General features: G+C 38.7%; 1 protein-coding gene across 1 annotated transcript; it reads right to left on the minus strand.

Moving 5' to 3' along the window:
- Positions 1-22,087: 22,087 nt before the first annotated feature.
- PPP1R3A (protein phosphatase 1 regulatory subunit 3A) lies at positions 22,088-49,248 on the minus strand. Its single transcript, XM_059847124.1, has 4 exons — positions 48,431-49,248; positions 27,900-27,958; positions 27,656-27,792; positions 22,088-25,439 (listed from the first exon to the last, which is right to left on the minus strand). The coding sequence occupies exons 1-4, from the start codon at positions 49,222-49,224 to the stop codon at positions 22,956-22,958; spliced, it is 3,474 nt and encodes a 1,157-aa protein (XP_059703107.1). The 5' UTR covers positions 49,225-49,248; the 3' UTR covers positions 22,088-22,955.
- Between the last annotated feature and the right edge of the window lie 22,841 nt (positions 49,249-72,089).

Genomic DNA, 72,089 nt, shown 5'->3' on the forward strand with positions numbered 1-72,089 from the left:
GAATTGCTTCAGGTCTGCCCTAATGAATGTTACTGGCACATCACATCTTTATTGATGTTATTTTTGAGACAGATATGTGAGAAGAGGGACTACACAGAGACAGCATTTCCCTCCATTAAGAGTGCAGCAAGCCAGCCCAAACAATATCCTGTCTGCTGAGGCTATGATGTGAGATTTATTATGAAAGTTTTCTCTGCCTTTCAAGCTTAAACAACATTATCAAACTACCATAGTTTGTTTTTTTTTTTTTTTTTAGGACCCACACTGAGGGAAAGAACCATATTAATGCAGTGAAAATTGTTTGAAAATATTAATTTTACTGATATTATTAGTAAAAGGAAAAACTTAGTTGTGGAAAAATTGCGCAGCATGTATTAAAAGGGTACCCTAACAATTTTTAGAATGCTTAGAACAATGAAATATGGCACACCAACAGTATTTAAAACTGTGTTTCCCAAAAGAATCTCACTGCTTGTTGAATATTTTCTTGCTATAAGTTGTGCCAAAAATTCTAATTCATCTCTTCATATTCCATTTTTATTCTATTAAAAGAGTATGAATATGAGTAATAGTTGCTTCATATAACAGCTTTCAGGGTACCAAAATGTCGTGGAATAGAAATGAATAGAAAAAAAAAAAATCCAGATTTCCTGGGTTTTATTTAAATATTCCCATTACACTTATTGGGAGAAAATAAATTTCAGATGCCAGGTGTTAATCAGATGAGAGTAAGTAAATGCAGGGTCTCACAGCATATCCTTATTTATGAACTGAACATTTGTGTTACTGATATTTAGCAGCCACTACTAAGCAGAGTTAGAGGACAGCTGAGAGAGGTTTCAACAGCTTCCAGCTCTTCTGAGGAACTCCTTCATTTTGTTCTTCAGTTCCATAGTAATAGTAGGTCTAACCATTTGTTGGTTTTACTGCTTGCAAAATGGTGCTTAGTAGACATAAAGTGATGTTTATTTCATTTTTTTCCCACATAATGATAATGTAGGTTCCCACTCTGGTCTTACTGCCACAAATGTCTGTCTTTGAAGTTGAGAACATGATGCTGGAAAAGCTTGCAGACCTTCTGCAGACACATTGCTTTTGTCCTTACCAAGTATTTTCTAAAATCAGCATACTTTCACTATGTTTATCTTTCAAACATGAAAAGAGTTTGAAGTTTAAGGATTTTTTTGGTTTTGATTGGTTTTCTTACTTTTGCATTGACACACTTTCATTTTAGTGAAAAGAACTCATGCAGTCAAAGAAATTGAAGTTCTGGGCAATCTTCTGGTGGTATTTTTTTTTTCTCTAATACCAACCTAAGTGGAAATACACATCTTTCAAGAGATGCTCTATGAATAAACAGGATATGTTAATGAGCAGCCATTAGACAGGATTTCCTCTGTCATGTGGAAACCTCCATATCTCACTAAGGAAATAACCACTTGTGAATCTTTCCTTGAAATTTGGACATCTTTTGTGGCAAGTTTTGTGTCCCCTCTATTCATGTATATCACTTTTTCACCTGTACATGCTGCATTTACATTTTGTGGTACAGTTTCCATTTTGTTGCACTATGACTTCAAATATTCTGGAGGCCTTTTGGATGCAGAAAATATGTCATGGTAAAACTCCTAATAGCCTAATTAAGACAATCATCTAATGTGAAGAAGCCTGTTAAACAGGAAAACACCCCAAACCAGCACCACACATTTACTTTTATTTTCCTTTTCTAAAATACCCTAGAAACATAATGCAAACCCCAGCTTTATATCTAAAATGTGTCATGGCAACTTCTTAAATGCTGATGGAATAATACTCTGTGTAGTAAACCGGTTTTAGACAAGTAGTTTTCTATAACATAAAATTCTATTTTATTTTTGGTACACCATTCTTCATTATGTTCTAGCTACAGTGATCCAGATATTCAATAAGGAATAATTTCAGTGTTTTTATTCAGTCTAAAGCAGCACAATTTTCATGCAAACCTTTTGAAATAATGTAACATTTTCACATGAGCTTCAGATGGTGTTTCCACACAGAAAATAACAACCATAAAGGATCTGTGAACTACCCACTTCAAGAAATTTTATCTGTCTTTTGACCTACTGCTGTTTCAAAGGCAGAAAATAGGTGTGAGTACAAATATTGCACTTGAAACTGTATTTCTCCTTATCTTGGGAACAGTGATGTACTTTTCTACCATATCTGAATTTGTTTTACCCAGTACTATACTAAGTTTTCCTTACAGAGAGCAACACAGAGCTAAACTAAACATCTGACTTGATAAAAGCTGGTATTACCTTCGAAACCACGCCCCATGAGCTGTATTTCCAATTTAAAGATCATGCTGTAAGTACCTCGGTTCCTGGATGAAATGTTCCTGAAATGGGTGAAACCTGTGCGAGAGAATCCAAGACTCCTTGAACACACCACCAGCACAGTACTACAAACCTGTCTTTAGAGTCTTGCAAACTGTGAGGTTGCTGCCTGAGTGGCCACAGCAAGGAGCACTTACTGCAGTTTCTAAAGACAACAGGCAGCAAATAAAGGCAAATCCCAAGCACCAAAGATGAATGATAACGAGCTTTCTGAAAGGTCACAGCAAGTCACATTCCTGAAGAGGAGGCACCTATATTTACACAGGGAAAATTCTAAAGAGATATGAAATTGTGCACTCTGTCACACACACAGCACCTAAAAGTAGAAAACACAAGATTGAGACAAACAGACCATGCAACCATACCTGAAGTACTTTGGACTCATCAGGATACAAAATATGAGAGAGAACTTAATAAATGAGGATTTTTTAGATTGTTCTGAGGTATTTCTATCCATGATGATAGAATTTGACTGTGGATTGTCTGGGCCCAAGATGCGGGTGACAGTTTTGGTCCAGCAGGCATGAGAGAGCATCCCTTTCCAGCACTGGCATGTGGCTTTGGAAAGGTTTTGACTACTCTCCATATGTCTTGGAGATGGAATAAATAAGTCTAGTTGGCTCCATGGAGAATAAGCTCATGCAAACCTGCAAGGCAATTTCAGATCTGGAAATACTCACAAACGTCACAGCAACTCCCAGCTGATTCCCCTGGAAACAAGCTGGCTCCTACTGTCATTATTTGCTATGGACACATAGGATCCGAACAGGTTCCATGTTGCTCCACTAATTTTCTCATACCCCACAGTACTTTCTACTTGCCCTGCCAGTACACTTTTAATTTGGGCCAGTACTATTAGGTCACACAAACCACCTCAGGCCCAGAAGACCGCCCAGCCTGGCAGGTTTTGGCAGAGGCACAGAGCTCCCTCTTAGCTCTGTGGGACCAAAGAAAGCCCAGAAACATGAAGAAAACCTGTAAACCCAGCTGGACTCATCTGTCTTGGACAGATAACACAGTGCCTGTAGTCTCTTCAGCTATTTTATCTAAGTTTTCATACAACCTCAAGCACTGGTTGCCCATTATTTCAGAGGTGGGAAGCCATTACTTCCCCAGTATGCTTTTGTGTGGAATTAATGATACTGTGGTTTTAAAAGACTGGCAAAGCTAAGCTTCCCTTTAATGCCTTCAAGGAGAGAAGGATTCAAGTGCAGAAACAGATTATGAATTTGCCAAGGTGATGCAGTGAACTGGTGCCAGAAGTATAAGACCGGAAGATGAAAATTTCAGAGGTTCCACAAAATCGAAAGGCTGGTTGAAGCCTGTGGGGTGAAGAAATGAGGCACTGCAGTTGTGACAAAGCCTGCGTGTATTTGTTGTTTCTAAATGAGTGCTGGGCTGTCTAAGTAAGAGCAGAAATACAGAATTGGACATCAGACACATCCTCAGCCAGCATCCACCATCTGCCTGCAACAGTGCTGTGTCATCATGCTGCCATAGCTCATGACTGCAAAACTAGTGGGTCTGCAAAGAGTTTAAAGTATAAGTAGAACCCATGTCAAAGAACAGTAGTCCCAGGATAACTCCCAGGATGTCAAAACCATCAAGGTACCTGAGATCTGAGAGATCCTTTTCTCCCAACCACCACAACTGACTCTTCCTTGCTATTTCAGTCCCCACAGTTTTCTGACTAAAATCAAATACTGTGTAGCACTTCCTAGTTCTCCAACCTGGGTACAATTTGTTTGGTTTTTTTTTTTTTTTTTTTGTCTCAACTGGGACAAGGGCTGCAATCTCTCTTGGTCTCTTGTATGGATAAGGAATATGGGTGTCTCTTAGGGCACTGATAGGTCACATCCCACACAGAGACAGTCAGGGTAAGGAGGCCCCAGACGTCCCATTCAGGGTTGATTTTCAGGCATGTATATAACCATTCTTTCAACACACACTGGATTAAACCAGCCCATTGTATTACCATGTATAAACATTTTTTACTCTTACTCTACGATAAATGTAGAGGTGGTTGTAATATCGACTAGAAATAAGGAATTATCATCTTTAAAAGACTGAGGAAGACTGAGCTCGAACACAAAGAGGTTATTAATGCTTTTGAAAATATACCACCTGGGCTTGAGTCAATAGGTAGTGAGGCAATTAATAAAGAGCAAGGCTAACAATATATTTGTATTCTCTTTGTGCACAAAATGTAACTGAATAGACATAAAATCCATCCTGTTATTGTCTTTCTCTTCTTGTGGTTGTGATGGAAAGGAGATGAATGTATTTAAGAGTGGTTTCCTATACACTGTAGTCTTGTACAGTATCCCATTAACATTACAGAATAGGATTGGTACTGCAATGAATTACTGAGACAAGAAGCTCTACATATACTTCTCTATCACTCCGTAGGCTATGTGACTTGACTTTCCTACATATTCACCAACTTTCCACAGAAATGAAATGCAAATTATGGCTACTCTGGTAAATTCTCTCTCTAGGAAAGCTGGAATCCTAAAGGTTTTAAAAATACAAATTTCAAGGAAATTAAAATACTTTTTCATTAAGACTTTCTGTGCATTTATTTTTAAATGCTTAGTTTATAATTTTACATTGCACTAAACCTTTCACTTTATATGAGATTGTAGGGTGCATGCTGACAGCTGGTTTTAGAGTGAATTGCTGCTGGAAATGCAGGTTGCCTTTTCCCCACAGTCCCAGTTTCATGTTTCCCTCCTCTCTTCATAAAGGAGGATCTTTCTGTGCAGTCAGTTGAGTTCAGTTAGCAAATTATTTTTCTGGCATTTCAGATAGACCCTAGTAGGAGTGACAATTGATTTTACATCTGGGTGCAAACCAAATTAAGTTTGTAAAATCAGTTTGTATCCCAAGCTAGGTTATTAGCTCAGGCACATTTAGATACCCTGTTCCAAGCCAGAGTTGTATTCCAGCCCAGGTCTGTATATGTTTGTACATACCTTGAGTGGTCCACTCCCAAGCAAGTTTTAAAGTTGTTTTAGAGTACCAAACATTAACTCTAGAGGTTTTTTGCCAAAATAAACACTAAATCAAACAGAAGCAGACCTTCCTGATAGCCAGTCAGTACAGTACTGTTCAAACAGTTGGATCACCTACTTCTGTGAGTCCCAGTACTGAGAGCCTGGGTGGGAAATCATAAATGAATTGCAATCTGTTTCACAAGGTTACAAGTGATGAAAGTTGCCACAGTTGCTCAATGCTTCGATGTTTAGAGTATCTTAGTGCTCTGAAAGGGTTTATTGAATTTAGTCTGATGCATTGAGCAGTCCTTTGTCTATATCCAAAGTTTATTATTTCAAAAATGTTGTTAAATGCTAGATACATTCATGTAGGCACTTTTTTTTGTCTTTGAAGCATTACTAATTCTTGGGGGGAAAAATGAGAACAGAGAGAAACCAGGTCCCTGAGCAAAAAAAATTTCCAAGCTGCAAGTGCTACAAGTGACCCAGCCACAGATTGTAAAAAGACTTTCTCGATGAGCTCTCGATTTTCTGCAAATACTCACCTAATCTTCCACCAACCTCTTTTTGCTATAACTCCCACTTTCCATAAACTACATTTTGCATGCTTAAAGGTGATGACAAAGAAAAGAAAATAATATTTTAGAATCTCTATGAGCAGGATTAATGAGTGGGTTAAACTCAGTCCCTTTGAATGAGAATTTATTGATTCTCACTGTAACATAAAGAAGAGAATGATGGAGAATTCACTCACTCACTTTGTCTAACTCTCTTTGGTGTGGTGAACTAAAAAGAACTGGAGGTAATGGTTGTGAGATTGTGAAAGGAATATATTAGACCTCAGAAACCTGCATCATTTACCATTCCACCAATTCTTAGTTTCCTTTTACATTCTTACTTCTATTGTTGGCAGCTTTAGGTGCACATATGCTATTTTAAATTCAGAATTTGAATAAATTCACAAAAGAAAATTATGTGCTCACTTTACAAGGTCAAAAGCATTTTTTTTTTCCACTGACAACTCAGCCTGATTGTATTGGACATTTAAAATTCAATTTGTGTTATTTCTGCCAAATCTAGTACATAAGCATTAGCGATAATGATTTGGAAGCCACATTTAGCTGGTTTAGCTGCTATTCCTAATGTGACCATAACTATAGCATCTAAGTGGAGTACTGATAGCCTTGTTAAAGATTCATGCAGGGCCCAGGACACAGCTCCATTCTATAGTTACTTCTGTGCTGCTGGACTGACAAATACAACATTGTTTTTCTCACTGTAGTATGACTCACAAAAACCTCTCCCCATAACAAGATAATACTTTTATAAAATAAGTTTTCTGAGCACAGCAGCATGGGGCAATGATTTGTGAAATAAGAATAACAATAAATGAAAAATTAGCATTTAAAAAAACTGTCTGTAAATCTCATTCTCATTTAGCTTATTTTGGAAATGTGCACAGTTAGCAAATGTGACGTCTAATATCAAACTGCTTTTAAAACAGTGATGCAAACTTCAATTTATGCTGTCATGTCAGTGCAAACTGTAATAACTCAAGAATTTTGCAATTACTATTCACTACATGAACTTACTTGTTTCTCATTTTATACAAGTCAATATCTTAAATCTTGGAAAACCTATTGACAGACATAGGTGTGAGAACAGCACATCTGTGGATCCTTCTGTGCAGACCTTCCTGCAGGTGCAAATTCTGTGCTCTGCCATGACCCGCGGTGCCCTGTTGGCTATGACGTGACTTCAGCACATGTGAGACTTTGCAGATACTATTTCTAAAAGCAGCTCCTGTGTCCATCTAAGATATCTGGCCCATATTCTGCTTCAGTTGAGCACCCCAAATCACAAGGCACATTCACAAATGTGCCAAATGTTATGCGTCTTTCCTGACATTTCACTTGTGAGCTGCCCTATCACTTCTTCCCACTGGGCAGCTTCAAGTCACATCTTGACAGCTTGCTGGAAGACCTTGTGCTGCGGCAGAACTAAGCTGCCACAGAAGTTTAAGAAACTAAGGAAATACTTATAAACAAGTGGATTTTGGCTTCCTTCTGCCGTTTTTTTTCTCTGCTACTTCTTGTACAAGTCAGGAAAGAGGTGAGAAGTGGACATTAAATTTAGTCCAAACTACATGTCCTATATGTCCAGAACTCCTTTTAAACCTGAGAGGCAGATTCTGCTACATTCAGAGGTCTGCTGTCTTCTCAGATGCTTCATGCTCTCCTTGCTAATAATGCATGTGAAAAACAGAGGAAATACACAGTGAGGTATGCTAGGATATACACTTGAGGACATAATGCTAGGCTTTGGTGAGAGAAGTCATAATACATCATACAAAGACATCAAACAGCACACCAAACTTCCTCATCTCCCCAGCTGCCCCTGTGGAGGCCAGAGGCCTCATCTGCCCAGGGCTGCCCCTGAGGCCACAGTGCTGCCCTCCCATGCCATGCTGCTGCCACCAGATGTGCTTCCCACCACACGGCCCGTGCTTCCGCAGCTGTGTGCGGGCGCTACTCTGAACCACCACCACCACCACCATCACAGCCACCCCTGGCTGATCTCCTGCCTCCCTCTGGGCCTGCAGCACCAGCCTGTTCTGGGGCTGCCTTTCCCCTGGAGCTGGTGCCAGGGGCTGCGTGTGGCGTGTGCCAGCAGGCAGCGGTGGCCCTGCCGAGAACTCGCACAGCGCACTCACACATGGCCAGAGCGCTGCCAGGTCGTGGAGGAGGGGAAAGGGCACCATGGGCCTTGGAGAGGTGGATCAGGCACATCCTCTGCACCCAGTGTAGCAACAGCACATGGGTCTCAATTGTTACAACTTATTTTTTCTTTTTTATTCTTTGAGAGGTGAGACTCTGAAACTAGCTTCATATGTGGGGTTGGTTCAGAATGGTTTATCTCACATAGGGCAGTTTCATTAGGATTGGAAAAAATGTAGGCTCATAACAGTTAAGCTGGTAATAAGCTGCTACCTTAAAGTATTTTTCCCAATTAAAAATAAAATTTATATTTTTTATACAAATGAAAATGTCTTACAACTTTACATCCTAATTATAGTTTAAAAGTTCCAAATTCTTTGAAAAATCATTACAAGCCAGCTAAAGGGAGAGTGGAAAACAGTTTTATCATAATTATACAATTGTGAAGTTTTACAATAAAGAAGTTTCTTAGAATTTCTGTTTGTCTGAAGTGCCTTGTAGATTTCTTTACAGTGTTTTAATTGCACAATCAAAAGAAAACACCTGTTTGAAATTAGCATACATCCAAATAAAGAACAAAGACATGCATTTTTGACAATGAGAATAATTAACCACTGGAAGAGACTATCAGAGGATACAAAGCATTCTCATTCACTCTCCTTAAATCAAGAGTAAGTCTGTTTTTAAAAGACACTGTCTCTTATTCTGGGATCCTTTATTTGAAGTTCCATGATCCGAGCGATGCAAGAGATTGTAATAATGATGGTAATTTTTTGCTAGAGATGTCAGAGAATATTTTGGCTCTTGGGACAGTCACATAGCACATCCCTGAGCTCTGGCTCCTGTCAGCTGCCATCAGCCTGCAATCCCTCTTTCCTGCAGATGAAACAGTCAGCAAGTTTTAGAGATATTTATCCCTATTTGGTCTGTAGCTTTCACATTTCCCCTAGTACAACCTTCTACCTTGAAACCTCTTTACTTGATAGAATTAAAGTTATATAGTAGCTGCTCTGAAAGTATTTTGCAAAAGGAAAAAAAATTGCATATATTTAATTAAACTCTAAGAGCCCAATTCAGAGGTGTTTTAAGCATCTTTCATTGATTTCACAATCCCTACCTTTAAAAATATAGCTGTTACTTCATAGACTTGAATGTTTGGACCTTGGTGTTCCAAGACCTGTTCAGGCTGTGAATTAAATGTGGTCCTATGCATGGACAGCTTACATATATGCTGCAGAGCAGCGAACCAAATTCCACTCCAGTTTACTGCATTTATACCCTAAATATTTCTCATCCCTGCTGGTCTGGCTGGGGGTGCAGACTCCACCTGCTTGTCACTTAAATAACTAGGGGATGTGCCTGCACTCAATAAAGGACAGAGCCAGCTGCCTTGGGATTCTCCACCCAAATCCAGGCAACCTGTCTTGTATCCTCTAGGCTCTGCAGGAGGATAGATCCTGAACGGGAAAGCTATTGCTGGCCTAAGTAGTACTTATAAGCCATTTCTGCTAGGAAATCCACTCAGGTACAGTGGGATTATGCTGAGACAGTTCCTTTCTGCTATTTCTCTGTTCTGTCTTTTCCTTTCCTCTCAATTCTTTGATCTGCTCCTTGTAAACTGAGTGGATCTCCTGAGCGAAGCAAAGATTCACAGCCCCCTTGGCCACAGTGACAGCAAAGCAATTGAATTTAAAACTCTGTTGACAGGAGCAAAAGAAGCAAAACTCCAGCTTCTGGACATGATGAGGGCAGACTTCAGGTTGCTCTGGGAATTAGTAAGTATGGTCACCTGGAAAAATGTTTTTGCAGGTGCTGAAGTCCATCGGTGCTGATCACTTTTTAAACATCACTTCCTAAGAGCACAGAAACAGGCAATTCCCAAATGCTGGAAGTCATGCAGGTCAGGCAGAAAGTCAGCTCAGTTGAACTTGATTTCTCCTCTTAGAAATAAGGCAAATTAAGAAGGTGTATGCCCAGTGGAAGCAAGGTTGGGTAACAGAGATACTGTTTGACACTGTAGGGAGAAAATTCATATAACCAAAGCTCAACTGGAGTTGAAGCTGCCAGAACTGTGGGGGACAATAAAAGCAACTTTTTCAAATACATTAATGAAAATTGGCCAGGTGTAAAATTAACATTGACCCATTACAGGATGAGGATGGTCACCTCCCAAACAGGCAAATGGACGAGGCAGAGGTGTTTAACATGGTCTCTGCCTCAGTCTTCAACATGGATGATGGACCAAGGGGATCTCAGTGCCCTGATTTGGAGAACCATGGCTGTGAGAATGATCAACTCCCTGTCAACCCTGAAACTGTGCAGGATCTGCTTCTCTAGCTGGATCCCTATAAATCTATGGGGAATGATGGGATTTATCCAAGAATCCTCAAAAAGCTGCTGATGTCATTGTAAAACCTCTCTTGATGATTTTTGAGCAGTCTAGGGAATCCAGAGAGGTCCTGGCTGACTGGAACCCTGCAAACATTGTCCTGATTTCCAAGGACAAGAAGGAGAACCCCGGACTAAAGGGGTAGTCTGTTGACTGTCAGTCTCACTTTGGTACTTGGTAAAGTTATGGAGAAGGTTATTTTGGGAGGTATTGAAAAAAACCTGAAAGACAAGGCAGTCATTGGTTACAGCCAGAAAGAGGAAAGTCCTGCTTTTCAAACCTGACATGACAAGTCATGACAAGGTAACCCACCCAGCTGACCAAGGGAAGCCAGTTGATGTAATCCTTTTGGATTTCAGCACAGTTTTGGATACTGTCTGTCACAGGATCCTTCTGGACAAAATGTCCTGCATTCAGCTGGATAAACACTTTATGTGATGGGTGAGCAGCTGGCTCATGAGTCAGGCACAAAGGGTTACAGTGAGTGGGGTGACATCAGACTGGTGACCTGTCACTAGTGGGGCTCCACAGGGCTCCAGCCTTGGCCCTTCAACATCCTCATACATGACTTGGACATTGTACAGGAAGGGATACTGAGCAAGTTTGTACAAAACTGGAGGAGCTGTTGGCTCTTCTGAGGACAGGGAGGCCTTACAGAGAGACCCTGACAACACAGAGAGCAGGGCAATCACCAACCATATGAAGTTCAATATTGGAAAGTGCTGGATTCTGCACCTGGATTGGGGCAGCTCTGGATGCACAGACAGACTGGGGAATGAGACACTGGAAAGCAACACCACAGAAAAGGAGTCTGGGTGTCCTGGTCTGTGGCCAGTTGAATGTGAGTCAGCAGTGCCCTGGCAGCCAGGAGGGCCAGCCCTGTCCTGGGGGGCATCAGGCACAGCATCACCAGCAGGGCAAGGGAGGGGATTGTCCTGCTCTGCTCTGAGCTGGGGCAGCCTCAACTCAAGTGCTGGGGGCTGGTTTGAGTGCCACAATATAAAAGATAGAAAGATATAAAGCTATGGGAGAGTGTCCAAAGGAGGGCAACGAAGATTGTGAAGGGCCTTGAGAGGAAGCCTTTTGAAGAGTGGCTGAGGTCCCTTGGTCTGTTCAGCCTGGAGAAAAGGAGATTGAGGGGAGACCTCATTGCACTCTGCAGCTTCATCATGAGGGGAAGAGGCAAGGCAGGCACTGATTTCTTCACTCTCATGACCAGCAACAGGACATGAGGGAATGGCCTGAAGTTGTGTCAGGGGAAGTTTAGGTTGGATATTAGAAAAATTGTGGTTGAGCAACAGATTCCCCAGGGAAGTGGTCACAGCACCAAGCTAAGAGCTCTAGATGCATTTGGACAGTACTCTCTGGCACATGGTGGGACTCTTGGACAGAGCGGAGAGTTGGACTCAATGATCCTCATGGGTCCCTCCAAACTTAGCTATTCTGTGATTCTGTGAAATCATAGCTCAGTGGAGGTTTCTGCTGCACTCAGGCAGCAGGCAGGCACCTCAGAAAATATCCTTGTAGTACCTGTTATTTTATTCAGTGTTTTTAATTTCCACTCATTTACAAGAGATGATTATATAGCTGCAGCCATCAGAATTTTGATATGGGAAAACATTCAGCTCAAAACATACTGTCTTCATAATACAGAGCACAAGAATTAATAGAAAGGAGAGGCTGTTAATAAGGTATAACAAAATGGTTTATCACTGTAACATATAAGAAAACTGCAGCCAAGCTTACCAAAAGCCTCCTACAGTGCAATTTGTTAGACCTTCCATTCACTCTCAGGTCACATAAACCTGCTCCACAGGTTGTGTCCTAGGCAGGTGGTTTTTAAATAAGATTTTTTTTTTTTTTCTCATCACTGCTGTCCAATCCTCAAATTTTTACTGGAAGGATTTACCACTATGAATTTGAGTGAAACAATTGTAAGAATCACTATGAAATTTTCATCTATTTCTTGAAACTGCATTTGTGACATTGCAAAATGACACAATGAAACTTAAATCATGCACATTTTAAAATTTATGTGAAATCATTGAGATTTTATGAACAAATCTATGTGAGGAATTTGTCTAAAATTTATGTACTTCAGACTCAGACTTGTGGAATAATTTGGCTGGCTTGACTTTGTCCATCCACCTTCAGCTCTTCAGCACTTTCACCATTATCCAGTTTATGTATTTTATGTCTTTGTTTCCTCCAAGCAGATGTGGGCTCATCGTGCCATCCTTTGTGCAAACCAAAGACTGCTTTCCCATCTCAGTAGTTCAGAGTAGTTCATCCCAGGGAGGGCTCAGTGATCACACTTGGCACTGTGCTCAGCCACCTCTGCCCAGCAGGAGAGCAGCCTTGTGCAGACCCAGATTATGAGCAGACAAAGCCTCCACTTTCCTGCAATGCACTGAGTAGACACACCTGCATCTCTGCACAGCTGCAGGAGCCCTCATGTCAGGAGGGGCAATCACAGAGTGATTAATAAACAGCTTTGTCTGTAATGCCAGACATGAGGAAAAGTATTGTGAAGACAGCAAGGTAGGTTTTTGAAGGGGAGTTGCAATTTTAAATGTTGCAATTGGACAGGTTTTCCCTGAAACTTCAGCAACTGTAGGACTGTATCTTTAGAAGACAAACCATTCCATAGGTGTTCTAGGCTCAGGAGTTTGAATTCCCTGCTTTTGTAATCACTTCTATCTAGACTCACTTCAGCAGAGCTCTGTCTGCCTGACTGCCAGCCCCAGTTTGTTTTGCAACTGTCCATTTTCAACCATGATTTGCTTACCACTAATATAATGGTAATTTGTACTATGGTATGGTTTTATTTATAGATAAGTAAATTATCTGCTATATATTTGCATAAATATGTCATTGTACTAAATTAAAGTAAAAAAAAACTCAAATTCAATCTTCATAATGTCAAATTGAATGGGAGTGCTTGTGCAATACAAACAGAAGGACATAGGTATTAAAGAATGGATAACATGCAAAAAAGGGAGATTTCCTGGACCCTCTGTCTGGGGAGGTTTACTTTAACCTTAGTATTTAATTTATCTGTTAGGAAACGCAAGACCCTTGTATCCAACAAGGTTGTCAGCATTCTGACTGAACAGTCCTGCTGGATCATAGGGTGGTTTGACTGATTCAGTCAGGGAAGCACACCAACAGCACAAGGGAGACCCTGCAGCAGGTCTTTCCACTTTATGACCCCTCTGGATCGTCCCCTTTATTTGAGTATAACCCACTGCCAGCAGCTGTCAGTGCTCGTGAAGGACTCACACTGACAGAGTACCACTCTTTATTAATATAAAATTGTGACAGGTTGAGGTTCAAGGATTGTTGGTGATAGTAGCTGACTGCAAAAATGCATTCAAAGCAATGCACAGACAAGCTCCAATAAAATATTTAGCACAGAGAGGGATGCCAATAGTCATCCCTACAAGGAAGAAGACAGGCCCATCGACTGACCTCAGCAGTTGCAATGGAGACTTCCCTAATTTTCCCCCTATTCTCAACTTACTTTTATACTATTTCTTTGTGTTTAGGTGGAGCTTGAGTGACTTTATTAATAAATTCTTTGTTTATTAATGGGCATAAAATTCTCTCACTTCACTTTTAAAGATACAGTCAGAAAGAATATGGAGCACAAGTGAATGCCCAGTGAGGGGTGGTCATACCTTAGAGGTGGGTAACCTTGGGATGCAGGTGTGTGTTAAGATTACAATTAGGGTACAATCTGAGGAGAGTGATTTTGCCACAGTTGTTGGCTCCACAGCAAAACATCTCCTGTCTTCCATGGCTGACAGGTGGCATGCAGCTTCTCAGCTGCAAAGCACCTCCCTGCAAGGATTCCAACAGAGCCTGTCCACAGCATCTCCATTCTGCTCCACCCTCTATTCCATCCCCCTTAGCAGGTGCTAAGGTTGCAGATTGTGGCATGAGGAATCATCATGGAATAGGGTTTGAGTATGCCAACTTCACTCCATCCAGAAACCAGCAACTGTATTTTATAATTTCTAAACCATTATAATTTAAATTAGGATGTGAATAAAACTTCTTGGTTTCCTCTAATTGTATCCCCAGCCATCTTTCATCAACAGAAAAGGAAGTTGTCTTAATTATAACTGTAATGCCAGACAAGAGGCAAATAAGGTCAAGTAAAGAGACAAGCTAGGTATGGAAAGGTAGATGGAAGTTTTTGTTGCTAATTTAATTTAGATTAGCATTAAATTTTCTTTCAAAATACTGTCTCTTCTCATGCACTGAGGCCAAATAATGTTTATCTAAATATGATTAAGATCTCAAATGCTTGAAAAAAAGAACCAAGTGGATCTGAGTAATGTAAAGCCGAGGTCATAATCCAGTGAATCATGCAAGGCAGGGTCTACAGAGTGCCCCAGGTTATGGTCTTCTGGTCACCCTAATAAGGAGACCTGGCATATACTGATGTCATTTCCTCTCAATGACCCCAGAGAAGGAAATGAAGATATGCAGAGGAGTGATGGGCAGCCCAGTCATCCCCAGCCTGAAGTTTGGAGCAGGAAGCTCTCTAGGGCTAAAACTCCCCAGATTATTGGCACACCAGCCACACTGTGTACACCGGACTGCAGCTTCTACCTAATTCTGAATTTATTTAAATTCACTGAGTACCTTTCTGTTCAAAAGTGGGATAAGTCCACATCCAGTGAGTTTCTGAGATGTCACTCTGGAACAGCTCATTTTCCATGGTGTTGGATAGTGAACACAGAAACATTATTCAGGGCTCTGGGTTGCACTTCCAGCAGATGGGCACCTGAGCTGTCCATTGCTTCAGGCCCTGTGGACTGTGAAGAAAACTTGCCCACAACAATATGACTGGCCAAAATATCTCATGGAACAAGCAAATGTGAAAATTGTGATGCCTAGTGCATAGCAGAAAATGTAGCTTTGTATCCACACGATTGAACACAGTTCAGCATTGGTTTATTAAAAATATAATTAATGAGATTACAGTTGTCATTAGTCTAATTTATAATCAATTTTTATTGAATGTATAAATTCTTGACTTTTGCAGAATTAAAAGGAAAGCACATGACAAGTCATGCTATTGCCTTATGAAATATCAGACAACACACTTTATAAAAAACACCACGTTTGCTTCTCACTTGATATGTCTACATTAAAGGATGATGTACAGCTACAGGTGTAAGTCTGTTCAGATTAGTTAGTCTAAAAGGTCATGACTGCAGTTGATAGTGTTGAGTTTCTTACACTGTATGTCTTCCAATGTTTGATAATTTTAAGATAATAACAGTTTATTTGAACATTTCTTTAGACCAAATTATATACCATTTAATGAATTGCTGTACATGCAGTTTACCATGCACACCAGCATAAGATTGAAGGCAAGGACACAGGTAGTTTAAGTGGTTGCTGATGGCCTCATGAGTGGGTGTACATGAAACACATGGAGGCGAGTCCCAGCAAAGCAGACTGTGAGCACGTCCTGGCCACACCATCCAAACACTGCATTTACAGCAGCCTGCCCACCTCAACTGCAAGGCTAACAGAGGCATTGCTTCTGCCCTCAGCAGCAAAGCCTTTATTAACTTGCTTTCTAATACTGATGATTTATTTTTCTTTTACTAACATACAAGGAGGGAAATGAAAAGACTTGTCTATGTTTGTGCCCTTTCCTGGAGTGCAGCATGGCTTACAGAACAGCGATGTGGTATCAAAAATTCAACCTGAACTTAGAAAACTATAATTTTCCCATTTATAAATCTCTTGTCTACTATGGAACAGTGTAGGTGCATGCTTGCTTTCTTGCTTTCTCCCTCTCTTTTCCAGCAATTTTTATCTTCCATTCTTTCCTCTATTCTATAAGTTTTATTAGTAATTCTGCCATAATTCTACAAAAATGCTGCATTATATAAGGGATTATACACTAAAATTACATCACAAAATTGTATAAAACTGCTTGATAAACAAGTAGTTTATCAAGTAGTATTTGTCTTTCATACCTAATCTTATAAAGCTCTTATAAAAGCCAGATTTCTGTCTCTCAAAACATGAATTTAAATGGTTACAAGCCAAGACCTTTTGTGACTGCTGAGACACTTCCCATAGGCATTGCTAAGTGTTCCTTACTGCCTCAAGCCATTCAACAGCCTAGACCATTCAAGGAGGTATGAAACCTGCACAGAGGCCTCCTACTCTTGCTCTTTATCAGTCATGGATCTTGGCTCATTCATAACACAGAGGGACAGACAGGCATGTAGCTTGTATGAATAAATAAGGAGTTTCTGAGGAGCTTAATCAGGACTTTCCCCCAAGCCAGTCATTGTTTTTGTCTTTAAAGCTTTCAGGCCACTCCTAATTGTCCATGGTTACCCTAAAAACAGAAAGGATTCCTCCCTAATAAAGAGGACTTACTTAATAAGGCAGCTTTTGTCTTTTCCTCAGCAGTTCTCATTTCCCATTCAGAGACCCTGGAAATTTTGCAGTATGGAACTGCCTTCTGTCCTCCACTGGAGAAGGTAATGCCAGGAGCACAATCAGCTGGCAGCCCAGAAAGATCACTGGTAGAGAGGAGCAGAAATTTCCACATAGATACAGCTTGTAGGGTGGCTTAAATGAGCCTGTATGCTCTATGATTTCCCTGTCATCACACATAGTGCAGACATACTCATGCCCTGTGGTCCTTAGGAATCTAAATGTCCTCCTGCAGCCATGCATACTGCTAGAAAATCAAAGCTCCTATATGACTCTGAACTATACCAGAAAACACAGGGATTGTGGGAGTTTAACTATTTACCGACAGTTTTATGTTTCTGCACTAATAAGCAGAACAGGCTGACACATACTCTTGTTTTCTCCTGACACACATAGCTTCATGTCATTGAGGACTGACCTGCATAAACAGCCATGGGGCAGGTTTGTGGCTCCAGCCTGAGGCTGTCCTCCCCTGGAGGATTACAACATCCTGAGAAGGAGGCTGTCTTTCTAGTCCTCAGAGCAATGCTCTAATCTTGAATCATTGAATATTAAGGTCAAGGGTAAGGTATTCTCCACTATAATTCCATTAAGTGGCAGTTGATAAGCTACAAAAATAAGTTAGTGTGTATTTCAATTTTTATACTTTATATAGCTAATAATGTATTTGTGTTATCTGTCCAACCTACTCAGAACTTATTAAACTTCCACGTCTCTAGAGAAAGCTGTTCAGAAACTTTCCAATTAGACATTCTGTTTACTATTTCTTTTCCATTCTTCTATGGAATCTAGTTGTCACCTTTCCATTCCCTTCTCCTAGAGCTACCCATACACACATGAGCACACACATCTCATATGTACCACCAAATAACACATATCACACTTGTTGACTATCTCAGCTTACCTAGTTCATTAATAATTTCTGAATGCAGAAATTATCTATGCCCTTCGTTCTCCCTATGTTTTTGAGAAATACTGTTCTCACTCACGCATGTGTAATTTTGGTCAAAAATCTCCCCTGACACCTACCTGAATTCTGAATCCTCAGAACATTAATACCTCCTAGATCAGAAAAACATCCTGAGTCCTGCCATTATCCATACAGCTCTAAGGTCTCCTTTGCAGACAGTGCTCTCAGAGGAGCTGCGAGTGCTAGAAAGCTCAGCTGGGAGTCACAAAAGGGCATGACTGCCTGAGGTGGAACTGTGCTGGGATTGAAGCACCTTTGTAGGTCTAGGAGAGAAATTCACAGTTCATGCCTAGAACAATTCTCCAGTCCTGGTTCATGAAGCAATGATGTAGGCCTGGAAAAGTAAATTTATAGTCTAAGAAGTAGACCTCACTGAAGATATATAAAGGTCTTGGTGTTGGTTTTGTACCTTATCTAAACAGAATTTCACATAAAATGCATGAGTTTTTCTTGGAACAAAGTTTATATTCAAATACCCCTCCAATCTATGGCTTAAGGAGTTAAACTTTCTCTAATCCCAAAACTCTGGGTTTGTTTTCTGCAATGGGTCCTGTTTCTGATGGCAGCTGTTTAGGTACCTCAGTGCATGAGAGGACTGCAGAATATGGAACCTGACCTGAAAAAAGCATGTCCCTGCCATCCAGCAGCTAAATCCCACTGGCAGGGCAAGCATGTAAGATTTAACTCTGCTATCAGGGGTTTTTATTAGAAAATTTTGGCAGTCCCATATTTAACACATTGTCTGTTTTGATTTTTGGTAATACATTCAATGACTAGAGAGTTTAGGTATTTTATTCAGGGGTGTAGATACCACTAGGCATGTAAAATTTAGTAGAGTGACCTTCCTTTATGGATCTAGTTCATACTCTGTCCTCTTTATTTTTTCATTTCCAGTATTAACTAGGCCTTTAAAGGCTGTAGCTTGTTTCAGAGCCTATCCACTGTTGAGCCAAAAGTCACTGATTGATAAGAACCAGCAAGCAATTAGCACCAACAAGTACTTAGGTCATTAATGATGTAGCTTGTTCTGACTACCTCCAAGCAGAATGAATCTGAGTGCAGAAATTCTTCTCCCTCCTCTCTCTTCTGCCTTGAATTTATATTTATGCCAATTCAACAGATTAGACATGCTGCAATGTGGAAATTAATTTATTTGTTACACGTGCAGTTTGGATAATAGCCATGAGACATACCACCCATGATATGGAATGTAGATACACATCACATACCTTGCAATAATGCAAGGAAGTCTTTTGCAATTATACTTCTTTTGATCACTATATTTTACTAGAGCTGAACTCTTTGTGAGCACAGGATTACCCTACCATATAGGATTACACCTTTCTGTTGCATTGCTTGAAGAAATAACTAACTAGAAATATTTTACAGCTACCTTGTAGGCAAGCTTATTACGAATCATTGCAAGAGCACAACACACCACTTATTCCCTGAAGTAAGTAAAACCCAATATTTTGCCAATGTTATAAAGGTGTTTCTTCCATACTAGAAACAAAAGTAAGAGGATTTCTAAAAGATAGCTTATCAAATGATAAATAAAAAAAGATAAAATTACTTGCTTTGTTGTTTTAAGCACATACATACTTTAAAGTTTGGGCACCTGTGCTCACAGATTGGTCTAGAGTCCTGTTTTGCAATCATAAGGTACGATATACTGATTAAATATTTTAAATATAGAACATAAAATCCCAATCGAAATCTGAGAAATGCTAACAGTATTCCACTTGTGTGTAGATGAAATAGGCTTACTCTAACACTCAAATATTTACCCTAAATTCCAACTCTGAATGACTGTACGTGTTAAAATGGCAAACTCTAATGTTTAACCTGTTGGATACAGGAATACAGCTCTTTAAAGCACTTTCTGTAGAGATTGAAGTAACTTAGCCAAATGTTAGCTGATATTTAGGAATTGTTAAAAATATATTGTGACACCTATTAAAAGCCCACGAATTTTTAATGAATGTCTGTATTGATAGATCCTCTCTATTTATCCCTTGCTTTTTTTTTTTTTTTTTTTCAGGTCATATTGTCTCTCCTGAGCTCTCTGTAACATTTATCTGTCCAGAGACTGATTCAATTCATTGACTTTCCTCCATCCATGGTTCTGGGCCCATCAATCATCCCTAACCCCTTTCCTTGCTCTCCAATCAGCTGAGGTGAGCCTTTGACAATGAACCAAATATTTTGGGTTGAAATGCATGAGAAACAAAATTTTCACCTTGCAGATTACATACAGACAACTACCACACAAATGTATGATTCTACTATAGTTCAAGGATATCTATGCTTCCATGTGAAGGAGCAAAAGGATCCTTAAAGCAAACACTTCTTAGAATCCCCAAGATTCAATACAAAAACATAACCAGGCTTTTCTACCTTCATGCTGACTGAATTGTTCAGCTCTGCTTAAAATAAGTCATGTGTCCAAGACATTTAAAGTTCTTTAGCTATTTCAAGGATTTAGATTGTGTCAGATTAAGACCTCTCTAAAAAAACGGACATTACAAATTGTAATTACAAATAAACTAAATGGTTAAACTCTAAAACTAAAATCTGCTGGATGAAAGGCCCAGGTTTGGTAAAGCTGAAGATATTCAAAGATGGATTTGAATCCTGTGAGTTAGTGTGTAGAGCTTTTACATAACTGGTCAGGAACCTGGACTTTGGTCCTTGCTCTGAAGTTTATTAATTTTTTCTTTAAAGAGCTATGTGGTAAATTAGATTGTAGGGGCTTTTAACAGCTAACTGAATATAAAGATTCTAATTTCTGCTATGGTTGTTTTAACTGTAAGATTGAAATGTGTCCAATGTCTTTGATTTCTCTCACTTAAAGAATCTGCTATTTGACTGCATTGTGACTCTTTCAGCAGGACAGGTGCAGGATGCTTTCTTCACTTTTTATCCCTCTATTTGAGGACCTTGATTCTATCAGAATATGTTAGATGCTATTTCAGAGCTTCCATCATACTGGAAAGTAAAGCAATACCTGATGTCTCTATCCCAGTGAAGCTGAAAATCTGATCCACTTAGACCAGGGACTTGTCACACTGCAGGAAGTGAACTACCAGAAGTAAGGCAGTGTTGTGACTTTTGAAGATGTATAAACATCATGCAAATGATAGATTTTTGCAGCATTTGTTGTCTCCAGATAAAGGAAGGTCTGCAATCATTACTTTGGACTTACACTGATTTAACTTCAATCCTGCTTTAAGCCTAAGCCTAAGCTTTTTATTGGATTCATCTCCTAATGCCTATTGAATTAATTTCCTTATCTCAATGAATATTTTCCTCATATATACCTTTAAACATCTGGACACAGCCTTCCATGTAGCTCCTTAATGCCCCTAGTTCATTGCTATAACTCGTTCATAGATTGCTGTCAGAAGTTGCCAAGGTATCCAGCCATCAAAACACATATCAGCAATAGATCACACACATACTTCCTCACCCCACTGAATGCACTACTGAATGAAAATGTTTGGAAGTTTTACCCCACAGCAAAACAGGAATGCCAAGGTGCCTCCTGTAGCAGAGTGTCCTATCATCCTGAATCATGTGAATAAGTTTTACATGGACTTTAAAACATTTATTTAAGAGCTAAGCTAACAACAAAATAATTTTGCTATTACATTGCTTCAGCCATACATTGCAACCAAGACTTTCACAGTTCTGATATTTCATAGTGCCAGTAAGGAAAGTGAAACAAACAGAGCTTTAAAACAACTCTTTTTTATTTCTTAATTTTTACGGCTTCAGCAACATTATGCAGTCTTGGTACTTCTTTTAATATCCTACCTGTGATAGCATCTGTGGCCATCCTCTGGGAAATGGCTGAAGAGCATCATAACCTGTCCATTCTTTTCTTTCTGGACAAAATTTGGGCTTGATCTTGCGTGGGACACCCGCAGTGTTGGACCAGCAAAGCTGCCCATGTGTGTCCCCCCAGGACTGCTGCACAAGATCAATTTGGGCTCTCCTTAGGGCAGATACCAGTCTTTTCTGTCTCACCCAAACCAGACAAAGCAGCCTCACTGAACAGCAGGGTCATGCCCAGTGTTTTCTCTTGATGTTTGATTAGCTCTAGGTCACAAGCCATAGGGAAAAAAAAACCAGTAAATCTAATTCAGACATGCTCCACACAGTTATAGCATTCCTTTGTAAAATTTATTTAATGCTTTGTAGATATGCTCAAGCAATTCTGATGAAAAATATCACTCAAAAGCTTTGCCCAGAATAAAAGTTCAGTAAAATTCTCAATCATGTTACTCAGTCCTCATTTGCAAAACCCAAAAAACTTTTGTGCATGTGAGTGACCAGTAAGAGGCCTGTGGCTGTGACCTTCAATCTTTACAGGGTGGAAACAACACATCTATTCTGCGACGCAGTTACATCCTGGAAGTTACATGACCTTACTGAAGTCAAAGCCTTACATTTTTCAAACAGGAGTACCACTGAAGCTCTAAGTTGAAATCATAAAATAAGAATTTGGAAAAATATATTCCACTATCAAGAGATGCATTGCTTAGAGCACTGGCTAATTACACTAGCAGATTATCAACTGCAATGTCAGCACCAAAATACTGACATATTTTATATTGTTTCTTGTGTTGTTATGTACCACACAGAATCTTGGGAAAAAAATTCCCAGAAAAAATCTGAAGCTTTAATGCAAAAGAAATTAAAGGAAGTAAATGGTGGGTTTAAGTACTACAGAGACATGAAGCATTGCTTTTTCATATCCTGCTAAGAAGCAGCAGCTGTACTTCATTTTAACTTGACGTGCTTCAGAACTCATACTCATATAGGCATTTAATGATCCAAACATAATGGTCCTGCATAGTTTAATTACTTATATGAAGGCTCAACTTCATATGTAATCTCTTAATAAAAGATGCTGCTGTGAAAATCTTGCTTTGGTTCTAATAAAGAATAAACTCTTTAACAGTGAAAATGCTTTGGTGGAATTGAAGATTATTGACCATGGATCCTGAGCACAGCTGACAGTCAATGTTATTCCTTCTTGATAGATTCCTTGTTTCTTCTTCCTTCATGGTATAGCCAACACAAGGAGAATAGGTAGAGTGCAAGACAGACCATCAAATCATAGTGGTAGAGTGTTGCAGCAAATAGAAGAAACAGGAAGAAATAAAATATTTTGAAAGCAATATGTTTTAAACCTGGAGACTCACTAGGTAACTTAAGTGCTTCACTCTTCTGGTTAGAAATATCTGCAGAATCAGAAACGTGTTGACTTTCTTTCTGTGAGTCATCAAGCCAATTTAGTGTTTTCCCCCCTCTTATTAAATGGTCAGCTGGAGAGTCTGTTCCTCCATTTTCTTTGGTAGACTTACTAATTAAAACTTCTGACCTCCATGACCTCTCTTGTTGGAACTCTGCTTGATGAAAAAATTGACCTGTATTCCTTCCTCTTCCTTCTCCAAAAATTGCTGAGTCTGAAGCAAAAGTTACTTCTCCTTTTTCAACTTCAGGAGAGAAGCTTTTGTTAAGACGTGTTATTTCATTTGTTCGATTTAAATTGTGCCCTGACTCAGCAGCAACCTTGTCAATGACTTTGGATTCAAAGTGTCTATACGGGTGCTCCATGCCTTCCTCCACAGCGGGCCCTTCTGAAGACAGCACTGAAGAGCTTTTATAATGGTAACTAGGCACAGTATTTGTACCAGAAGGTGGCATTTTTGTTTCAGCTTTAGAACATAAACAGGAAAGCGTATCACCATGGCTTTCTTCCCTGTAGAGCTCTTCTGCTTTCTCACAGTATAGATTCTTCTGAGTGCTCAGGGGACTTTTAGGTACTTCTGAACATAAATCTTCCTGCAAATCTTTCCTTCCCATAGCAGAAGCCTTTACTGCTTCTCCTACAGGTAGAAGATTGTCTGCTTGTGCTTTGGCACATTTTTCCCTGCTCTTGCAGACAGACTTCGTTTCTCCTTGCAGTGTTTCATGTACGCATGCATTATAAATACCTAAAACTGATTCCTTTTCAAATTCAGTGTCATATAATACACCCACTGTGTTGAGTTGACAAAGAGCATAATGTGAACCATCATTTCTCCCTTCATGTGTATCAAACGCTGTTTCCTTTTCCTCTGTGGGGCTGTCACTTAGTGCAGTCTCTTGAGGTAGCTTAGCAATTACTGCTTTTTCACTGCCAGGCATTTTTTCTAGAGCACTTTCTGATGTTGTTTTAATTATATAAGCTGTACCTGCCTCTGCTTTCTCTGTAAAACCCTGCTCAGAGACAGAAGACTTTTCACAACTCTCTGCCTCCTGGCAGGTAAACAACTCCTTTGTGGAAGTCACGGTCTGAGGTTCCGTGCTCCCCCTCACTCTCCACCAAACCTCACTCCCCGTTTCTTGCCACCTCTGCTCTGCAAAGTTTGCTTCGCTTTCCCTTCCAATTGGTCTCCCTTTATTTGTGTTGTCTGTCTCTCTGTCTTTTAACCTCCTGAATCCTCTGTGTTCCTGAGTGTCCTCAGGTCGCCTTTCATCCACCCTGGTGGCCCTGGGTGCCTGTTTGTTCTCAGCTAGCAGAGGTGCTGGGTTCAGGGCTTTGGCATTGTGTTTCCTGTATGCCTTGAAAGGCTTGGAAGCTTCCTCCTCACCGATTGATGTCAAGTCTGCTACTTCAATGACGTTCTTCTGCTTCCCTAAATCAGTGCTCCTTTCTGACATTTCACCAACTCCTTTTTTTTGCATGGAATCTGTTGAGACACCAGCATGTGCAAAAGTGCTGGCATACAAATCTCCTCTTAAGTGTACCTGAGCTTTGCTTTCAATCATCTTTATTTTTCCTTCATTTTTGTCAGCATCTGACGACAATGACTCCAAAGTTTGGTGAGACATTTGTGGTGCCTGGTGCTCCAGAGCTGGATTAGCATTGCCATCCAGCGTCCTTGCTTTGTATGCATTTAATTGCACGGATTCGTCATGCTCTGGTAAAATGGCTTCTGGTCTCGTTTCACAGGCCCCTTTTGAGGTACCAGCAGCATCCTCACTGATGAATAACCTCTCCATCCTCTTACTTCCTGAGGAGCTATCTATTTCACCTTTTGAAATATCTGTGTGCCTCTCTCCTTGTTGGCTTGAGCCAGTAGCCATAACACTGATAGCCTCATTCTGCTTTGTCAGAGGAAAATGTTTTCCTGATAAAAGGCTTTCACTGGTACCAGTATGTTCCAAAGATCTCTCACAGCTGTTTACTGAGCCAGCAGTGACTTCCTTCCCTGGTAGCTGATTATTATAATCTCTTACAGAATACTTAGCTTTATCTTTTAATTCTTCTCCTATTGCATGTGAAGTGTTTTCAGACGAGGGACCGATAGGCACGGGGTGCAAGTCACTGCTTCTTTCTATACAGGTTAGCTTTTTCACCAATCTTTCAGTTTCACTTGGAAAATTAATTGGTTCTGTTGTATATAAATTCCTTTCATCTCTGGAAGAGGTACCTCTAGCTCCTGTGAAGTGCTGATTTAACTGAAACAATAGAATAGAAAAGAATGATGAAAAACTGGTTTGCAAAAATATGCCAAATGAAGGAGGCAGGATTTCATTATGGAAAGTTTTGTTTTCAATAACAAAGCTTTTATGGAAACATGTTCCAAACCATTTGCAAAATTTGCATTGCATGTATTTTTTACATAGGTAATGAGCTTTATAGTGGTGCTGGAAAGGAGCAGAAAATAAAATAGTGTTCAGAACCCTCTCTCTTTATTCATGAGTTCAGTAAGCTGCTAGTGGATTTTATAGAAATTAAATCTGAAGAGAATATTTCCTTAAAGGCAGGCTAATTTGTTCACTATGCATTTGATTCTGGATTTGGAGAGAAGAAGTCGTGGGGTGAGGGGGGGGATTGGTGCTTAAACAAGGGCACTGATACAGTACATCAGTGTCCGGTAATGTACAGTATCGTCCAGTAAAACAAAGACACATTTCACACTGACAAATACTGTAAGGATTATCTGTGCTTCATTTCTCCCAGGGACCATTTTACAGGCTTCAAACCAGACTGTTTTTAGACAATCTGGTAAGACATGAGTTGGAAATGAGATTAGCAAAGTAAAAGGCCAGAAACTAATCATTCTCCTTCCCAGCTCCCAAATATCATATTGTATTATTCAGCTATGCCTGCTTGTCACTGCACTCTCTTCTCACTTTAGCAGTCACACTGATAGCACTAGCTGATCAATTAGAGGCTAGCTTCTTGGGCACCCCTTTATACATTTGCACTTGCTGTAGATACCCCCATTACAGTTTCTCTTATTAATATGTTTTCTGCAAAGCCTCTGCAAACTATTAATAGTAAAACGTCACTCAAAGAAAAGTGAGGGAGCTAATGTCTCTGCAAATTCTGTTTTAATGACCCTCTGCCAACCAGTGCTCAAGTGTATTTGAGTTCTTCGGTGATGCCAACTGTCAGGATTTAACAGTGAGATGCCTGTGTTTTTTTCCCCTCCTCATAACTGACATTTGCATGATCTCAATAATTATATGCAAATCTTACGATTTCCCCTTCTTCTCACATAAGGCTCATGTTACTTGTCAACTGCACAGCTGTCTTGTGAGCCAATGCCTGTGTGTTTCAAAGATTTGGTTTTATTTCCATGTATTATAAGCCTTCATTGTTTAATTCATTAAAGAGCGCACAGTGCAAATTAACATCTAAATTATAGCTCCCCCTTCATTTATTGTACGGACAAGTCTGGCAATTGATAAACAAATGGTTATATTTGATCCTCTTTTTTGTAAAAGGGTGCACTGAGAACAACAAGGGATTTTAGAGGTCTTCCTTTGCACATTTAGCCATAAAGAAAAAAGAACCAGAACATTGACTTTCAGGCAGTGAAAGGTCCCACAATAGGCAACAATTTTCAACTTTTTAAAGTAAAAGACAAGAAAAATTTATATTCAAATGAGAGGAATTTTTTCTCTCTATCAACAAGAAAAAGAAAGAATGGTTCCCATCTTCCTCTCTTATCTGATTCAGCATTCACATTTTCACAGGTGATAGCTATTATAATCTGTGATTATGAATCTGTGCACCCAAATGATATGAGCTGAGAACAGACACTGGGAATAATAGATTGCTGTATGTGTTCCATTTATTGCCATTTTTACTTTCATACTGAAAAATGCAAGGAAAACCACACACACATATGCGTGCACACAAATCCAAATAGATTGAATGTTCACCGAGTGTGAAATTCATTGTAAAAAATATAATGTAAAATACTGATACAGAAGAATCTGCTAATATAAATATATATATATACATACTATGCTCTTATAGTTATAATTTCAAAAATATCATAAGTAAATGGTACTATAAATATAAAAAAAATTACAAATACAAAGCATATATTTAAAAATATTCCTATCCTAGAGACTAGGAAGGGAGATTTTTTAAAATGTTACCCTTCTAATTCCTTAGAACTGTCTTTTAGAGCCTCAGGTAAAGAAGTAAAAGGGATATGTCATTAATTTAAGACCAGAAAAAGTTGATGCACTATACCGAAATCAAAGCACCTTCTATTGTTGAATCAGTTAGAGATTCAGTGTAAGTAGAGACCAAGGCTTTACATTTGTAAATTAGTACATCAGTCAGCTCTGTTAAAAGGGGGCATTTCACCAGCTTTGAAGCGTAAATGGATTCAAATCATTTAATACTGTAGATATAATTGTATAACACTTACCAGCAACTCTAATTCTTTTTCATCATCTTTGTGATCACCCTGGTTGTATTCTGCATTTTTGTCTTTTATATTTTCTTTAGCTGGTTTCATGTCTTTGTCTTCTGCTTGTGAATAAACAATTTCTGGTATGTTTGTGTCTGAAGAGTTAAAAAAAGCAGTTGAATAATTTCCATGATGTTGGTTGTTACACTATTTTTAATTAACATGTGCTGTAAGGAAGAACTAATTAAACCGGGTGTTGTACCTGAAGTCCTTGAGTTATTCCATGTGCCGCCATCAGACGTTGCCAATATTTCTTCTTTTCTGTGAAACAAAAAGAAACTTCTTGTGTTATTCTGCAAAAATTATTATTTTAATTCCCCTTAGACACAAATATAAAGACTACTGGTTAATTACACAACATTTTAATGCAATTTGAAATTCTGAAAATAACAGCTACATAAAATGAAGTGCTTTTTGAGTGACCTGATATTAAGGCTTGGTCATAAGAAAGAATTGGCTGAGAAAATGAGAATGTGTTGACCTTCAGATAACATTGCAAATCTGATGGGTTTTCCCAGGCCTTTTCTGAGAAAGCAGCACAAAGGTGATTAGATGGGTCAGTGACAGGAGAGCATATTTTGGGGTCAGGCAAGGGTCTGGAAGGATATATGTGTTCAAGAGGCCAGGGCTCTCCCTTGCTTGTGTTTTTCAAACATTTATATATTTACAGAGATGGCTGAAAAAGACATCTTTGTTACCTGAAATAAATCAAAAGATTCTCCCTGCATGTGTATTAATCCTGTTGCTAAACTATGCCTGTCCAGCAGGAACAAATTCTGCTCCCCTCAGCCAGTGCAATTTTTTCTGTTGATTTGCTGGCTGTGAAAAAAAAGGGCCAGGTTCAACACAAAAAATACCAACAGAGAGATGCTGAGTGCCTGCAGACCTCATCAATATCAATTGATATCAATCGAACTGCTAGCAGTTTGAATTGTGTGCTTATAGGGATCTATTTTTTTAGTGGAAAAGGAAAAAAAAATGTTAAGAGAATGTCACTTACGTAAAATGTAAATTATTTTATCACTCCTAAAGACTCCTCTATGAGGAGAATATTTTTTCTGTAGGTCTTAATTTATGTGATTTTCAACCAGCTGTCCACCTCTGTTACTGAAAATTACTTTCTAATTCTCAAATAATAATCTTTTCCCCTTCTATTTTCTCCTAGTGTCTTTCATTTGAATTGATATAACATTAACTCTGCCATCTAAATGCTTAATTCAGAAGGAGGATGCTAAATTTATACTCTATTAAAAGAATGTAGACATATACTGTCACCAACTTTTAAAAAACCAGTCTTTATAGGGTTTGCCAGCCTAAGCAGACAGAAGCTCTTGCCAGTCTTGCACCTGATCTCTGACACTGGCCACTATCAGATATTTCAGGGGAAGATGTAGAATTGCTGTAGGAAAATACTTGGAGTAATTGGCACTGCTTTCTTAAATTTCCTCTCTGCCATTGTTTTGTTAGAAGCTGTCCTTGAAGCATTTAATGCTCTCTCAGGGATTCTTTTTCACTATTAATTGCAATAATGCTAAATATTCTTGCAATCTCTATGAATATCATGTCCCTCTTGAATTCTGATACGTACATAACCTCCATGTGGTTTTCACTCTTCCACTCACACTGAGTTGTACTTTCCCCTGCCTACAGTTGCTATAATCTGCATTTCATTCTGAAAAATGTGGCAGATCCACCTTTTTGAGTTGATCTGTGGAGGTTTTAAGGTAAACCATTTGTGCTTATAATTTATACATAGGGGTTTGGGGAGGGTGGTTGGTTTTTGTTTATTGGTTGGGCTTTTTTTACTGTTCAAAGGCTTGGCTTAGTGTTACATCTAGTTCCTAGTTTTCTTCTGCCCTTTTGCATCTTTTTCACTCATCTGCTTCCATAAATCTGGACACTGTGTAGGTTGAGGGTTAAGCCACAATACAGATGCATCAATACATTTGGGTGTCTGCAAAAGCCCCAGATTAGGAGCCAAGACATGTATAACACATGAACTGAATTGTCACCCCAAAGCAATGATCCCAAAACAACATGGCCCCAGCAGGAAACCTTCCACTGCTTTCCAGTGGGGAAAAAAAGAGCATTCTGAAGTGTCTGCATTTCTTTCAACATAGCTGACTACCTACAGCGTTCAGCCATATGGATGCCACAACTCTTGGAAAGCAGGGATGGCACCATTTGCTGCTAGAAGGGACTCTTGTCTGCTTCTTAAAGGAACAAGAGTTTGAAAAATTTTTCATTCGAGAAGCATTCCCTGAAGAAGGGGAATTGTTAATGCTTATATCTAGCTTATTATTCTACTGCTAGCTAGAGTTCAGGCCAACTACTGTGACATCCAAGTAGCAGCGCCACTTTCAGGTTCTATCACACCCTCACTGCCCATCATTCATGCAAAAAATACCCAGATTACCAGAATACAGAACATGTTGGGGAAAACTGGAGGGCAGACTGGCCTACTCCTAATGGAGGTGGATGTACAAGCAGGATCCTTACTCTTTACCTTAATTTTCATGCCTTGGAGAAAGGAGAAACTGAATTCTGCCCCGTTTCCTGTGTTAGCTAGGCAGCGAATATTTTTTGTCTTGATTAAAAATTTTTTAGGGTAAAAATACAGGCACAGTGTTTGAAGACATTAAAGATGAGTACCTATTTTATAAACCTTTAAATGTACAGGTATAAAGATGCTTCAAAATGGATAATTATGGGTATGTGCCAGGATAATATTACCTTATCTAGCCTTATTGTTCTAAGCATCTGTGTTCAGGCCATCCTGTATATCATCCTGATTATCAGAGGTGAGAGATTATCACTTCCAAAAGGAGATTCATTCCCTCTAACATGAAGTAAGATGGAGTGACATATCCTACGAAGGCGCTCCTTTAATTCTGAAAGGGACTGACCATAAAGGGACCTTACATCTTGGGCCATTATCTAAAGCTGCATGACTCTCACCTTGTAACTCTAAATTCAAACTGGAATGTAGTTATGGAGTTTCAGTGGCTGAGGCCCTAACACTCAATATATGTGTGATCTCAGCCCCTCAGTTTTACTTTTGCTGTGATTAGAGCAGAATTTTTCCTTAACTTTTGTTCTAGTAGCATCTGGAGCCCTGATCAACAAGTTTCTCTTCACAACAGCAGCACAGGTAAAGTATGGCAATGATAACACAGCCTCACAGCTACACTACAGGGCTTGTAGCACAATTTCTTTCCTATTGCACTCAATTTTTTAAAGATTTCTGATTTATAGCCCATTAGTTGTGCACACCTCCCCTGCAAACAGTCGAGTACAAGGAATGTCAATGTAACAGTTATTTTACTTCATTTAATTTTAGATCAGAAATATCTGTCCTCATATAATTATTCTCAGGGGAAATTTAAAATTGGTTTAAATTGAGGATATTGATACTGCAGTGTTTGAGGATCACAAAGAGCATAAAACAAAAGTAATTGAAATCACTACTTCAATTTCAGAAGTGATACTTTGAGCCTATGGATGCATATAACTACAGGACAATCTCAAACCTATTTGTATATCCTAAGGACTCAATACTTCCCAAAAGCCAATAAAAACTAGCCCCTTCATCAAACAGGGGCAATTAGAAGGTGTTTTTCTAGTTCATAAGTTTTTTCTCCATATTTCTCTGAAAAGGTCGTAGCACAGTATCAGAATTCCGTGAGCAGATTTTAAATTAGAATAATAATTAAGTTTTTGTTTCAGGAATAATTATTGCTCTTTGCTGTGAAGTATGCTCTAAATTTGCCGACATGATGAGAGACAAAAGCTCTGTATTCCATTAAAAAGTGTTTACTTTTATTTTTAAGTGATCCAGGTATTCTTACAACCATGCTAGCCAGAAAAAAAATCCATTATGCCAGATTATGCAATTCCATTCCAGCATAAGTAGCATTAAGCCTGCAGAAGCTGTGTTGCTTTTTCTCTGTCAGCTGAATGGGGCACATCTTCATAAAGTTCAACAGGAACTTGTAAATTTTTACCAGCTTAAAATGCCCAAAACCTATGCTAATATGATTCATTCTTGATGAAATTCTCATTCACTTGTATTGAGTCATAAAAAAAAGTCAGGACTGAAAACAGGTTTTCATTATAATTTTGTATTAGAAAGAACAAATATGAAGTTCAGGGGCTAGTTAGTAGGACTGAGAGGACTGAAAATGTGACTGACATTATGTGAAGGAGTTCAGAAGTCCTAAAGTTATGTGGAATTGGCATCCCAGAGAGGAAATGTTAAACTTGAACCCTAAAGATGTGAAGAGCAAACAGAAAATATCTAAGTGAAAAGAAAAAAAAAATAGCCAATAAACAGTATTTCTTTGACTTCATGAAGGGTTGGAATAAACTCAGACAGGTCAAGGCTTTTGAACTAGCCCTTTTAAGTTAAATAAAATTTTTTTAGAAGTGAGGTTTCATCAAAATTTCAGATAATCTATATATGAACCCACAAAAAAAAGACTTCTTATAAATTCTTCTACCATAGTGCTAATGGTGGTGCAGATTCTTATAGGATGAGAAATCTGGAAGGGCATAAATGATAGGAGCAGCAATTTAGAAAATTAAATTATTTCATGCAGTCCAAGAGCAGAACTTGTTTAAATATGCTCCAATAAGAGAAACAGATATTCTTCAACCACAATATGAGAGACTCAATATAGGAAAATACATATTCATTTAAAACCTTTGCTATTCAGATCTATTCAAGTGGTCCTACACTGTAACAATATCAGAAGAGTTAAAAAATAGAAGCTATATTTAGGAAAAAGACCAGAGATAGTGTCAAGGCAACTACAGGCCCAGGTGTCTTTGAAAAGTTTTCACAATAGACTTAAAACAAAAATGAGAACAGAAATATAGATAAATGGAAAATGGCATAAAAATGCCAGACTCACCTGATAATATCTGTCTTTGATAAGATTACTATATTTCCCTTGTCTAAAAATCATTTATCTGGACTTCATTAAAGCATTTGTTGTGCAGCCACATGGGAAATTTATTAATTAAACGGGAGAAGAGGGAGATGAGCATAAGAGCTGGGTGGTGGGAGAGGGGCTCGGTGCCAAGCAGGGTCCCAGGAGCTGGGCTTGGAGCTAGCAGGCGTCGCTGGGGAATCAGAGAGGACAAGTCATGTAATCAGACTTACTCAGTCATGTTATTACAGACCAAAGCACAAGAAGTCACAGTTAAATTAAATCCGTGGTAGAGAGGAAGTTGGGAGACATCACCAACACAGAGGAGGATTGAAAGAAATCGGTGGCCTGGAGGATCAGAATAATAGATAAGGGATGAAGTTCAAAATTATAAAGTGTCAGGTTATACATTTAGGGACTAGAAAGAGTTTATGCCACAAAACTAGGCTTTAGAACTTGGAAGAAACAGGTGAACAAAAAAAAATCGGAGGTTTTTTTTGCCAGAAACCATTTTCAGGCCACTGGTGTGAGATAAGACAGACACTGTGATATAAAGGCAAACCAAGTTCAGCAGCAATGTCTCAGGGAAGGTAGTCCCAGTTATGAAAGATTTCCAAGAAATGTTCATGTTGTGGCACCAGGCACCAATAAGAACTCCTCTAAAAAATTTGACTAAAATGTCCAAGAAAGGTTGATTCAAACTAAAGCATGTTCAGAAGAGCACTTGAGGAAGACTGGCAGGATGAAAAATCTTTTTTAATGAAGGAGACAGGTTGAGGAGTTCTATTTTCAGCATAACAAAATAAAGTCTGAGAGGAGGAATAAATGCCCTCTATTGATACAGCAAAGGAGTAAATATTCAAAAGACATAAAAACCAGCAGGACTGCTCATACATTAATATAAAGAGTTCACAGAAACATTTGTTGTGAAAACTTAAGAGAATATCTGTAAGCATTAGAAAAGTATATCCTGTAGTTTATCAGTGTATCAGACACAAGAAACTGAGAAGGAACTGTTTCAAGTGTGGAAACAGGAATATATTTTTGTGAACAAGATTATGCAACACATTTCCCAAGGGAATAAGATTTCATGATTCCATAGTCACAGTCCAGTCCAGCCCTATTTCAAATGCTCCTGTGCAGCTATATGCCCTGAGAGTTATGCTTCTAAGATTTTTAACTATGGAGCAGGAGGTGTTTTGGTCTGGCCTGAAATAGGTTTGGGACTATGGCCAGGAGTAACAAACTACTCCATAATGAGTGGGGTTTATCATAGCTTGTCATGATTTTAATTCACACACCAATATTTGGATAAAGGTGTGTCGGTATGTTTGGTACTCACGGTACCAGTCACTTTCTTCTGTGCTATATCCACTTATGCAAGATCTTACTGTCTAAATCACATGATATTTATTTTTAAAAATGTGAAAGAAAAGGCTAAAATTGTTGGATTATGGAGTCTGGAGAGATGAAAATGTGTCTGAAAAACTCTGAAATTAATGCAACCTGATCAATTTTATACTATCACACATTTAAAAGAAAATGTGGGATAATATTATTTAGTCTGAAATTCAGAGAGGTATGAGGTTGTTAAAAGTATTCAAAGGATGTATTTCTCAAATATTTAGTTAAAATATGTAAAAGGGAAAAAAGTTCTAACACAATTTTATTTAAAAATAGTCTTAGGTTTTGTGGATTCTTTCATGCTTCTGATTTTACTGTAGATTCAAAAACAAACCAAATGAAAATTCTACCCTGAAGGTAGAATTGAATGTATTGAAGTTGAGGTGAAGCTAAAACATCCTCATGAAAAGAGCTGACAAGACTGAAGTTGTTAACCAAACCATAGCTACATTTTAATTTCAGGACAGATTCCTAAGCCTAAAAGTAGGAATTTTAGGAAAAAGCCTAAAAGAAGGTTGCTCATACAGCAGCAACCTTCAATACAAGTAGTGCTTTTCTATCTAGTGGCAAAAATAGCCAGCCTTGCTGAAGAACGATGCCACTGGGATGTAAACAACATGTGAGATCCCTGAAATGAAGTAGTTACATGTGTCAGCAGTGCTTTACTGAGAAGCAGAAGAGCAAAAAGTAAATTAGGGCAGTTAAGTACTCATGTTTGAGCTGTCACTGGAGTCAAACAGGCAATCCTGCACAGAACTGAAACGCTATGGAGCTGGGAAAGGGAATATGGGGAGGGAAGGGCAGGCAGCCCTTAGTTTGGTTATTTTTGTATCATTAGCAGCAGTATTTCAGAAAGAAGTAGATAAGGAAATATCTGCATTTAAACAAGCAACAAAAAGAATTATTTTAAAATGTTTATGTACACATCAAAAGCAGAAAGCCTGAAAAATGTCTTGAAGACCTGGGTGAGAAACTAGAGAAAGGGTTTTACACATGGAAGTATAGAATTCAGTAGTATTGTATGCAATATCATTCAAAATCCACAAACATGCAACAAGAATGAATTTCTCAGGAAAAAGGAATTTTGGAAAGGATTAAGAAAGATTTTTTTATGTGTAAAGTTCTAAGCAGAGCTTTAAAGTTCTATTCAATTTTTTGTAAGGCTCAGAAAAATAAGAATTCAAGGTATTTTTCTACTACTATAACCCCCATAACAGTTGGCTAGCTTTAAAATATTGCTCTATTTGTATTGGTCCTAAAATACCAGTTGGAGAGGGGAGAAAATATTTCCAAAACCAATGCACACTGAGAGAAAAATGCAAGAAATGAAAAAACCCTTGGTACTATAAAAAAAAAAAAAAAAAAAAAAAAAAAAAAAAAAAAAAGCTTCATTCTGGTTTGGGAGCCACCAAAGATCCTGAAGTGGACCTTCAAAGTGTAGACTTTGACTTCTTTTTTGATGGTGTCTCCATAGTTAATTTTATTGTATCTCACTGGCTGAATATATGAACGAAATATTTAATGAGTAAAGACAAACTCATTCCTTGCCTCCATATTGCTCAGCTCAAAACTCACTACAGGGACAAGTCTCCCCACTGATCTAAACTGACATCTGCGTTCTCAGAATTTGAAGTTACAGTTTGAGAATACAACCACTCCACAATTTATTATCCCATGCAGGCCTTAGTTTCAGGCCCTGGGGCTGCCAGGGAATTCACAGCTGAGCTCAGGAAGAGGAGCTACAGCCCTGGCTTGAAGCCCCCCTTGTGCCTGCTGGGGCCTTGCCTGGCTGTGCCACAGCTCCACCCAGGGTCCCTGGTGTGGGGTGGGGTTGCCAAGGAGGCTGAGAATTACCTGTCTGTGTAATTATCTGGCTTAAGAGGGCAAATATATTATTTCTCCTCTGGAAAGTTTCTAACATGGAAGACTGCCTGCCTGCTGGAGGTGCGTCCAATGGCCTCACCACGGATCAGTGCTTGAGCTCCTATTTCAGGACTCTTGAAAACTGAGAGGCCACAAAACGTCTGCAGCAGAGGCGCGTGCAGTGAGACACGTTTATGCGCCACCACCTGTGTGCTATGGAGGGAGGCCATAAAGTGCATGTTCATCTTCCCAGGAGCAGACCTGTACTATGCACAGGGGCTCCAGTGCCCAGTAGTGCCTGGCAGTGCTGGCCTCACTGCAGCCAACCAGCTGGTGGGCAGCAGGATCTGGCCTTCTCCACAGTTCTACCTCCAAGTTGTATCTGCCCAGGCTTTGAGCTCCCTGTGTTTGTAGGAAAGAAAGAGCCTTGATAAAGCTAAGGAGAAAAATCATTGTTATTGCCAGACCCGGTGCTTCTTATCTGTTTACCTGCATATTTCATCTAAATGAAGGCAGAATATTATTTTTATGAACGGTATGCTCTCATTTGGAATTGACACTAATGAATGCAAGGCCCTTTCCCCCTCTTGTTTGTACCATCAAATTAATTAGCTCTATTGTGACACCAGTATTTTTCTCAAGTAGTTCAAGGCTTGAGCGTTTTCCTTTCTTTTTCTAAAGGGCATCTTCAGTGCCCTTTATCTACCATAAGAATCATGCATCACTTGTATTTTTCACAACTAATGCTGTTTATTATAAAAACTGATTGTGATGTGAAGATTGTTATACTGTGTGGCAAATTGCCCAAACAATTACTGTAAATGCATGAGCCATAAACTGTACTGCCAAGGACACTGGTAGGTTAGCTCCTATAAAAGAAACAATTAGAGTCTGAGGTGAAAATAATAGAGATGAGATGACAGTTATTGAAAAGGCAGAACATCCAGTTTAATGTTGTAAATATAGGTTTGTAGATTACACTGATGGTTTTAAAGTGTTCATGACTTATTGAATGGAATAGAATATTCCATACTTTAGAATGGGGCCATAATTATTATTTCCTTTTAATTGTGATGTCTGATGCATTTGTGAGCAGTTGTTGAGAACATCTACACATTATACGGATTCTATTTCTAAATTATCATCCTGCTTCAAGGGTTGGAGTTCTTTTTTTATTTTACTTTCTTTGCATTTTGTTGTTCAGGGTCTGTTCTGAACAAAGTATTTTCTCTTGAGGAACGTGGAGTGCTTAGAGGGTTACAGCAATAATTATTTCAGTTTCAGCCTACACACTTCACTGCTTTAAATCATCATTAGAAGTTTCATCCCTCAGCAACTCCTGCTGAGACAGTCTTAAACTCCAAGAAACAATTAGATAAGAATAGCTAATCTTTAGAGCAACTTGTATATAAAAGTATTGATAAGAATTTGCCAGAAATTAAGGGAATATATTTTTTTTTTAGAAAGCATCTAAATACAGAAAAACGTTATTGCTATGATTGCTAAAGAGATTCAGAAATTCAAACCAGACTTGGAGTGTATGAAGATTAGGGTGCATAAAAAAAAAAGATGTGCACCCTACAAGAGGATGTGTTGCAATAACCTGTGGTATATATAAAGAGAATGCAAGAAAATTGACATTACTGCCTGAGACTATTAAGCAGTCCTCTGGGGTTATTTTTAAGAGACAAGACATAGGGTTAAAAGAAAATGAAATAAAATTCTAATATTTGACCCAAGGGAGAGCACTAAACAACTGGACACATAATTACAGCTGTCCAAGAAGACAGAGGTACTGGGCACATAAAATCAGAACAGGGAAGGGTCTTCCCAGGATTTAGAGGAGAGGATAAAATGAGCAGCAGAGCAAAGGGCAGTTGGTGTGAGCAGCCTGTGTGAGCTCTAAACTACCAAACCCATTAGTCAGGGGAAGCTGGAAAAAGCTCTAAGTGGCTCTGAAAGCAAGTTGCAAGGAAACTAAGTACTCATCTAAAACACTTTTCAGGGAAATGCTCGAGGTCGTTTTCAGGCTTTTACATACTGTAAAAAAAGGATGATCTTAATATGAGGTAGGGGTGTCAGAGCTGTGTTGGAATTTGATGGAGCTGCACTGAAGTTCAGGGAGGTGTTGGGGAGCAGAGCTGGGGAGGTGGCAGAGCTGTGGGCCAGGGCAGTGGCTGCATCCACAGGCTGAAATAACGGCCTGTTTCCAAAACTCAAGGCAGAGTGCTGGGAACTAGACCTTAAGTACAGCAGAAGCCAACAGCCTCACTAATTAGAGACAGACCAAGCCTGGACAGAGCAGTGTGGCTGCACAGAGCCAGTACCATTCCTCAATTCCGGGCTCCTAATGGACACTCCTGAATTCTGACTTCTCAGGAGGCTTTACCTGAAATATGGCCAGTTCCCATTTTGGCTTCAAATGATCCCTCCTTGTGCAGATGTCATGTTAGCCATGCATGAACCATAACACTGTTGTTATATGTCATGTTTGGCAGTATCATGGCCTTCTGTTTGTGTGATTATTTTATTTCAGGAGGTATTTAAAAAATAGAAGCAACAATACAGGTTGCTTTGAATAAATTAAAATTATGTTAGATTCAAAACACATTGAGACCACAAAGGAAAAAAATCAGAAGCAAAAACTGCAGACAAAATCAACATCTATAAATAAAGAGCTGTGTGAACACTAAGCAGAAATAACTGAATAATATTTTAAACACTGCCATTACAACTGGTCCTATTAAAATGAAGCTGTATGTAAAACAGGACCCTGATTGTGAATCTAGGCAAGATTAATTTTCTTATATGACCTTCAACTACCAGCAGTGCTAGAGAAGGCTCAACCTAGTTCCTAATAAATAGGTGTCACCCAACAAATGGGACTGACACTAATTAGCTCTTTGTTGATAGTTGGGAAGCAGAGGACAGAGGCAGGAGATGGCGTGGTGCACTCATTGTTAGAGCAGCAGGTGAGGGCATTTGCTGCCTGGCATGGCAAAGGAGGCTGGCACTGCAGCTGCTGTTTGGAAACTACCCTGGGAATGGAAGACTTCACTTCCAGGACAGTCAGGCAAGCAAACTTCACAAGCATTTTGAATGAAAACAGAACCACAAAGAACCTTCACTGAAATGTTTGAATGTTGAGGAAGACAATATTAACCTGTGGTAGTTCTCCACCTTGAGGAAATACCCCTTAGTTTTTGTCTTTTCACCTAAGAAAATGATGTGTTACCCGAAGAGGAGAAAAGGTGAGCCTGAAAAAGGACAATAAAGGACTGTCAGTAACTTCTACGCAAAGAGAAATTAGAAAAGAAGTTTAGAAAGTGAAGCTGAAAAAGATGCTCAGAATAAGCAATATATGGTATTATGATTAATAGTATCAAGGGGGACAATTGATCAAGAGACTAGCTGTAAGGGAATTTAAGCATTTTTTCTGCAAAGATAATTCCCAGTAGGATTCAGACAATGTTTGTAATAAATCTATTTTTATTAAGATTATTGGATTGGTGTTATCCAGGGGATTATATTTTCCAATTACTAATATTTTCATTTTTTAGTCTTAGTTTATGATTGAAGCAGGGACATGGGTGGCACAGAACAAAATGCATTGGCCTGACTTGGGATGAGAATAATCATTGCCTCAAAGCAAACAGAGTCCCAAGAAATCAGTCTTTATTTTCTAGCTCATTAAAAAAGACCTTGAGTTTTAATAGCAAAACAGTCATAAATTTTTTTTAAATATAGATGTATACCTGTCCATTTGAAGATTTTAGTGCCATCCAGTCTGAACCAGGAGCCCAACACCAGTTTGGTGCCAGGCTCAAACCTTTAATATAGCACTGTCTATCCCCAAATCTCATGGCTATAGGTACAAAGACTGCAGAAGAGCCTATTTCATAAGAAGTCAGTTATACCTCAAATTAAGCTATACCAAGTATAAACAGGAACATTCTCACTTTATTCAGATCCTTCCATAGCTCTGTCATGATTGTTGTACTGTATTGTGATTTCCATGTAGCCATGTTGGGGCAGTACCTGTTCAGAAGTGTTACACACCTGTTTTACATGCAGATTGGTCAGAAAATTCATTGAGTCCTTGGATAGAATGGGCTAAGTATTTCATAAACAGAGAGCCTCTTTCCAAGAGGTTCTCCAGGGCAGTGTTAGAAAGTCTACTGAGAGATCTGTTGTGAATTAGTAATGCAGGACTTTTCTATTTGGATATCTATCTCCAGGGCCAAGCTGTTGAAAAAGAGGAAAAGGTGAGTGAGCAGTCAAGTTTTCTGAGGGCTAGGCTTGGCCTAATGTGAGAGGATATGCTTCATAGGTCACTATTTTGTCTGGAAGAGGTATATATGATCAAATATTAAAATGGTTTGGAGAAAGGAGCTGGGGCTGGTGTTCTCATGCTTTTTCTTCCCACTGCTTTGAAATATTGGAGGAAAGAAACTTTCAAGTTGTGTCTATTTTGGATAAATCTGAGAGGAGAAAAACATTAAGCTATGTTGCCCCTGGTCTTTTTCTGAATATCACAGGGGGAAAATAGAGAAGAAGGAGTCTCTTTCCAGTGTGTCAGAAGAGAGTATTTTCCAAGAGGCTGCCTGCAGTGTGCTGAGGCACATATACAAGAAGGTGGGAAGTGCCTTAGTAGACTGTAGAGAGATAGATGGCAGTCAGGTGAGACTAAGACACAGCTACCACTCCTAGGCAGGAAAACAGAAAGGATGACAACAAAAACAAAACCTTAGACAGTTCTAAAGAGAAGGAACTATGATCTAAATCTCGGGAAGCAATTGTAAATTCAGTAAGTATCTCAATAGGATGAAAATCCCAGGTGTCATCATGACAAAAGACTTTTATAATATTTTTTTTGATTTTTCACATGTTTACTACCACACAGCAAGAAGGCAGCTGTATGATAGGTATCACTATTTCTATCAAGACATGGAAAAAACCTAGGAGACACTGGTTCAGATTTACTAGGGTAGCTGCAGAGACTGACAAACTCCCCAGCCCTCTACCATAATATGAAGTGTTTCAGCCTAGCAAATCTTATATTTATCACCCAGCATCTACAAAGGTTGTTCAAGGGACAACAATTGTGCATCAAAACAAAATGTAGATGCCAATCCACTTGGTACACCTAAATGCAGGGTAAGAAAAACCTGCTAGCTTTGCCTAGTTCCCACTCAATTGTGTAGCCCAGTGCCCTTTAGGACTACACTAGTAACCAGCAGTAATAAATCTTCAGGTTTGGTGTTAGAGTATCAGCTGGTTTGACTAAACAGGAGAAGAGTGGAAAGATGCTCAGAAAACTAAGCCCCCTATTATGCTTTGGCATGTCAACTAATACTTCTTGTGTGTGTCACTGAAGGTCTAGAGATCAAATAGCCACTTCTAACATTCTCCCACAGTGTTTAAAAGGTCTTACCCTCTCCTTTGCCCTAACGTGGGGACTTCATTTAACTTTCAAATATTTGTTTGGATCATTTTTCCCACCTTTTGTAGATGAGAAGATAATCCACATTTTATATTAAAAATGCCATGGACAACTGGTTCTCTGGACCTACATTACAGCTGAATCTATTGCTTCAATGTCAGAGTTGAGGTGCTGGGACTGGGTCACAGCTTAAAGTTCATAATCAGAATAAACAGCTCAAATGACACTGGTAGTCATTGCAATGATTAAATATGACTCCAGTGCTCTCAGCTAATGTTGCACTAACTTTAAACATCTTTTCAAGACTAACATTTAGAGGAGTCAAGTTGAATGTAATGGAACAATTTTTTTTCCAACTGAACATTTATGAACGGTAGTACCTGAATGGTGGACAGGAGAGAGTATTGAAATGGTCATTTACAGCCTGGTTCAATTTGCAAAATAGATATCTTCCTAAACAAAAGAATCATTGAACATACAGGAGTTCATTTAGCAATGTACTTCTCTTTTTCCAAAGGTCCTTAACCAGCAATCTGAAAGAGCATCTGGTCCTGTAAATATTAACATTCAAGGATAGTTTTACACATGAAGAATTTTACAAAGTTCAGTGAGACTCCTGATGTTCATTAAATTATTTATTATGTCTATTGCAGGATCAAGCCAGTTGCTGAATTTAAAAGTTCTAAGAGTCAACCATAGTGTTACAGCATTGGTATATTTAAATAAGCTGATGAAATTGTAGTAACTGAAAAAAATCTTACAAGTGTAAAGCCAAGCAATGCATGGATAATACAAATACTTATCATGGCTGAGAAATGACACCCAGATTACAGAGCACTGGTTTTATATGATTTCATGCAAACAACTGAAAAAGCTTTGTAGCAACCAATATTTCCCACACAACAGAACACAAATTTCTGTTCTGTAGCATTGGTGAGAGCAGTTTCTAAAGTAGATCATGGAAATGAACAAGAAACCACTGAAACTAATAAATTCCAGCATAAATATTATGCTAGGATTGTCAATACAACAACATGTTATTTTCATGTGGTGTTCCCTTGAGTTTTAGAAGCTTCTTTAAATATTTCTAGTGCAATAAATGGATGGCAGATGGGTGGCACAGTTTACAACCACCAAAAGTGAAAATGTTGACAGGTTTTCAGCTTTCAGGCACGCTCCAATTAGGAGACCACAAGTACAGGAAGAATGTGTCTATTTGTTTCTGCATGCCATTCTAATCCTCATCTTCCACCTCTTTCTTTTAACACTTCTGTGATAGCATTCAAAGACTTAAGCCATTAACCTAAATATCTATCTTCAGGGTATTTAATAAGTTTCATATTTCAAATAGTATACATGCCCAGATTTTGAAATAATATGATTAAACAGACAGAAAAGAAACATTGATTGTAGTTTCTGGCCAAGTAGGATTGTTCTCTATATAATATTTTTCAAGTGGTTTATTTTAGCTTATTTTAAATTACTTTGGAGAGTAAGGCTGCAGCAATTTCCTCAAAAGATAACCCCTGAGTTGCTGTTAAGAAGCATTCCTAATGCTGAGAGAAACTCAGTTCCACAGCTTGCTTTTATCCCACTTGGGTGAATAATATATTTTAGAGCACCTTAAATAATTATCCTGGGTCCCTGATAATCATGTTTTTCAAGTACGTGGAAAAGTCTTATTTTGGTGCCAGTCCTACCTAATTCTAAACTGGGGAAAGCTGGCACTGACCAGGAGGCAAGAGAAGGTCTGGGAATACTAAGTCACATTAAACACAGAGAGAGGAGTGTTCCTCAAAGCTGGCTCCCTGTGAATGGATAGCTTCTCTAGCAGCTGCTCTCTGGTAAAAACAGTGACTGCAGTCACTTCCTATTAATAGCAATAAACTTTAGTCAAATCCCATATCTGTATGCTGATCAAGACGTAACTCATGACTTAAAATGCCAGAAACAACCTTGAGATTAAACAGAGGTACACAAAGAAGATGTGTGTTTTAACACCTTTCCTGCTCTACTTTTCCCTTCCTGATTATGGTGACACACAATCAAAAGAACAAGGATTAAAAGGGAATGTAATTTAAATGTCATATTTCAAATGGACCAGATGGGAATGATACAGTTGTTCTTCATAGCAAAGTGAAAGAGAGATTTCCAAATATCTTTGTCAGAAGCCTTGTTTTTTTTTGTTTTTTTTTTTTTTAATCACATCATGAGCTTGTGGGAAAGGGCAAGAGGAGCAAAACTGCATTTCTCAGCACAACCTTGGCATTGGTCTGCCATCTGCCTGGGAAGACAGAGCACAGTGAGCACAGTGCAGTCCTGCCAAGCTGCGTCTTCAGCAACTTTTACTTCCTCTGCCTCCCATCAGAAAGGAGATGATCAGCAGCTGAAGAAGGAAAGGTACTCATGCACAGAAGAAAATTTCTCACTGACAATTTCCTAGAGACCATTCAGCACATATGCTGTCAAAGTTGGCATTGGCAGCTAATAGACATGGGTTTTAATCTCTTCTTTCTCGTTGTGCTCACAGAGTAGGCTCTTGTAAGAGCCACTACCCTATTCAGTTTGTGTTTTAAAGTGGCATCATGGAAGAATGGAAATTGATGCACAATTACTCAAAAAAGGTACAGCTCAGCAATTACAAAAAAACACCATAGGATCAATGTCAGCTGGATCACTGTGATACACTTGTGGATCAGTTCAGAGTGATATTTTGTGGGCTCAGAGAGCTAAGGGGGGATAACTCTTACAGTTGTGACAAAAATACTAGCCTTCCCCTTCCTTGTCAGAGGACAGGAGTCCAAACACAATACCCTCCTGTAAAACAATTCTCATGCTTATCAGCCACTTTCCTGGTGCTGTTGCTTTTGCTCTTGACACATGGCAAACCAAGGCCAAGCACAGAAATGGATGTAGCATCCCCAGTGACAGGAGACATGGCTTTCATAATTCTATCTCTGGTCCTTTCAGCATGATCTGCAGGAGTCTGCCTCACACAGCAGCCAACCAGCTCCTGTCTGATCAGACCAATGCAGGAGCCTGGTGTCCACAATAAAATCATGTGGTCAAAATCTGAGGACTGGGAAGAATTCACATTCAGAATCGTTATCCGTATCCCAAAAGCATAAGAATCAAAAAAATAGAAAAAAGAGTGGAGTTGATGCAATTAATTTACATTTTTCTGACTTGTATATATAATTAAATAAAAATTGTTTATGTGTATATATTTATATAAATAAGATGGAAATTAGGCCTGTTTACAAGTAGAAGCTTTTCCTCTTCCAGCGAGTCTTACAATTTTAGGAGTCAGTTTTTCTCCTGAAGTATATCTATGACTATGTACAAGTTAAGCAAACACTTTCATATAGACTCAAGCATAAATTAATTAATTCAAACATTATTTTTCCAAACTGTATTTTGTCCCTGTGCATGCTTTGAAGGCTATTGATAACCACAAAAATTGTTAAAGTTTATGAGGGAATAATTTTAGATTGTTAAAATACATCTAGAACCAAATACTTTATGAAACTTTAAGAGAAGACTATTGGTTCATACCTAGACATGGAAGCAAAATCAAATGAAACATGAAATGAAGAGGCAGACTTTAAGCGATGTGGTTCCGAATATCCAAATATAGACAGGTTTCAGCATTAATTATTTGATGCAGTTTTGCTTTTTACTATAAATTTTTTTCAGGTGCAACTTTTGAGGGTTAAGTTAATTTTAAAAATTTATTTCTTAATAATGGTGTCAGAACTCAGTCTATTAGCCTCATTCACTCATCTTAGTCCTGGATCCTGTTCTTAAGGGTAACTTGAAATAGTCGTATTATTGTGTTTCCCAGTAGCTTCCTCTGAAAGTGAATATTATTCCTTTCACTTAACTAACACAACTAATCCTTGCTAATGAGATTTAATGAGCCACACAAGTATGCCCTAAAGTGGATCAGACTCTCTGCTTAAAAACCATGATCCTGTCCTGTCTTATTTTATAACTGCAGAGGTAAACTGCACATTTTAAGAGAAAGTATAAATATCTCAGAGCCAAGACTTTAAAAAAAAATTAAATGTTATTACAAGTTTCTAAATTTGAAACTGAGTCCTAAATGAGTGTCCTTTAAAGTTATCCTCCTTTCAGATTGCTATAAAGAAATCTTTAATATAAGATGTCCAACTCATGGGTATGGATAGCAATACTCCTTACCTGTCACTTTATTGTGAGAATCATAGATAAAATTGCTTTTACTTCTATCTATTTGCAATGCTGCAACTCCAAGGACAAACTGGTTATGTCTGAGGACTCCCCCACTTTGCTAAATGTTCTATAACCAGCCAGCATAGCACATATAAATGCTGCAGAATTTATCATCCAAACTAAAAGTAAGAGGAGAGAGAGAGATGGGCTGGTGGAGGAGAGTTGGTAAATGGGCAGCACTTCTCAATGCAAGATGAAGGAGTAACAGCACATCAGCAGCCTCACTTTGCCAATTTTGGGGGGTTTGTTTTTCTTTGCTATTTTCGGGATATCAAAGCAAAGGAGTTTTAATGAGGGTCTGAAGGAGAATAATGAGGTACTTTTGCAGATGTCTGCAGGGTGTTCCTCCTCACTCAAAGGGGCAACATGTACAAAGACACTTTGAAAAACAAGTGAGCAATGGAAGTTGGCATCTTAGTTCTTTTGAAACAAAAGACCCTGATGCTGACCTCATTTACACTGGCAAAAGCTGTGATTCTTGTGGATTCAAAGAAGTCCCTGTAGCATAAAATTAGTCCTGGATTACATACTGCCAGAACTGTCTTTCAGAAGCCTTGGTGACCACTGAAACAATATTTCAAGGATACTTGCAGCTCATTTTTGCATTTACTGTAAGGTCTCTGTACATTTTTCTGCCACTAAAGAGAGTCTTGAAAGTGCATGGTTATTAATTGTTTGACAGAAATGTGTAGTAGAACCTAATGTAGAAAAGAATCTGACCACTTTGGTTTAAATATTTTAAACATACATGTGTATATGTGTCTATATGAACAAATATATACACATAAATGTATATATACATACATACATATACATGTATATATAAACACATGCACACAGATGCATTCCTCTTCAGTCTAACATAGAGGGAGACAACTTTTAAAGTCTAATTAGAGACAAAGTCATTTTATATTGTGAAGAAGACACGTTATCTCCTTTCCCATTTTTTAAAACAGCTCTGTCTGACTTACACATAAATAATTTAGTATATCCATATAAAAGAATATCCTCCAGAAGGAAGGCTTCTACAACTTTTGCTAGCACTATGCATGTCATGAGAAACTTTAGGGAATTAAACCTGTAGGAGTCCTTTGACCTTAGATGTCAATGGTACCTAAATTTTCAGGTTATTCCTGAAACCATCTGGAAGCCTAGGGCTCACTAAATGGAGACTCAGCTCCATCATCTGTTCTTTGTGGGCTCCCTCAGCTCAGGCTGGAGTCATCCTGCCTGCACATGCCTATGGTGTTTGATATCACAGCCCTTCTGCAGGGCATCTCGGGCCATCTACTTGTCCAGAACGGGTCATGTGACACTCCTAAAACACAGAAATTATGTCTAAAACCAGACACAAATGTCAAGAATTCCCCACAGGACGTGTAAAAGCATCATTCCCTCTGCTCTGACATACTGGGATGTTCCTTCATGGAAATATCATCATGAGGGCTCCGGAGATGGCCCAAAGGACACTTGTCACAAGAGCTTTGTGGACCAGCTATAAACCAGACCCTGGGCAAGGCCTAGGGTGGCTTCTACCCTGTGGTGTTGATGCAAGCCCTAAACCATATTGTGCACCTCTCCCCTCAGGGCTAATGTGTGATTAGGGCTGGCAGAAGCTCCCAGCACAGCAAGTCTGGTTTTGGGAACTAAGGTTCAGCACAGAGGAAGCCCTGGCTCTTTCCCTCTTCCTGAAGCTCTCACCACTACTGCAGCTCTGTTCCCCCTTCCTTACCACTTCAGTCCAGAGGAAGAGCACCAGCAAAATCAAACAGTACTGTCTTACTTGGAAAGAGTACAGGAACTAAAACCCCAACATAAAAACCACAACATTAACTTAGTTCTGGCATCTAAGTATTGAAAAGGACATTGCATGTAAAATACAGATTTAATTCTGCAGAAGTCCAACTGATTTATAGTAAATTTGGGGAGGAAAATAAATGAGAATTAGATTTTTGCAAGCAACATTGTTATGCTAACAGAAAAAACATAGTTAAAAACATTAGGAAAAAAGAAATTACTATTCTTAAGTGTCTCTCTTTGTATGCAATTAAAGTATAAGCTAATAACTGCCACTTTATAATTAACATATTACTCGTCTATATTTAATCAGAACAGTATAGTATATAGAAAATAAATTGTATACATTTTTTCTTTAATATATTACCTATTCTGCCTTATAAAACATACTTCATTTCACCATTTGGGAAACAGAAGCATGAACCAGTGGCAGGGAAAAGGAATTATAGCCCTAATATACAACTTGCAGAATAGCCCAACCACATGCAGAAAAGTTTGTACCAACTATTTTAATTGCTGGATTCTTTCCTAAGCTATCCACTTCTGCTTCATGACCCACCAGGACAATTTCTGATTTAATAATTGCATGTAGAGAAAGAACCATGAAATAAATTGTGTGAAAACCCTGCTTTTGTTTTGCCTTTAAATTTTTGTTGACTTACAAAGGAAACGGATGCAAATTATTTTAACTGTACAGCTACCTTAGTCTGGATCAAAGATCCCATTGATGTCAGCTCAGTTTCTATACTACAGAGATCAGAATTGGTACACAGTGCATCGAGGGTTTATAGACCCTCACAGTACTTTTCAAATGATTACCATGAATAAAATTATTATCTAAACTAATCTGTCTGCAGAAAATCACTGGTTGATATATACAAACACTTTACTGAAACAAGTCTTGGTCTAATTTTTCGTTTACAAAAAAAAAGTAAAATAGAAGAAAATAACATGGGCATTTTTGACTCAAGTAAGCACACACAGAAAGTCAGAATTAGTCAGCTATATTCTAAATTACCAAAAATTAAGGTGTAATCTCACCTGCTTTGTGTTGTCTTTAAGCAGCCTTTAAGACTCTTATCTGTAACCTCTTTCTGGGATTTATTATCCACCTTGGGCACAGTTTCTTTCTTGTGACAAATCAGTGTGTAATTTTTGTCATCATTGTTTGCCCAGAAGATACCAACTGATGTCTCGTAGCGGATGCAGAATTCCACCTTAACTCCATCTTTCTGGAAAGGAGGCACCAAAGAAATCTTAAAGCAAAACTGATCCGTCTCACTACCACAAGAATTAGGCATGAACTCTGCGAGGATGTCATAGTAACTGAGCCAGTTATTCAATGTCATTCGAACATACACCTGTTTTTCAAAGGATACATTGAGGACTCGTATAATGCCGTTCATACAGGTAATCCCAGGCAGGAGAACCACTGACTCCAGCACTACTTTCTGCTCTCTCACTTTTTGTAAAAGCTCCTCCTGAGAAGCAGGTAATGTAAACTGCTGAGAGAAAAAATATTCGTCCTGAGGGAAAACTTCATCTTCTGTATAATTTTCTTGTCCTGTATTAGGAAATTCCCAGATATCGAACTCTTTAACAGACACAAGATCAAACCCAAATGCATCAGCAAATGAAACTTTTCTTGAGATGTTGGTGGGAGTATCTGCCTCCTCTTCCTCTGAAGCTGAAGAATTCCTTCTTCGAGGACATGGGGAGAAACGAAGTTTAATGTCAATATTAACATCTTCATCGTCTGAAGTGCAATCATTTCCAGTGGGGACTCGTAGTAAGTTAGCCCTGTTAACCTGACGAGGTCCTTCAAAAGACTCCATTGGGCTCTCTGATATAAACTGAAAGAGAACTGTACAACTAGTAGCAGCTGCTATTTGAGATACTATGATTTAAAACAAGGATTAATGTTACAGTTGACATTGCAAAAGGGAGTCAGGTCTATTAATAGATGCTATGGTGTGCGAGCTATGTTGGCCTTTCTCCATCTGACAGTATTAGATGTTACAATTTTGGTGATACATTTGAAATATTGTATTCGCTATTTTTATGTGGCTCTATGTGCTAAGAAGAAGACAAGCCTTTAAAAACTGTCATCTTTGCATAGTTAAATTGCACAGAGCTATTTTAAGATGATCAACTTATGTGGCACAAGAAAATCATCATATTGCACTAATGAGGAGCTATTCTTTTCTGATTAGGATATATACTTCATAGTGTAAAAAGTTTCTATACTGATAAAATATTCCTATGTATATTTTCAAGGCCATTTTTGCAATATTTTCAGATATAAAATGCAATATCACATTCTGCCCCGGCTTCATACCATGCTGACCCAGTGAGCCAGATACTAGGACTATATCAGCTTCTTCTAGCTAAGACGTGGCCATCACCATTTCAATGAACCAGGAATGCAATAAAACATTGAGGTGAGTATACTGGAAATGATCTTGTAATGTTCCATTGTAAATATGGCTGAGCTCACCATTAATTAGATTATGAAATTATCTTGTGCTAAACAGCATTTAGAATCATCCAGGCAAATGGAGATAAAAGCAGCTGAAAGAATTAACTTTAGTAGCCAGCTCTGAAACACAAACCTGTTTCACACAGCTGCAAACAGGAGGAAGGAAGAACTAAACGCGTCTTCAACCTTTGTTCAGGACATCTCCCCACGACATGAAATGAAACAGTGGCTTCTTAACCAACTCATTCAGATAGCATTTGACTTTACTTTCATGACACTCCATGCAGAGAAAAGATCTTGATCTCAAAATGTCACCTTTTTCCATCATATAATTTATTGTTTCCTATTTCCCTTGCCTATACCAAAGAGTAAGCCGACACCGTAATCTAATAGTACAGTACAAGTTAAGATATATAGCAAGACTGTCTTGACATTAACCATGCCAGAGACTGACAGCATTAGTAGCATCATCATAGATTTCAGTACAGTTTAGAAACCTAATTCTTCATTTAGGACACTTTGAATCTTTCCTCCTGCTGTTATAGTTTCACTGGTAACTTTAAAGCTCCTCTGGGTATGTCTATTTCCAGACAATAAGGTAAATGGCATCTTACCACAAATCATCTTTTCTGATGAAGCATCCCCTCCACACCATGAGAATTTCTCCAGGTCTTACCAATGCTCCATCAAAACCCTTCAATAGCCATCCCACCTGCTATTGCAAAAACATTCCTAATTCCCTAATCATACTTTGAGACAAAGGAATATCAGAAGAGATTTTAAAAATAGCTTTTCATCATAAACTACACAACTCCTACACTCCAGTAATGTTACTGACTTTGAGCTAGGGATTTACAATGCTGTATTTTTTAACAAAAAGAAAACTTGTGGAAACTAGTTTTGCCTCCAGACTGCATGAAAACAGGTTAAAAACTGGTTAACGAGAATTTTGATTTATTGATTAATGTTGTTGCAATTTTTTCTATTCTTAATGCTTGCTGAAACCAAACAGTGATTTCTCTTGGCCCAGTCCAGTACAAATTTAGTTAAGGAGAACCTTTCCAGAGGCTTCAGCAGATATTAGACTAGATATTATGCCGAAGCTAACAAACAAATCACTGCATTCCATCATGCTGTGACAAGGACTGCTTAGGAAGGAAGGATAGGTTGCAGAATGTTCTGAAAACAAAGACATATTAAAAGACATATTTTGTTTAAATCAGTTACTGTCAGTGACAATAATTAATAGATATTATTCTGTACATCTCTATCCATCTTGCCATTCAATCAGTTCAAATCCTTTACTTCTCCCTGGGTGTAAATAAGTATGGGAGACTGGAAGAAAAGGTGAGAAAAGGTGTAGTTATTAGTTTAGTCTAAGTGATCAACATCCAAGTGATCACTGACAGACAAAGTCTCCAGTCTCGTGCCGTTACCTAGTTAGAGAAAGAGCATGTACTTAGCTAGGGCAGTTAAAACAGGAAACAGAAAAATGGTGTATAAGAAATAATATGAAAGAGGGAAAAGATTCTGCCTTTGTACAAGAAAGAAATACCAATGGTTATAAGGAGGGAGACCAACATGCACAACTGGGAACGAAGGAGACCACACTCTAGTTGAAAATAATGTCCTATGTACAAGCTTTATTTCTTCAGTGCAGAGGGGGAGAGGTTTATATCTGTTTTCCATTTAATTGAGTTCTTGCCTGAAGAGTTTGCACTGAGTTAAACTTTTCATTGAAGTTCGCATATTTTTATCAAAAATATACAGAATTACACCAAATCAAGCACACATATACATATAAAAATTGCATTAACCCTGTAAAAATAATATAATAAAAAAGAATATAATTTGTTCTCTGCATCTTTTAAAATGGTGTCCTAAAATACCTAAATCAGGCAACAGAGTAGCTATTTCCTTTCAAAGTATAACAGCAGCAGGTCATTTTAGAGCACTCTAGTGGGACAGCTTCTTTAATGACTTCTTTACTGAAGCCTCATTCCTCTGAACACATCAAAACCAAATGTTGAATCAAGACGAATAGTTTCCAGGTGTCCTTAAACACTGTTTAAACAACAGTGGAAACAAGAGATAGAATTAAAAATGTGTAGAAAATAAGACAGCTCTACATGGGTTAGCTGCTCTATTGAACAGCATAGTAAACATAAGAAGGAAAAACATTACAGACTTAGCAGGCTTTGGACCTAATTAAAAACACAACAGAGCAACAAAAACTATAGTCAAATGTTTTTTGTCATATCTATTATTAGCACTGACCAGTTGTTTTTTCTTTGCCTTAACTGGAAGAAAAGAGTCTACACCTTTGCAACAAGTGGAAAACAATTATGTTTTAAGCATGGACTAAAGATGAGCAGTGTAAAACCTGGTTCCACTTGGCTTCCTAACAGTGTATTCCCAAGTGCCCTAGAAAACTGCACTTCCTTAGCAAGTAGTATGAGATGTATTACCTTCTGCACTGCTATTAAATAAATCTATTAGGATAAGGTATAAATACATTTTCTTTTTGCAGAGAATGCTGTTCTAGCTGACTGCTGAATGGTCAAAAGTGCTGAACCAGAGGTAGAAGAAATATTTTAAAGGTTTTATACTTTAGAAAGAAACATTGATGGCATATTTTGAGAGGTATTTTGAAACAACAATTAATTATTTAATTCTACATTAAAGCATGTCAATCTAAGAAAGAAAAGATAGCAATATTTTATTTCTAAATCCCATATGACTGTAATTAAATTTTACTACTAAAGGCTGAGTGAGGACAAAGGCTGCCCTCAATTGTTTTCTGCTCTCTGTTACAGATTGTATGCACTGTCAGACTTCTTAACAAAACTTTCTCCTATAACTGCAGCTGGTCTACTCTGCAACCCAAAGTAGAAACTAGATCACTTCCTAAAACATGTGCTTGTTTTCACAGTACCAAGCAGGAAAATTGCAGACTTTGTAAAAATATGTATAGAAAAAGAAACATTAGAATTATTGTAAGTGAATTCCTTGGATTCACACAGTCAATACTAAGACATTGAAAAAACTGTCTTTAACCTAAATTAAGGGGAGAGGAAAAAACCAATCCTTGTACAGTGAAAATTCAGAACAGATTACATTACTGGAACAGAAATTCCAAACGCTCATTTATCCTCATTCATCTTTTCAAGAATACATCCTTTATTGATAAATTTACAGGATAAACTATTTAATTAGTCTGGCTGATAAAGCCAGCCCCTTCTTTTTATGGTGCTTTGTGGGCAATCTCACATTTCCAACCATGCAGTGTTTTAGCAGCTTTGAAGAGAATGTGGCAACAGAAATGATGCTTTAGTAAGGTGTGTGCAGGCATTTGAAGAGTGATGTGCTTCCTCGGGTTGGCAAAATTTTGCATAGTAAGAATACACAGTATGCTGTGCCTGTCTCTCATTCTTTTCAGATAAAACTGGACACTGAGTGAGCAAAGGTTGTTTCTCTAATGTAAGAGTTTTGCAAACATTTCAAACAGTGGCAAGAGGGTTCCCACAAAGAATAAGGATAAAACAGGGAACTTGTCTTATTTTTTTAGCTGGGATCTTGTTTTGGGCAAAGGGAGGAATTTTCATCTTTAATGATAAGACTCAGAGGAAATTAAAAGCTAACTTCAGAAATAATATGCAGAAAGAAGAAACAAGCAATACACCCAGGAGTTTGGGATTAATATTTTCCTTGGTGGCATATCTGAAAACCAGAAATTGTGATCTTGGAGATGCAGCCCTTCCAAATGTAGGGGGGTTTGCTCACACTTTTGTCTTTCATTCCCTGTAGGATCTTCCTTCACTTACTGAAAGAACTGTTCATCTGTACAGATATGGAGCCCTTTCAATACAATTTTTCTTCTTTTATAGGATTTGAGTTCAAGTATCATGCATTTGACTTTTGGGCATTTATTGCATTTAAATTTCTAATTCTTCAGACTGGCTCCTTTTAATAACTTCTATTTCCTCAGTTTCTGAAAGCCTCTCCTTAAAATTGAAAACTCTAATAAATATTGTTTTCCTTATCTTAATTTAATTTGTATATTTGTAGGCACTCACAATCTGGGTTCTGTGCTTTGTCCTTCTTTGCAATCCTCCAATTTAAAAAGTCACTACTAAAATAGCAGAACATGTGGTTGATTCTGTGTTTCTTTCTTGGAGCTATGGGGCAAGGATCATGCAATCCTAGTCACAGTGAGCAGCACTCATTCTCTAGTATACAACTGCAGTGTTTCATAAAAACACAAATTTCAGTAGAAATACCCTAATATGGAGAATCTGGTATTCTGAATTAAAATCAAAGGTTTTTTATATTACTATTGTAAGAAACCCTTTAGGTATAACCTGCTTAAAGTTGAAACAGCAGAGATGGCATGATTGTAATAAATAGTCTAACATGCCAGATCACACATTTCAGAGATAATCTCAATAATTTCTGCTATGACTTGACAACCATTCAGCTGCAAATAAGAGAGGAGGAGAAAAAACTGGGTAAATTAGTCATCAGAAGGTTATGAAAAACTACCAGTAACAGAAAGATGACGGCAACTTTAGGGTGCTCCAGGGAGAGAATTTCTAGTAGGGATAGAGCAGGTCAAATGAATGCCTTCAAAATAAATGATTGCTGAGATTGAAGACCAAGAAAAAAACCTGTTAAATAGCTCATCATGTCATCACTAGGATTTTTATACAGCCAAGGCTGTTAAAATACCAGGTACATCCCATTCACAATGATTACTCAAAAAGTGTTCTATTAAATCTTGCAAGCAAACAGGTGGCAATTGTACTCTGGCACAGAAATATCAGATAACCCATGTGACCTGTACTGTTGCATTATGAGTCTTGTTTTGTAATCTAAAAATATCAGGCTGCCAACTGAAACATTGGTTGGTCAATTTGAAACCATGAAACAAGGCCTCAAGGGCCCAATCAAGATGATCAGTCAGGGTATGAACTTCAAGATCAGGAGGAAAGGGATCACTTTAATAGATACCCTAATGTCCCTCTCTCTTTGACAGAACTAGCATCTGAAAGGAGCAACCAAGGGTTATTTTCAGAACCCAAAAGAACCTGAAGAGCAGCATCAACTTCAGCCATGTAAAGTTATATCTTTGATGCCATTTTTGATACCTCAAAACACAGAACTCATTTGATAATACATATTTTGGACATGGAAAGTGACCCAAAAGAAGGTACATCCTCTTTCAAAACTTCCTCCGTGTTGTTTCATTTTGCTTTAGAACATATTTCAACATATTTAATAACATTCCTAGACTAACCTGATATGACATCATAGAATCATGGAAATGTTTGGGGTTCAACCCCACTGCCATGGACAGGGACACCTTCCACTAGACCAGAGGGCTCAGAACCCAGTCCAACCTGGCCTTGAAAACTTAGGGGGAGGGAGTATCCACAACTTCTCAGGGCAACCTTTTCCAAGATGAGATGATTGTCTTTTCCTTGACAGTGTCAGACCTCAGGAGGCTGAGAGCTATGTCAAAGTTCATGTGGCAGTTTGTGCTTTGGGGGTGACAGAGCACAGAACTCTCTGAGTGGTAATTGCTCCCTCAAGTGGTTTCTTGTGTTGGCAGAACTGGTCACTTGGATACTCAGCATGAAAGCTAGTTGCTATCAGAGAGTTAATAAGAAAAAAAGGGGAGCAACTTTTGTTTGAGGGTTTTTTTCTGCTTTAATTCAATTTCACCGAGAATAGCTACACTGCAGCTATAAAATTTGATAGGTAGTTTCCTTTCACATGCTACTTTCTATTACCAGGTAAAACAAATGTTTGTTGTACTAAATACAACATGTTTGACTAAGTGTAGAACACAGGAACCAACATGTTGGTTTCAGTTTGCTCTGCATATCACTGGAAAGTCTGACCCTTTCGCAATTCTATCTAGGCACCATAAATTTCTCATTAATCATTATGTTTCAATGGGGAACACTGAAGGGTGTTTTCTCAGATTATAATGAAGTGAGAGGCTAACGTCATGGTCTGTTTATCTTTGTACTTAACATAGTATAATAATTTTGTATTTTTTTTTTTTTTCATTCAGCTAGGACTTGCACCTTGACTTTTGTAAACATAGGCAGTTCGGTTTTCGTTGTTAAGGATGTTGACTTAACAGAGTATAAAACAGAAATCTGGGTACGTGAGAGCAGCACATTTGAAGTCCAACTTTCTTTTCTCCTGCTGGTTATATTCAGTGGACCAATTATTCAACTGGCTACTCGCAGTAAAATATCAGAACAATTAAAACAAATGCTGAGGTTTTCGCTGCTATAATGAGTGAAGACTCTTCTGAAAACAATGAAGGAACTCTAGACATCTGTACAGTAGGAGAAGAAGAAGGAAAACTGGCTCAAGTGACTCCACCCCGAATTCCCAGCTCTCACATACATGCCAAAAAGGGTCTTCCTGTGACTGTGGATGAAGGAAGATTCCTGGATAAACCACCTCTGTCATACATAGCTTTGATTGCAAAGGCGATACTTTCTTCTCCCACAAATAAACTGAATTTAGCTGCTATCTACAAATATATTGAAGATAATTTTCCTTTTTACAGGAACAAAGGTCGAGGTTGGAGGAACAGTGTAAGGCACAACCTTTCGCTAAATGACTGTTTCATCAAGGTGGGAAGATGTGAGGATGGCAAAGGAAACTACTGGAGTATTCACCCATCAAACTTAAATGACTTTGTTCACGGGGACTTCAGGCAACACCGAAGGTCACGAAAGCGTGGGCACCAAAAGGAGGTAGAGCACTGCCTTGCTGTGAATGATTTCACACCATGGGGACACTATCCTTCCTGCCCAGCACCAAATTTGCTTTACCAAACACATTATTTTCTGGATCCGCTGTGGAAACTTCTGTATGCTGACAGACTGCAGCTTGTGCATGAATACCAAAAATGGAATGTAAACAGTCACTTAATCATGGGGAAGTTTACACCTCAATTACAGACTGATAAGCCCCCCAGCACTTCTGGGGACTGGTTCTATGGATCTCCTGCCACTTCAGTTATGCAGCAGAATATTTTCCTAAATATTCAGCCAGGTTTATCTAACTCCCTTTTATTCTTTTCTCAAAAACAGCACCAAAGTGAAGCATTCAGACACATCTGTAAGTACTAGGAAGTATTTGAAGTGCTTGAATAACTTCACAGGCAGCTTGGGACCCTGTCAAGATATAATATGTATGTTGCACAATTTTTAACTTTTGTATATGTTTAAAGACAGTAGAAAAGCTTGCTTTCTGCCATTGACTATCAGGCCACTGATTATCCATGATTATTACCTAAGTGTATTGGCTTTGAAATCATAAAAATGATTTTTTAATAATTCTGCTAGTCAATGGTCAGGCATAGATTACTTCAGTATAAAAGCAAATCCATCCACACATGCCCAATGAAATGATTTTTAAATTGTTCTGTATTAATCATATTACTGTATACTACTGCTCTATTGGATTCAAATTAATACACATATATGTGTGTTTATAACTATATATTCAAATAGGCACAACCATATGTTTACTTTTACGTTTTATCGAATAGGAAGCATTAATAAATTTTTGCTTTGTCATTTGAGAATGTCTTTGAAATAATACTTGTCACCTCCCATACTGCTGGCAATACTGAATTATTCTTCTACTCATTAATTATACATTGGTTAGTACTCAATCAACACTATTAATTCTGATGCATTGTATTGATAAAAAAAAACTCTGTACATTTATATATCTTTAACTGTTAAGTTGTATACTTGTTCTTGTTTGAATAATTGTGCAGATTAATAACTATTCCAAGTGAAATAAAATTGCAATATTTTCTAAAATATGTTTTTAAGTTCAAAACTGCTTTTTAAATGCATGGCCACATATTAATTAACCTACTTAAATGATTATTTAAAGGCAACATGGCTAATCATGAGTTTACCCATTCGATGGGTATAATCCATTTAAGAAATTTTCATTTTTCAGATATTTTCACCTATTGTTTACGCTTATATCTATATTTTTAGTTTATATAGTCAGACTTATGTACATAGCTACAAAGTGTATGATACAAAGTGCTCACTTAAATACATTTTAAAATGTATTTAAGCAACCTCAGCAGAAACTTATGAAGTTTCACACAGGGAAGTGTAACAAGCATTATTGTGAAAAAACCCAGCTGTGCTAAATTATAAAACTAGAAGAACTTTCTTTGACACATTTGCTCGCAGAAAATGCAGATGAAGGCACTGCAGTGCCTCAGTAATGAAATGCCCTTGCAAGTGGACAAAACCAGAGAACTGGACAAAGGTGGGGAAAGTGGGATGGAGGTGGGATGGGGAGACTGGCTAGAGGAAACAGAGATAACTGAAGTTGGGACAAAGAGCTCAGACGTGTTGATCAAGGAGCTGTGAGAAGCCCAAGGAACACACTTTGTGAATGCCAGGCAATTATAGACAGATGAGAATGAAAGCAAGGGATAAGAGTCAGGGCAGGTTTGATGAGTAGTATGTGGGAAAAGTCTCTGCCTGCTATACTTTATGTATTGGATAAAGTCTAATATTCGTAGTTCTTTAGCTGTCAGCAAATTACTTTAAAATTACACAAGAGAAAAAGATACTCCTGTTTGTTCTCACTGGGCTTACTTGGCAAAAGCTTGTAAAGTACACCTGAGGATATTCCCAGAATGACACAACGTCATTTAACTTCATCTTCCCTGTTAAGAGCTGGAGAAGGGTATTATAGTGTACAACATGACACACTGCTTGAGCTATTGTGACCTATCACTTACCAGGTTTTCCTTTATGCCTGAAGTAACCATTTTAGTTTGCTTGGGAAAAGGAATTGTATTTTACCAGATTAGTGGTGATGGTGGAAATGTGGCATGCATCAGTCCTTACTTATGCTTTGCAGATCTTTCTTCCAGTTTCCTGTGGGAATGCAATAACAGTAAATCATATGAAGGAGACATTCTTCTGCTCAGATGCTCAGATTTTATTTGAAGACCACTTTGAAATAGTTTTCATACCACTAGTGATACACATACCACAGCATGAGAACTCCCATCTTAGATATCTCCACTATAATTATGTAGCTGTCCATGTGCCTTCTTATGTTTTTTGTTTTATTCAATGTGTTTTAGCTTTTTGTTTGTTTGTACAGCAATGGCATGCTACATAGGAGGAGGATTCTTTTCAAGCAATAAGCAACTATTTATTTTATCTTCATCAGTCAGTGGGTATCCAATGATTTCTAACTGTGCATAGTTCAAACACTGCTCCGAAGACAAAATTACCCAATCACTATTACATTATTATCCTTTGAAGCCATAATATAATTTATTTCCAAAATAACCTGAGAGATGAGGAACATCTTGAAGCACAGAATTAAAAGTCAGAGGTCAATTGTACACATTTTGGACTCAGGTTTGTGACACCACTGTGTAGCACTTTTTGTTCTCAAAGCCCAGCAGCTGAGCTCCCATTGCCCTGGCTTTCCACTCTGAGTGTTCAGAATCCTTCCACGACACAAAGCATCATGGAAACAAGTGACCATCTTGATAAGTTCGATTTCGACAACTTCTCCTACAGCAGATGAAAGGCAAATCCATATCTCCAAGGCAAGCTGCAACTACTATAAAATAGAAAACACTATTTCTTCCTGTAAACCCCAATAAAATTTGAGGTTATTTTACAAACAACACCCATAATTTCCTCATTGCAACATTTTAATTAATATAGAAAAATATCCACCTTGGACCTTTGAAATATGAAATATGGCAAAACACCAGAATTTTTCATACAACTACAGCAATATTTTAATGCCTTCAACTGAAGTAAGGGCCAACTTATGAATATACTATTTAGACAACATGCCATTTTTTCCCTGCCCTACTGTCTGAAAGCTTTACAAGGCGATCATAATAATGATTTTTCTCATTTCAGCTGAAGGGGAAGGGTTAGTATGTAATTTTGTGATAAAAATGTCAAAAACAATGTTGAAAACAACTTGAAGTAAAAATTCCAAAGAAATAGGAAAAAAAATCAAGTTGCGTATTTTACCTGGATTCTAAACCCCCAAATACACTTAGCATAGGAAAAAAAAAAAACAACTTTCTGATATTGAAATATAATCCTCCAATTAAAGAGGACATTGGATTTCTGATACAGGAAATTACCATTTAATGAGAAGACAGAAATGTTCTTGAAAATTAGACAGATTAATTACAGGCTTGTACAGGAATTTATGAGGTAGTACTTATGGTGTAAGAGACTCCCCAAGAAGCAAAACCAACAGTTTCAGATGCTGAATTACAGAAAAACCAACAAGAACACAATATCTAAAAACTGCATGTTGACAACTTCAGCATTTTCCAGCTGAAATGTATTACTGGGGTTGATAAAAATGTCAGGAAGACAGAATTGTAGCATTTTGACTATAATCCTCTGTTAAACCCATAAATAAGACAGAGGTCATCTTTTTACAGCAGATCTACTGTAGGAGTCCACAGATGCAATGACATAAATAGCTGGGATGGAGGTCAAATATGCTCTCACAAATAAAAACTGTCAATTGCTTTCATCTTCTTTTTGCACTAAATAAAATTTTGAACATTTGCTAACACTTTTTAAAGTGTTAAACTTTAAACTATGTCTTAATGAGGAGCACTAAGAGAACTGGGCCGGAACATGAGAACCTTTAATTCAGGTAACAATACACAGGTAACAATTTTAAGCCAGGTAATAACACTAACTTTGCAGTTGACCTTCACCAGATTATACAAATATTTATTCTAAAACTTAAGTTTTAAGATAGCTATGTCTTATAAGCACAGAATGTTAGTACACAGTTAAATTTCTGATACATTTGCTGCCCAGCAAGACTTCTGACTCTGAGACCTGTCCTCTTTCATACTGAAAATAGCCACTGTCCAGGGGCATAAATGAAAGCTTTGTAGAAAGGGAGGCCTACAAGCCCTCTAGCCACTCACTTATGCACACTGCCTTATGCTCATCCAACACTTATGCATGTCTTGTACCCCCTGAACAGGCTATAGAAGCTGACCTTGGGAGGCAGTAGAACAGAAATGCCTCATCCAGCGTGCTGAAGCTCATGTACATGGATGCATAAAGAATTTGTCAGGTTTGGCCTGTAGTGACACCACGAGGGAAAAAAAGAAAAAAAGGGAAGCACTCAAAGCTTCTTTGAGAGATGGTCTAATCGGAAACGAGATTATGAAATGTTGCAATCACACCGAAATTATTTGGGGCCAATAAAGGACACAGATATGGTTGGTTTATTCAAGCATGCCCTCCTGTAGCTAATTCTTTTAATTTCTTGGAAGTTTAATTTTTATTAGGATCATCCTAGGTTGGTATAATCTGATGTGCCTATGTTAAAATATGAAAAAAAAAGTGAAAAGTGTTCCTTATTTATATTACACACAAAATAGCAATAATCGCTGACAAATTTAATTCTTTCTGTGTAAGGGGTAGTGTCATGACAAATAGACCCTGCAGACATGAGTCAAACCACACAATTTTTGTAGCATAGACCAAGTTTTGAACATTTTTGCCAATACTGACTCCTGACCGGGTGCATCCCATCATGTGAGAAATGTCCTTGGAGTGGCTACTGAAATGGTTGAAAGCCACCATAGAAGCCATGGACCACCTTGCCCCTGTACTATGTTGGCATAGATGATGTGACTAAAAAAGTTGGAGGTCAGACTCTCCTGAGGCCTTTAAAACTCTTTTAGTCTGTATTTACACAGACTAAAATGTCCTAAATGTTTAATAGGATATTAGATATGATGTCCCTGAATGACTCCTCTGTGTCTTATCTGTTCCCAGTACAATTGAGGATCTGGTCATCAGCACTAATTATGTCAGCCTTTCATTCTCCTTGCGCTCCTTCAGCATTTACTCTGTCTTTTTGTTTCTGTGTTCCTTTGTTGTCTTTCATTCCAATCTGAATTTCCCTCTTCAAGCTTTCCTGTGGCTCTACTGTGCTACCTTCTTATGTATGGCTCAGCTAACATTTAGAGAAGAACCCTGGACCCCAGTATTCCCAGTTCACAGACAAACGACGCTTATGTCAACATACTGGAATAAGACTAACTCCTGAAAGAACAATATAGAAAGAAGCTATAGCTACTGATACTGATTCTATCAAAAGCAATGAAAAAAGAACTAGTTTCATGGGAAGCAACAGAACATAAAGTGAGTAAAACTGAGGCTTCCAGACTTTATTTCCATCATAAGACCATACTGCACTAATTTTCCTGTGGGCCTGATAGATTTCTTAGCTCAACCTATAGTAAATTTGACTCAATAATAGTTTCTAAAAAAGGTCATGAAAGTATTTTTACAGAAAACATATTTCAACTGAATTTGGTAATCCAGAAGAGTTTACAGCATTAACTAAGCAATGTTGCACATGAACTGAACTAAGTATATTTCAGTACAAGAAACATTTTAAGCAGCTCAATAGAAGGCTGTTGAGATTGTTAATCTAATACAGAAATGTTTTCAGACATTTGAAGTATGTGTGTTTGGGTGTGCACACAAGCACTTGTGCATATTTATGAGTGGTCAAAATCTCATCTTTAAATGGTATAAATTTGCAACAACTTGAAAAATCTATACAGCGGGTGTAAAAATAACATCAATGATGCTCCAGTATTAATAGCTGGTGTGTTGGCTGCCTTCACTGCTCCTCATATTCATCACAGAAAAGCTGGATATGTACAGATGATTATCCCATCATCTTAGTAGTACTAACTCAAAGATGAGATTAAAAACTGTAATTCTGTTTAATCCATGTATCCTGTGACACAATCAAAGAAAAAAGGTAATGAGAATACAACTCATGGAGCAGAGGCAGAAATAATGTCATAAAGGATACTCCATCAGTTAAAACCTCTAGATGTACGTCTGATTGCTGCAGATGAAGAAATCATTGTTTAAAACATCAAGCACCAGGTTCACAGACAATTCTGAAATGCAAAGCAACAAATTAAAGAGCACACAGTAAGAGTCAGAATCAATCAGGACAAAATTTATGTCATGCTTGAAAGCCTTACTAGAATTCATACAGCAATGCTTCAGTTAGTAGATCTTTTGTTAATTGAGATACAACAATACATACCAAAATTTAGTGAGAAATGGCAGATGTGCTACTAGCTGATAATTACTTTGCAAATCTGAATCAAATAATAGCTTTCTAACAATTAGAGTAATCATAGTAATTTTAAGGGTGGAGAGAACAAGGATGATATCAAGTTTGCGATATAAAAAACTGGAATTAATACTTGAATAATCTCCATCATTAATCAAGAAATAAATCCATCTTGCAAGTGGATTTCTTGAGAGCAGTTAATAACTGCCATCACACTTTCCTGAGCCTGCAATCCAAATATAGATAGAAGAATGACTGATATTAGTTGTCTGAAAGTGACAATTCCCTTCTGAATATCACCAGAGCACGTGACCTGTATAATATGAAGTTTTGAAGTTAAATGATCTTATAAGGAAATAATTCAGCAGCTGGCTTGATGACTACTGTGCATCGCAAGCATAGGGACATTAAGACCTTGGTAAATCTGTTGTACCTTAAGGTAAGATGAAAAAATAGGGCTATTCCTTGGTGAGTGTATATATTTAAACTAAAAATCAAAACCTTTTTTTCCAGTAATTTCAAAGCATTTAACTGTATTCCTATTATATACAAAAGATTTGAACACCAGTTTAAGGAAGATGCACCACCCAGCAGGTCATGGGATATTTCCCAGGCACGCTGATCTTCCTGCAGAAGCTGTTCCCTCTGCAAAGGTTTGGAACTCACAGTCAGTGAAAACTATACTGGATGTTTTATGTTCCCACAGTCCAGTAGACAGGGCAGCTTGCTGCAAGGAGGGATGTCTGAAAATGCAGTCTCTGGTGCAGCACATCCTTCTCTATTCTCTCCAAATGCATGGTATGTCAGGGGCCAGATAAGAGAACTTTCTCTGCCTCTCAAATGGATTTCATAAAGACACTCACAAATACAGACTCTCACTACTTCTTTCTCCAACTTTCTTTCCTCTTTGTTTCAGAATATAATCAAATTCAGGACAATCTTTTGGTCCTCTAGGCACCCGACTTCTCAATGTTTGAGTGTTAGTAGCACAACAGATTGTTAAGAAAAGACTCCAAACAAGAGAAAAATTTAAAAAAAAAAAAAAAAGGCAAGAAAAAAACCACTTTCATCAACCTGAAATTTCATTTGTCAGATTCATATTTTGGTTTCTATTTTTCCTTAACAGTGTGATTCGTAACTTCTGGAAGTCATCTGTACCTTTTGTGCCAATGCAAGTGACTGTGAAAGGCATGAGAAAACAGGCACAATGTGTAACAGTGAATAAATACATTGTTTTACAGACTCAGAACATGCCCAAAAGCTTTTTTAAAATCCACCATCAGTGTGCAATCTGACAAACTCCACAGAGACCAATGACAGTTTGTACATTTGGGGTATCAAACATTTCAAATAATTAGTATGGGGAAAGAATGTGAAAGCATAGTCATATGTTTCAGTGACCAGAAGACATCAATTCATATAGAATGAGAACAGATTAATTAAACTCTGCTGGGAAAAAACCAAGGTGCTTGCTAAACCTTTGGAATTAATAAAGTAATCTATTAGCAAACAAAAGCAGAGGCAAGTTTCCAGCATCCAGCATGCCAGTGAATTGTTTCCTAGAATGACAGTTTGATGTATGCACATGAAAAGCAGCTAGATGGCTAATTTTTTGAACTGCACTTCAACAGAACACTGTCACTTGAAAGACCAAGGAAGAAACATGGCCTAACACGGCTAGTGGATGTAATTGTGAATTTAAACAGTTGTGATTGAAACAGTACTCTACAAGAAACAAATATTGAAAAAAGAAACAAAATTTTAATTCTACTGGAAAGCAGAATTTTTTAAAAAGTAACTTTTTTCCAGAAAACTATTACAGCAACTACTCTGAAAACCAGATTACCCTTTTGTCTGCAGAATGGTAAACTTCCCAGCAGTATCTTAACAAAATACCTAAGACTTCTCCACATTAGTGACTGGCTCTTCAGGCAAAGTACCTATGTACATCTACTGTGAAATAATGGCTTCCAGAATTTACTGAAGGGTGCAAGCCACTATGGACAAAAAATAGGCCCCTCTGTGCCTATTTGAGTGAAGACAACAGCCTCAAATATACTTTTATGAATTTTTATGTTCTGTGGCTTACAAGAGAGACAGACTAAATGCAGGGTTTTCTGTACCTGCTATGTCAAACTGCCTATTTCTTAACTAAGTGGCAGAAATTTATCCAACACATCTAATACACCTGGCTTTTTGACAAATATTTCATTTGATAAGTGAAACAAATCATCTCCATGTTCCTAAAAGTGCCAGTACCACATTTTTGAATAAAAGAAGAATTCAAAATGTGTTAGCCCTTGTTCAGTGTGGATCACCTAATAGTTGTTTATTATCCCAGCCTCTTAGAGGTATTTCAGATCAGGTCAGAATCTTTTAATAGCATCAAAATGACACTGATTGATTGGAGGAGTTAAAAGGACACATGTTACGAGGGAAAGAGAAGTAAGAACAGCATGGCTATTGAAGGCTGATAACAAAAGAAATGCTCCCAAATTTATAGAATGGGAGCCAGTGAGGGCCAAGGTTAATGTGACTTTCCAGGGATGCTGAAGTGAAGAGATGGAGAAGACAATAGCAGCACATAAGTACATGTTCCTCTCTAAAGCTTTCCTCTATTTTATCTCATCATCTGACTTAGAATCTTTCTGGCCTTTTGTGGCATTTTCCTGTGTCATGGCAGGACTCTAGTTCTGCATCCTTTCTCTGGCAGCTACCTGCCCAGAAAGAGGCCCTGAGAAGGTGAAGAGCCCTTCCTATTTCTTCTGTGTCCTCTGAATCGCTATCTTTTAGAATTCTCTTTACTTTGGACTTGGATCTGGAAGGCTCCACAAGGCTTCTACTGTTTGTTGTTTCTTTAATATTTTGCAGTTTGCACACCAGTGTAAGGGGAATTGTGGGAACCAACAGGACCTCTCAAAAATAATGTCACCACAAGAGTAACTTATTTATTTATCTATATCTTATCTATGACTTATTATTAGTGTCTCTTATCTTCAATAAGATGAAGTCACCACACTGAGTATGTGGAAGGGACAGGGCCACTTGTTCAAAGGGGAGAAGACAGACAATGGGGTGGAGAGGGATAGACTGGCATAAAGTCTGTTCGTTCCTGAATCAGAGAGATTGCTCACTCTGGCTTATCGCAAAACCACCTGCCTCCCAAAAACCTGGTTCAGTCAGGAGAAAATGTAAAACAAGAAGAGTGGCAGTGACCTGGCACAAGCAGGAGCTGAGCTACCACATTCTCACAAAGCTTCATCACTGCTTTGGATCCGTCATGTCAATGGTGTGAGTGAGTGAACTGTGAGCAGCACTCAGAACTCAGAAAATGTACAGCCTCACAAAATGGTGATGTGCCACTCTAAAGGAAAAGCTATATATTAGATAACGTCACAGCCTGTCAGACTTGTGACCTTTAATTAAAGCATGTACAATCATGCTTTTCAGTCCTCTCAGCAGCAATACTCAGCTCAAAATGAGATATTTTCAGAGGCAGGAGGTTGGCTGGCAATGGGTCTGAAAGGGGGATGCTGGGTCAATCTTTCTGAGGCCCTGGATGGGTCTAGTGAATTAGTAGCATCCTGCTACCCTAAGTTGTGCCTTATATCAGTCTTCATAGAGGCAAGTGACACAAGACTGACACAAGAGACTGAGATGGAAGATGAAACCCTTTTGTGCATTGCCTGTCTGAAACAAGATACTGGGCTATGCTGGCAGTCTGTGTCAACAATACTCGACCTCAGAGGTTACTCTGTGAGTACCTTACAGAATCATAAAACTATTTGATTTGGAAGGAATCTTCAAGATCATTTAGTTCCAATATTCATGTCAGGGGAGTGTATACCTTACACTAGACCAGCTTGCTCAAAGCCCTATCCAACCTGGTCTTGAATACTTCTAGGAATGGGTAATTCACAACTTTTCTGGGTAGCCTGTTCCAGTGTCTCACCATCCTCATAGTAAAGAATTTCTTCCTAATATCAAATCTAAACCTACCCTCTTTCAGTTTAAAGCAGAGACACCTTGGTCTGTCACTACATGCCCTTGTAAATAGTTCTCCAGCTCTCTTGCAAGTCTGTGTAAACAGATGCAATTCATACTGCTGGAGGAACTGCATATGCAGAAAAATAACCTCATCCTTTCCCCAGATTTTTCATAGCATCACTACTTCCATTCCTTCAAACATTGGGCACTTGCATAGAACTGTCTATAAGGGGTGTCTTCATTGCAAATTGTAGTAGTGGTTTTCTTTGGTGACATGGTTATGAAGCTTTGGAAATAACTGCAATTCCCATTTCACTAGAAGTTAACTGATAGGGTGCCAGGGTGTGATTGTAACCTACATAAGAGGCACTTTGTCCAATTTCCTCCCATGAAACCATGCAGTCACTGGATTTAGCTTTTTTCATATATCTACCATAAGAATTCATTTGCCAAAAAAGAAAAAAAAAAAAGCGTTTCAGCCTTACCCTAAAGGTTAATGCTGTGGTAAGACACTTGAAGAATAAGGACATTACCAAAAATAAGAGCATCACCTGCACCTTTAGCAAAAGCTATGTGTCTTCCTGAAAAATGTAGTATGTCCTAAAATTCTTTCCTGATGTTCCTGTTTGTCAGTGAGTTAAGTACATGGTGGTTTAGGGACACAATTTCTCCATACTTATCTCCCATTTTTGTCATTTGCATGCTTAAATCCATGTGCAATGCACTGTTAATTTACCCAACAGTGTTCCCATGGAACATAATTTGTATGCACATAAACTATCAGTGTAATATCTAGAGATGAAATCCAATGGAAACAGTTTGCTGTGAAATCCAGTCTTTGTTCCCTCATTTTTCTACTTCACTGACTCTTGCTTTTTCCAAGTACTCCTAGAGATCCCTTGCGCAACCCCTCATTATGCTGCATTATTACTTAATTTGGGAAATAAACTAAAAGCATTTTTTTACACAATCTAATTTCCCATAATTTTTGGGATGATGTTAAGACAGTTATTCAGAAAAGAAAATGTTAATCAATTTTGTTTCAAAACCACATTGAAATTCCACATAAATTGGTGCCAGAGTGCAAATGCTTCTCAACTGGGAATGGCAAAGGGAGGGAGGAGAAATATATGCCAGCTCTCAGTTTAATAGAAAGGATGTGAGATCCGTTTTATTTGAATCAAATACTATTTAGCAACTTAAGCATCTGGAGCAGATCTGATAACTTGGGTAAAATGTATTGATTTCTCTATTGATTTTTCTAATATACCTTCTCCGTGAGGGAGTTATAACTGAAACTAGCAAGTGACTCAGCTAATGCCAGCTCTAAGTGGTGTGGAGATGTTCGGAGATGCAAGATGGTTCATCACTAATTTCCAGAATGTGACAGGTCCTAGTCTTCCACTTGAAGGCAATACATAGTATTGGTTCTTTCTTAGCTTGCAAGATTTGAATTTTTTCCAATATGAAACATGCATTTTTCCATTTCTGTGAAAAAGTGGCTTTGCTCATAAACTAGATGTATATATGCATTAGATAGTTTATGGCCTTTATACTACTATACATTGACTTTAACCTTAGGATCAAGCCTTTAGCCTTTTTCTGCAGTCCAAAAGCTGATTCATTAGTTGAAATAATACAGAGGACCGCATAAAATACCTGTGGGTTTCTGAGCAATTTATTTCCAAGAACAGCTCTAAAACTCTGCAATATTTGTCACTCCCTTGGAACAATTTTGTATAAGCAAAGGGTAGGTGGAATTTTTTGCACTCTTGAAAACACTAGAATTTCTGCCATTGCCTTCAATGGGATCTCAATTTCCTGGGCGCAGAGGAAATTTATCACTGAACTCACAGAAGTTTTATTTTCACAGAATCATAGAACGTGCTGAGTTGGAAGGGATACATCAGGATTGAGTCCAACTCCTGCCCCTGTGCAGGGCACCCCAAGAATCCCACTAAGTGCCTGAGAGCACTGCTCAAATGCTCAAGCAGTACTTTGCACTGTTAGTTCTAGCATTGCAGTGTGCTTTCCTAAAGTTAGAGCATAAATTCAGAGCACAGCCACAAGGTACACTTTAGAAGTAGAAAAATTACAATAAAAATTAAAAAAAAAAGAGGAGAAAAAAAAAAAAGCCTAAAAAAAAAACCTAGTAAAGGCAACCTAGAATTACACTTAACATTATACATATTTGTACACAGGGAGTAACACTTTAAATATACTTCCAGCAGTAGGAACTCAGACTTTAAGTTTCAACTCTAAAGGTCCAAGAATAGACTGCAATGTAGACTATTCTGGGCCCTCTGGTCCTTTAACCAGCTGTCCACAGGATTTTCTGCATACCCTAACTGAAAAGGAGGTTGATACTGCTCCTCATGTGGTAATTGCCACAAAGAAAGGGGGAAAGCTGGGCCAAAAAGGTAAACGGCTGCACTATAAGCAGATTTTGCTACTCTTTTTGCAGATGCATCACAAAATAACAGGTCACCCTTCCAGCAAGCATTGTGCTTACTCCTAGTTTCTCTGACAGACTTTATTCACTGTTTACTCCAATAAACAGAATGGACAGAAACTGCCCAGTTTATGTCCAAGGCTTCTAGATGAAACATACGATAAGGCGGCACAGACCTGATTCACATCAAGACTCTTCCAATTCCAGAAGTAAAAATTTACCTTGAGATTTAATCTCTAGATTTGTAACATCTTAGAAGCAATTCCTGATCTCTGGCACGAAGTTAAAAGAAATGTTGCACCCAATGGCTCTAAAAGATACATCCTGCGAATACAGAGTTTGAAAAACAAACAAACAAACAAACAAACAAACAAGCCAAGGGTAGACAAAGAAGCCGAGTTCGGCCTGCTGGCACCCCAGGCACCGCGGGCTGCCCCGGACCTCCTCCACCCGAAACTGTGCCTGTGTCCGGGGGTGCCCTGCGCGGGGACCATCCGCGGCACAGCCAGCACCCCGCCGGCAGCGGCGTGCCTCCGAGCCCCGCCCTCAGGGGTCACTGTTAGTCTGCACTGAACAGACAACAGCAACAACTCAAACCCAAACCGAAACTAAACAAAACCAGAGTCCTCCTGTTCAGTGCTGTGGAACCCCGGAACGCTCCCCTGCACGCCCCGCACAGGCCCAACCTGGATACCTCCCCGCGCTGCGCTAACAGGGCGCGGAGCAATGAACGCGGGGAAGGGCCCGGGCGGCTCTCGGCCGCTCACCCGCCCTGCTCCGCCGCCGGCCACGCGGGGGCACCAGAGCGCCGCGCTCACCGCGCAGCCCGGCGCCGCGCTGAGGGCCCGGAGGAGCGCTGAGGGCCCGGCGGAACGGGGCCCGGCGCAGCACTGAGACCCCGGTGGTCGCGGGTCACATCCTCGCTCCACCCTAATCCTAACCCGTCAGCAGGTCATTGAAGGAAGGGAAGAGCTGTCTGAAGGGTGCCGCGGGCGGGGCGCGTTTTCTGCGCCTTCCCGTGTGAATGGAACCTTTGCCTGCGGCAGGGTGCGTGTGTGGGTGTTGGCAGAGTTTCTTTAGCAGCTTTTATGGCTCTTCTCTGATTCATCTGTGTCCACCAAAAGAGTCACCGGACACCCTCCTCCGAGTGCTGCTCCACGGTGCCAGTGCCAGCAAAGCTCCTGTTACCATAACTGAGAGAAAATAAACATACATGCTTTTAAAAGCAGATTTTAAACTGCCTTTTCACCTGTCCTGGGTGAAATCGCAATCACACCAATCAAAATGGTGTCAAAGAACCCAGTACTGTCTTGCTCTACATGGATGCAACTTCGTGCCTGTACGGAGTCCCAATATCCGCAAAAGCATTCAAGCACAGCCATATATCAGTGAATGTATGTGATATTTTGCTGCTATTACATCTATAATTTACAAGTCTCAGCCAGGCCCTGACTCCCCTGAGCCAAATGCTGGACAAACAAAGCCTTCCTCGGTGCCCACCAAAGGCAGTGGAGGTTGGCCAGGCCCCATGGGGAGTGCTCCAGGCCTGAAGGGCTTACAAGTCCAGAAAGACAAAACAAACAATGACAGACATAACAGGCGTGCAGGCAGCTGCCTTGGCCCTGACCCTGCCATTTTTTCTGGTTTGGTTTAACCCTGCCTGAGAGGATGCACGATCTGGACACTTATTTGAAATGCAAATCTTGCTGGTTTACTAATCCAAAGAAGCTGAATATACTTTCATATATTCTAAGTTGAGTCTTTAAAATCATTATCAGTAACAAATATGTTTTTATATATTTAAGCCATCAACAGAAAATAATCAATAGTGTTGCTTTGCTTTTTTTTTCCCTGTATCTAATTTGTTTCCTTTAAAAATGTGTTTGCTCTTCTCTTTTCTCTCTCCAATTTTGTTTTCCTCAGCCCTTTCTAGTCTGTATTAATTCTTCCCAGTTTTATGCTCCATTTCCTATTTTAGGTTTCTATCTTGTGTATTTATTTTTACTCATGCAGTCCCACTAGGTATCACTTAAACTAGCCACATGCTTAATTTAACACAGAAATTTTTTGTGATATTATTATTTTGCTTTTTATGCAACTGTTAATCCCCAGGTATCCTTTTCCTTGGCTCTTTTCATCTTGTCTATCTTTTGACTTAGACTCTAAGGCAGTGATTCCCGAGTCACTGCAGATTAGTTCTTTATTTTTTCTGTAGGATTTTATGTCCCTAACCTTCAGCCACACTGACCATGCCTGGAGTACAAGAGTCTGTTTCTCTGTGATGAAATTCATTTCAAGGTCCAGCTAACACGCCTCAGTCCAGCTGTCCTCCAACCTGGCCCGACTCCAGATCCTGCCAGTTACCTTACAAGAGAAGCCCCTTTATTGCTTTGCCCACCAAGTCAGCCTCAGCCAACTCACCTTGCTTCTGCCAGGTTCCTGCCTTCCACCTGCCTCCAGAGCTTCACAGCATCTTCAAAGACAGATCCCTGCTCAACCGACCACCTTTCTTGTTGAAGAGGTGTCTCCTGTCTGGATAGCCACTTGCTATGCAAGCTCCATGTCTCTCTCTCCTTTCTGGCTCA

Source organism: Haemorhous mexicanus, chromosome 5 (genome assembly GCF_027477595.1).
Source record: "Haemorhous mexicanus isolate bHaeMex1 chromosome 5, bHaeMex1.pri, whole genome shotgun sequence".
NCBI classification, from domain to species: Eukaryota; Metazoa; Chordata; class Aves; order Passeriformes; family Fringillidae; genus Haemorhous; species Haemorhous mexicanus.

What these genes read in the sequence shown, in the direction of transcription:
- PPP1R3A (XM_059847124.1), bottom strand. Translation starts at nt 49,224, where the DNA reads ATGGAGTCTTTTGAAGGACCTCGTCAGGTTAACAGGGCTAACTTACTA. An exon ending in TTAAAGACAACACAAAGCAG is followed by an intron (nt 27,959 to 48,430) that starts GTGAGATTACAC and finishes TTTGTTTCACAG; the next exon opens with AAAAGAAGAAATATTGGCAA. An exon ending in AAAAAGAATTAGAGTTGCTG is followed by an intron (nt 25,440 to 27,655) that starts GTAAGTGTTATA and finishes CTATTGTTTCAG; the next exon opens with TTAAATCAGCACTTCACAGG.